Here is a 70,034-nt window from a genome sequence, read left to right on the forward strand (position 1 = left end):
GAAGAACACTCCCCTTCCTGGGTGCTTCCCGGTCTGAGGGACGGTCCCTGCAGCTGCCGGCTTCCAGCCTTTGCCACAGGGTGACCTGTCCTCCCGGAGGCTTGGGATGTGTCTTGCACTCATTTCCATCACCGTGGTCTTAAGGGTCCTGCCTGGAGCTCCCCACTTCTGTAAGGAAACACAGTTCCTGTTGCCACCCTGTGATGTCACCAAAGTCTACTTGGGTCTTGTCTGCTGTTCGTGATGAGCAGCAAATTCTGGGCTCTAATACCTCCCTGTCCTCCAGGAACACAACACAGTGACCAGGCCCACCTCACTCTGCTCCGTTTCCCAAAGACAGAATTAAAGCATGAGTTCTGGCAAAAACAACTTTATTGTTTAAAAAATAAATGTGACATTTGACATAGAAAAAGGCATTTAAAAAACTGTTTTGAAAGGTCGAAAAAGGCTTTTGTTCTGAATGTGTCTCATCCTGTTAGCTGTTGTTAAGTTTCCATAAAACCCAGGGGTAGCGACAGCCGGGCTCCTTCTTGCTGCTGGGCAGTGGGTGGCTGTCACACCCACTGACTCCCTCCACCAAGAAGAGGACCTCCCTCTTCTCCCCCCACAGAGGCCCAGATCCCAGGTTGCCCGGTGTGGGGCAGAGAGCAGGGACACAGTCCAGGTCACAGCCAGCCCCGGACACACACACACACACACACACACACACACACACACGCTGGTTGTCCACGGCCCCAGCTCCCCAGCACGAGTCCAACTCAAGCTTCCAGTGGGAGCCGCAGCTCCTCCCTCCCCCCAGGCAAGGGCAGGACAACCCTGGTGCCCACTCCCACCCCGTTCTTCCAGTGGGCACAGTGGGCAGAGAGTGGGGGAGCTGACTGCCTGCTTCATGTCCCGGGAAAACAAGGGCAGAGGAGTTCTGGGAACTGCGGCCCAGGGCCCCTCCCCCGCCTCCCGTCCCACCAGCTTCATTTTGGGGGGCAAAGACCAGAGCCACACGCGGCTGTGGCGCTGCGCACCTCCACTTGCCACGCCAGCCACCAGCCGTCGGAACCCACAGCTCTCTGCCCCTCCCATAGCAAGGGACAGAAAGATGCAGAGATTTCCTTCAGAGCACCCCGAGAGCAACGCAAGGGCTTAACGAAAGCTCATCCCTGGGAATCAGAGTAAGCAGAACTAGTGAATCCAGTGTTCCAAACCTCCGTCCCGCCTTGGTCACACACAGACAGGCACATCCCCAGACCCGTTTGCAGACGGATTCCTCCCCAGCGTTGGCTGGAGGGACGTCTCATGCAGGGCACTGCTGGCTCCGTGTCTTGCCAGACTCTCTGAGAGGCACAAGCCCCTCAGCTCCAAGGAGTGGGCTCAGCTGGACCGGAGCACCCAGGAGCTTCTCCCTCACACCCACCGCCACGGAGCGCTGACAGTACCCAGGGCCGGGGTGTGCACGTTCCCGGGAGGCATCTTCAAGAACAGATGCTGCTCTGGGCTCGGTCCCTTCATGGGAGGCGCTCCTCACAGGGCAGACTGAAGCGATGGGAGGGCCAGCTCCGCTCCAGAGTGGGAAGGGCCGCAGGACATGGCACCCTCAGGTGTGTGGCACAAAGGAAGCAGCACAAGCCAGTGACCAGCCCGGACCGGCCCCGAGCCACCAAGTGGAGGCTGGACGGTGCAGGCTGATCCCTGGGCTGACAACAGGGGCTCAGTGGGTGCACGGTCGGAGCAGGCGGGGGGACGAGAGGACACAGATGTGCCTCCAGCTTAAAGCTCAGGGCCCCCAGAGCAGAGTAGAGCCCACCAAGAAGTCTAGACTGCATTGCTGGCTCAGGTGACCTCTTGGGTTCTCATCAGCTGCCAAGGCTCTGGGGAAGACCTTCCTACCCCAGGGGCTGCCTCCCGCCCCTGCACAAAGCCATCACCAAGTGCCTGTGTCCTCAGGGTCTGGGTGCTGGTGTTGAACAGCTGCAGGGACAGCTGGAGGGAGCGGGGTGTGCGAGGCCAGGGTCAGTGCCCCTCATGGGCCATGTGGCCCAGGATGTTGGAAGCAGCGGCCTATTCAGGCCCTTAGCCTCTCTGCAGCCTTGCTTTCAGGGAAGGCAGGAGGTGACCGAGCAGGCCATCCCATGCCCTTCCTTGCCACGGGTTCCTTTCCTGACGCAGACACTGCCGGGCACATTCCCACCAGTGGCTAACGGCACACAGGGCCCATCTGCTTAAGATAACGGCCCGGCTGGGCAAAGCTGTTGCAGGGCTGCTTATGTGAGGTGGCACATATTTGTAGGAGAACCAAACAATGTTTCCGAAGACTAAATTCTAGGAAACAGCCCTGCAAGTTTTTCTGGAAGCTTCTCCCTTCCCTTCTCTTCCAGCTCTCTGAAGAACAGGGAAAGGAGGGAAGCAAGACAGACAAAAGGGAATTCTCGGACCAGGGACTGAAATTTTGGAATGAAAACCCTCCAGGAAATCTTCTGATTTATTAGTCCAAACAATAGGAAGCTTTGATTGTGCTCCTGATTTGGGGGCCCAAGAGTGGGAACAAAGCATTTCTGTGGAGCAAGGAGCAGGGGGTCAACAAGATGAGACGGTTGATCTTGTAGTTAGCAGAAACACTGCCCTCCAGGTGGGAAATCGGAACCCAGCTACAACCACCAGAAGGTCCCTCAAGTCTCTGAGGCAATTGTACACCGGTGGCAATAATGTTTGCTCTGCAGATACTCACAAGGTCCCTCAAGGAGGGGCCTCTGTGCACTAGTCCTGACCAGAGAAACTGACCCCACCAACGGGAGAGGAGGAGGCACTGCCCAGTGTAGGCAACAAGGTCTGGAATTGAGAGACCCGTTCTGAGTGGGGCCGTGGGCTGGCCGGTGGTCACCAGACAGCATCCTTAACCTGTGCTCAGTTTAAAACCATCAGTAACCAAGGGTGCCACCACCCACGTCGAGCTGTCCAGAGGACTGAGCAAGATGGTGCTGTGCGCAGTGTTTGGCAAGGGCCCCTCTGTGAAGACCACACAGCATCTCCCAGACAAGCTGCAGGTTCCCGCTTCAGACTGCCTCGTCACCATCTCCCACCCCTCCCCAAGGAAGGGAGCGACCCTGCAGCAGAGCCTCGTGCCAGCAGGTTGGAGCAGCATCCAGATTGCCTCTGCCTGAGCCAGGCCAAGGGCAAACATCCCAAGGCCCAGGCTAGACAGCTGCCTCCGGTCCTCCATCGCTGGGAGCCCCAGGTGGGAGCTGCAGGACAGAAGGCTCCAGCCGCAAGGCTGCCCACCTGTGGGAACTGCCCATGTACCTCCCTCTGAGCCTGGGCGTCCTGAGTTCCTAAGAGGGTAGAAAGCTGGACTAGGTGGGGGCTTGTCAAGCTCTGTGTCAACTCAAGCCCGTGGACTGCAAGCAGCACTTTTTAAACGAAAAAACCAGAAAACAGAGGGCATCCCAGGTCCTGAGGGTAAGAATCCGTTTGTGAAACTGGCATGAGACACACATTTGTACACAGATGTGACTGAGTCGTGATTCATATTGCGGATCACAGTCCAAATGGCTGAGGCGCCCATGCTCGGTGGCCCTGGCTCTGGGCCGCTCTGCTGCCTGCCCCCGGGTGAAGGGGAAAGGCGGGGGGAGCCAGGGATACTCAGACCCTGGCGATATGACCCTCCTATATGACTGATGGAGGCTCCTGATCTGGAAGCCTTTGGCGTTCGTGCCCCACGACTCCTGCACACTCTCCACAGATAAAGGGCAGTTCTGAGGCAAGTCACTCCTGAGTAAGAACAGGACACTCTGGCCCCTGACTGGCAGTGACTCACTCTTATTCAGAAACGGTGACACAAAGCCCACTCACCCTTGCTCCTGGAGATACTGGGGCACGTGGAGGCCCCTTTCGCTCTGGTTTTGCAACCACAGAGGAATGAGTCCTTAAAGAACAGATGGGGGCGTGCTGCGGTCAAGCTCCGAGGGAGGCAGATTGGGAAATGAAAGGAAATGGGAAGAACTGAAGAACCGGCGCTGGCCTGGCTGGGGATCGCTGCCAGGGCCAGGTTGGTGGCGGCGTGCTGGCGCCCCCTCATGGCCAGAGGGGGAACTTCGGCTGCAATCAAGGGCCCTGAGTGCTACATAAAACGCCCCCCACCCCCAGCCTAGGTGCTGCTCTGCCAGGGGCAGCTCTTAGAGAGATGTTCTGTCGGGACTGGGTCGCTGGAGGACCAAGTAAGAATTTTAAGGTTGCCTTTCACGTGGGAGCTCTGGCTTGGGCAACTATTACACACACACACACACACACACACACACACACACACACCTCCAGTGAAATTGAGAATTGTTTTCAATCTGAAGCCTGGAAAAAAGTGTAAACAGTTGAAAGTAGAGAAACAGATTTCCTGATGCTCCTCACCACTGAAAGCCCTCCCCGGCCTTGGGGGCATGACTAAGTGGGCAGTGGAAACAGAAAGGACAAGTGTCCGGGGAACTTGGCTTTCTGTTGTTGGCTTTCTTGGAAACAGTTTCAGAACCCACCCTCCCTGACCTTGGGGGTTTCAGGGAGACCCCTACACTGGCCACCCACTGAGGCCCAGTCTTAGGCAAGGCGTTGGCAGTGCAGTGGGAGAGGCCAGGAGACAGGAGGGCACCAGGCTCAAGCCAGGTGGCCTGAGAGGTGGTGTGAAGAGGGCTGCCATCAGCTTGTCCCCTACTGCAGCCAGTTGGCCAAATAAGCCCTCAGAAAGGGGCAGAGACGCGGCCACCCCACAGGGCTGCCTGATCTGAGTCCCTTCATGTCACATCTCCCCACATCAGGGAATGACGTAACTGGACCTTCCCTGGCAAAACAGCCACTGAGAGTGGAAACCCCCACCGAGGTACCCTGAGATGTGAATGACCCTGTCACCACAGGGATCCCTGGAATGGCTGAATCATGCACACCCAGGACGAACCAGAAGGGGGATGTGCTGGAGAGAGGACAGTGGGCAGAGGGTCAGGTCCTTCCTGAGGGCACTGGGGAGCCAGACCCCCACCCCCCAGGGCAAGGCAGTTCTCAGCTGAGAAAAGAAGCCACTAACAGGTACTAAGGGTTTCTGGGGACTTTTGTGGTCCCAGAACTTATTGCTGTTTTCCTGTTACCAACCCTTATCTCTATAGAGGGAGAGGCAGAGGGGCAGCAGGGAAATGGAAGGGCCTGGGGACCCAGAGGACAGAGGCACCCAGAGACAGAGCAGGTGGAGGCACCTGGAAGAGGACTGGACGTTTGGCTGAATGTGCAGAGGCTGGATGAGGGGGTGGCTAGAGGAGGCAGGGGTTGGCCTGCTAGGTGTTGGGACCGTCTGCAGCCTCCCTGACACAGGGCAGAGCACGCAGGGGGCCTTTGTACCCTTCTCTCTATCAACCCAGGCCCTCTCCAAAGGAGCCAGTTCAAGGACTGCCTCCCTGGGAAACCACCCCTGATGGACCTCGCCCACTGCGTTCCCTCTTCTGACTGCTGGCTGCGTCTCCCATCTCTCTTTGCCTGGTTGATACTGACGTGTAACTGCTGGGGGTCTTTCCTTGAGGTTTCTCTCCTGACCTGGATTTGAGGCACCTCAAGAGCAGAGATCCCATTTCGCCTGTTTCTGTACCTGCCCATCACAACCGGGTGGGACCAATGGTCACAGGGGCTGGGAAGGGGCCTTTGGGCCTGACACTGGGCACATTGGACAGGTGGGAAGGTTGGGGGGCAGGGAGACGGCAGGTGAGAGAAAGCCCAGGAACAAGCAAAGGGTGAGGATGTCCGCATCATCCCAGAAAGGCCTCAAAGTCCATGTACCAAACCAGCTGGCCAGATCTAGGCAGCACGCCTGAGATGGGCCACTTCTTGGGCTCGTGGCCCACACGGCTCACCAGCATGGCAATCTCACGCTTCCTCCTGCCCATGACCAGGACTGCCACCTTCTTGGCACGATTGATGAGGGGCAGGCTGAGGCTCATGCGCTGGTGTGGCCTGAAGGGGCTCTCGGTCAGCACCACCAGCTGCTCGCCATCCAGGCCAGCAGGTGACTGTGGGAAGAGGGAGGCCGTGTGCCCATCGGTGCCCATGCCCAACAGTACCAGGTCGAAGCTGCTGTTGGTCACCAGGGCTGAGATCTCCCTGGCGTAGGTCTGGGCGCCCTGGTCCTCCTCGGCACAGAGCCGCTGGTGCAGGTGCACAGGCATGGGGTGGATGTTGTAGTAGGGGACCCTGACATGCTGCAGCAGGTGAGCTTGCAGGCCCTGGAAGTTGGACTCCGGGTCCGAGAGTGGGACGCAGCGCTCGTCGGCCAGCCACAGGTGCGTGTGGGCCCAGGGGAAGCCGAAGTGCCCCGTGGCCAGCTGCTGGAACAGGGCTATGGGGCTTGAGCCACCTGAGAGCGCCAGGTGGAACTTGCCAAAGCGCCGCACCGCCTGCACTGCAGTGGCCTCGATGTCCTCGGCCAGCTTCAAGATCAGCTCCTCAGGCCAGGCGGAGACGAGCGGGCTCTCTCGGTATGTCGCTCTGAGAACCTGGAAGTCACTAGGCCTTGGGGCAGACCCTGGCCCTGGCACCAGCTGCTCTGGCTGCTGCTGGGAAAAGAAGAGCTGGCCACCACTGAACTCAAGGTCCAACAAATGGCCACTCTCGGCCCCCGCGGGGTAGAGGCGTGGGGCCTCACGGGCCAGGCTGTCCAGCAAGGGGGTCCAGAAGACCCAGGAGGCTAGCAAGTTCTCCGTGGTGATGAAGGACTCCTTTCGGCGGTGGAAGATGTGCGACAGGAGGATGGAGTAGGCATCCTGCTCCCCCACGGGGCTGTAGGCGTAGTAATCCGACAGGGGGCGACCGAACAGGCGGAGCCCGGGCCGGTCCTGCACCTCCCTCCAGGTCTGGGTGGGCAGCGACGGCCTGAACAGGTTCCGGCTGACCAGGATGGCAGGGTGGCCCAGCTCGCCGTGTCCGATGTGGAAGACGATCTGCCGGGGCAGACACTGGCTCTGCTCCGAGGCCCAGTGCCTCTCGCTCTGGACACAAAACGCCCGGTTCTTGAACAGGACGCGAACGTAGCCCACTCTCTCATCCAAGGCCTTGCCGGACATCAGGATGAAAGGAACGCCCTCCCAGCGGAGGTTGTCCACGTGGACAAGGACGGCTGCAGTGGGGAAATGGCAGAGGGTGACCCCGCAGCCCCAGGAGCCGGAGGCGCCCGCCCACCTCTGTGCTGCCCTCGTCTGCCTGTCCCCGCTCCTCTTCCCAGTCAGTGCTCAAAACCAGCCTGGGGCCGACTCGGTGGCTGTGACACCCGCTCCCTGGAGCCCCTCCGGGAGCCCTGGTCTCACTGGCCTCGCAACCTGCAGCCTGGAGACTTGAGAAGTCCCACATGGGGCCAGCAGGGTGAGGGATCCTGACACCTGGGGGCAGGGGACGTCCCGCAGGGGAAGGCACATCCCCCCTCTGCCTCCTTTGGGAGCCTGCAGGATGCCCTGAGCAAGGCCTCAGGTGGAGGCCGGGGAGGGCCGTGTGGGGCACGTCCTGCTGGTGCCCAGAGCTGACAGCCCTCCACACCAGGCTCCAGCCTGGCTCGGCTGCGGGGCTTCACTGGCGGCTCCTTTCCTCACCTGCGGAGTGGGGACCACAGCCACGGCTGCCTCACGGGTCTGTGCGCGCGGGGATTAAGTGGGGTGATGTTTGATGCCCAGTCCCTCAAACAGGCTCCACGAGCAGCTGCAGCTCCCCTGTGGGCATTCCCTGCGGAGGAGGCAGCCCTCTCCCGGAAAGTGAGGAGCCTCCGGGACTGTCCAGAGAATGGCTCCGGTGGGCATCTGCTGGCCAGTGTGTGCACTCACAGGAAGTGTGTCTGGCGATACCTGACAGGTCTGCACCTCCCTTGGGTGGCCAGACGTTAGCTCCATGAGAGCAGCACCTGGTCTGAGCCTCACAGAAGTCTCACAGAGCCTCTGGAAGCTTCCGTGGGCTGGGCCTGAACAGAGGCCAACACGAAAACAGGACGTCCTTAGCACATCCTCTGCCCAGAGAGTGCCCTTGGTGACCCACTGCCTTAGACTGTAGAAGGTCAGAGGGGCAGGGCCGGTTGCCATGCACTGAGCATTCCTGTGAAAGTCCCACCCCGAGTCCCTGCCACTCAAGCCCAAGGGCACTGGGCTTGGAAAGCCGCCTCCAGCTGCTGGCCGCCCCACAGCCCAGGCCCTGGAGCCCACCTGCGAAGGTCGGTGTCAGGCTGTGGAAGCTGTCTGGCTTCTGCAGCTCTCTGCGCACCTGCCCGCTGTAGGTCTGATACTGGCCCAGGACGGCGCTGCCCTTCTGCAGGCCCCGCAGGGCCTGGAAGGCCTGGAGCTTGTGCCGCAGCACGGCCTCCGAGCTGCTGACGTTGGGGGGCAGCTCCATGGCCACGAGCGTGAGGATCTCCGTCAGGTGGTTCTGCAGGGTGTCGCGGATGACGCCGTATTCCTCGTAGAAGCTGGTGCGACCTGAGCGGGAGGGAGGTTCTGTCAAGAGGACCCCCCACATCTGTCCTGGCATCCCTGTTCTCAGTCCAGAGGGCCTGTGCCAAGGAGGGATGCCAGGGCAAACCTGAACAGGGACGGGAAGGGGAGGCTGGGAGCCACCACCCTTCCACGAGAAATCCCCTAAGAGAAGGCGCCAGGTCCCTGAGCCCCTCCAGGAATCTGTGTGGGGAGGCTCCAGTGCCAGACTGCGTGTGCAGACACGTGCCAGGCCCTGGCCCGGCTCCTGCTGGGCTGGCAGGAGGCTCAGCACAGGAGCGGGCTGTGGCCCTGGTCTGACTGCCCCTTCCTAGTGTCTGATCTCGGCAGCAAACTTGACTTTTACTTCTGCATCCTGCCACCTAGTGGGGTGACAAATGCCACCCGATGGCCTGGTGCACACACACCCAGGGCAACTGCAAGGAGGTGGGAAGGAGGGAAAGTGGGAAGGAGAAAAAGGAAGGAAACAGAAGTACAGACTGCGACAGAAGGGAAAGGGAAAGCCCCTCTGAGACAGGAGGCGTCCAGGGAGCAGCAGATCAGCTGCAGGACCTTGCAGTGCACCCCCCTGAGGCAGGAAGGAGCTGGGCCTCCGGGGCAGATAAAGGCCAGCAGGATGGACACAGTGGGTGCTGAGGCTGAGGAGGAGCCCAGGCTGGCGGGATGAGGCGAGGAGGCTGGACTTTGTTCCAGGCTCCAGGCAAAACCACGGGAGTGTTCGAAGCAAGCCAGACCCAGCCCACGTTAGAGGAGGGGTCTGGCCTGCTGGGGGGAGAAGGTTGGAGAAGCAGGGAGACCACGGAAGAGGCTGCTCAGCTGCCTTGAGGGGAGGAGAAGGGGCACCCGCTGGAGCTGACAGACAGGGAAAGCATGAGCAAGAAGAAGGGACCAAAGATAGGTGCTAGAACCTGGGCTTAGGCAACAGGCAGATGGGAAGACGGAGTGAGGAACAAACGGTGCAGGAGGAAAACAGAAGCTCCAGTGAGACGTTTGAGACATGGAGCTGGCAGGTGCACAGGGCAACAGGAAGTAGCCCCGGAGAACACTGGCACAGGGCCCGGGCAGTGGCAATGCCGGGGCCTGGCGAGGTACGGAACACCTGACGGTGCCACTCTTTACACTGCAAAGGTCCTACGGGGACAGGTACCAGCTACAGAGTCAGATGTGTGAGGCCCTGAGTTCTAGCCCCAGCACAACACACACACACACACACACACACACACGAAAGACAGAAAGACCCACACCCGGACACAGACAGCGTATGATGCCCCAATGAAACCAAGCAGCACATGCTCAGGGAATCGGACATACAAGGAAGGGTAAAGACAAGCAAGAAATAATCCACCCAAAATTGGGAAAAGTAAGGGAGAGGAATGGGATAGAATCCAGAGCTACTTAAGAGATGAGAGGTTCTGCTTAAACAACTGGCAGGAGCTGGGCATGCAGCTCAGAGCAGAGCCCTTGCCCAGCAAGCATGAGGCCCTGGGTTCCGTCCCCTGCACCTCAAAATAAGTACACAAAAGTGAAAACCAGCTGGAGATGCGCTAGGGCTCGCTGGACCATGGTTTTACATATTTTGTATTTGTAAGCATTCTCTCTGATCTGGCATCTAGTTGACATTTAATTCAGACAGGAAGGTGTGGGCCCCAGTTCAGACCTGCAGGGCCCAGCACATTCCTGCAGATGGCCACCCTGGGTCCTTGGCACCTGCCCTGACCAGGTCCTGGCCTGTGTTCTCTCCGGCCAGCTGGATGGCAATTGGGACCAGGACGTAGCTGGTGGAACAATCTGCCCTGAATTCAGCCCAATAAGCCACTCTTGGCAGAGGCACCAGCACAGCACTGCGGGCAAGAAACGCAGACAGCAGCTGGACGCAGTGGTGCTCGCTTGTAATCCCAGTGACTCAGGAGGCTGAAACAGGAGGGTCCCACATTCTAGGCCAACCTCAGCAACTTAGGGAGACCCTCCCTCAAAAATAAAAAATAAAAAGGACTGAGGATAGGCTCAGTGGTTAAGCACTCCTGGGTTCAGCCCCCGGTGCCAAAAAAGAAATGCAACCAGCAGCCCACTCACGTATAGGAGGCACCCTGGACGCCTATGAAGATGTCCACTCAAGCCAGAGCTTGAGGGTGTGGCTCTGGCCAGGCAGCCTGACCCTGAGGTACGCAGGACAATCAGCCCAACTACACCAGCCCAAACGCCAAGTATCCCCACTGAGAAAACATGGCTGAGCTCTGTAGGCCACGGTTCTGGTCTTCAAAGTCCTTACAATATCGTTGTTAAGACATCAAGGAAAAGGTGACAACGGTAGTGACAAAGTATGAACGTTCATAATGTAGTCCTCCCAATAACAATGTCTATGGAGATCCTGCCATCATCCCCCCAACTACAGTGTCTACCACCCCATTCTAAAATATAAAGAAAGTGAGGTTCAGAGAGGCTGGGTTCCCTGCCCACGCTCACACAGTTGCTGAACAGGTGAAGAGGAGATTCCAACCCAGGCAACTGGCCCCAGAGCCTGCGGTTCTTACTACTTACCTCCCTTTACCTCCCTGCTCCTTGATTGTGTAAGAGAATATTAAACTCAGTGAGCAGCCAAGAGGCCTGAGCTCTGAGCTTCAGAAACAGTGTATGGGGGTGCTAGAAGGAAGGGGCTGAGCTGGGCTTGGAAAGGAGGGTCCAAGCCAAAGGTCAGGGTTCCCAAAGCCACAGCCAGTACCAGTGTGGAGAGGACGGATGAGGCCTCCAGGGCCTGTGTCCCCGGGTGTGTATGCTGGGGGCGGTTAATCTCGCCTCGGATGCAGCCAGGGATGCCTCACAGGAGCGTGGACCCAGGGGAAGCCCATCTTCCAGTTATTCAGGAGAATGCAGAAATCTGGATCCTTAAGTATGATTTGAACCCTGGGCCTCGTGCATGTGAAGCAAGTGCTCTAACCCTGAGCTCGCTCCCAGCCCTTGTTTAATTTTTAAATATGCACAAATAATTCAGATTTCTAAAAACTGTTCTGCCTCAGAGAAGTGTGTGTGTGTGTGTGTGTGTGTGTGAGAGAGAGAGAGAGAGAGAGAGAGAGAGAGAGAGAGAGAGAGACAGAGAGAGACTGCTTTGCTAGGAACACATCTTGTTTATAATGGAGAAGCAGAGGCCTCCATGTGCAGATCTGAAAATCTGAAATGCTCCACACTGGAAATTTTTGAGTGCTCACACAACAGGACTAGTGGAAAAGTTCATGCCCAACCTTGTGACGAGTCACAATCAAAATGCAGGTGCACTAGTGGGCTGTATGCATTCTTATGAAATCACCTCCTGGCTATGTGTAAGGTGAAACTAAGGGACGTTCGCACTTAGACTCAGCTCCTGTCCCCAAGGTATCTCACACGTGCCAACATTCCCAAAACTTAAAAATATCCAAAATACTTCTGGTCCCAAGCCCTTCAAATTAAGGATCCTCAACCTGCGTATCCACACAAACGTCTTAGAGCGGGGAGGTGGACGAGCAAAGAGGAAGCTCAGGAAGACGGAGCCGGCAGAGATGGGGCGTGGCGATGGGATCCACGAGGCAGCGCTGGCTGCATCCGAAGGAAACAAGGAAGGCAGAGCTGTGAGAAACAGTGGAATGCAAAGCCATCACTCAGTGGACAAATAAAAACGACCTGGTGGCCGTCTGGATCCACGCTGGCATCCAGACTCCTGATCTGGCGCAGGGGCAGAGCACTGGCCTAGAGTGCACGGTCCCAGGGTTCGATCCCCAGTACCGGGGGGAAATTCACAGACTCCTGACCTGGGGCCAGGGCTTACATCCCGTCTTTGGCCCGTGATCTCAGGCAGGTGACACTGCCACACATCTACGTGGACTACCCACCGTACCTTCCTGGCAGGGCTGCTGTGGGGACGGAGGAATTAACAGAGACGCAGGGTGGGGAGGCTGCCTACCTGGAAGGAAGGCTGGATAAACATGGCTGGGGGTTCCACGACTGCAGGGGCTGGGAGAGGCAGGCCACCACCACCAGGCAATCAGGGGGCACTGTGGCCATTTGGAAATAGAGTGGTGACGAGAAGTAGCTGGCGTTTCGTGGGAAGAGTACAGTGACGGTGTCAGCTCTAAACCTGCTGACTCTAGAGCACCAGGAAGGCACCCAAAGGGCCACTGAAGGTGTGAGGCCAGGGCTCGGAAAAGACGACACAGGCTGGCGATGGAGCGGGTCCCACCAACCTGAAACACCGTCACCGCCGTCACTGCCGGAAAGCACAGCTACTTATCACCACTAAGAAACCAGCTGCCGGGCCGGAGCTCAGTGGCAGAGCACTTGCCTAGCATGTGTGAGGCACTGGGTTCGATCCCTGGCACTATATAAAAATAAACAAGTAAGATAAAGACATCTGTCCACCTACAACTACAAAAACAAAAAAAAAAAAAAACAGCTGCCAATCAACCAAGCCACCCTCGACAGCAAACCCTGCTTCAGAGATGTTCAAATATGGACAATCATGTCTCGGAGAATCAATAAGCTACAGTAGACTGAAGTATAAAGAGGGGACTCACGGCTTTAAGAACAGATGAATTTTTGATGGAGAGAAAGCAACAGGGTCCTTAAAAGCTCTGTTATCTGCTTACTATTCATTAATTTAGCAAATCCCTAAGTGGCTCTTTTCCTATTTTTATCCTCTCAATTCTCGATTCCTGGGGAGCACGCACGCCATGCGCTTGCTCCCCACTGGGTGGAGGAGAGCTTCCTGATTCCCTCATCTCAAGCTCCCAGGGGTGCACCCGTTTTTAGCACAGCCTGTGCCTTTATGGACCCTGCTCCCACCCTGGTCAGCTCTGCCTTCTGTAGTTGCACTTGAGACCTCGAGAGGAGAGGCCACCGTGCGCTGAGCACGAGGCAGGAGGCGAGGGCTGCCCTGCTGTTGATGCACTCTCCCCCCACCGCCAGGCGTCGGCTCCTGGCCCCCTTTCCCAGGATGAAGGCTGAGGGCTGAAATCCACCAGGTTTGAAAGAACAGAGAAAGCACAAGCAGTTTGGACCACTGGAAGGAGACCCCGTGAACGTGGCTCCCGTCTGTGCAAGTCCAAGGTCCCAGGTACACAGGGAGGCCTGCGGCTCTGTCCCTCACCAGGCAGCTTGTCTAACAAGATGGAAGAAAGGCTGGAGGGCTCTTGGCTTCCTAATTCCACCGCAAAACTATGCTTGAAGGGAAAGAAATGGAAATGCTCTTAAATTTCCTAGAAATAGGTAGTGATTGCACAACTTTGTGAATAACACCAAACCACTGGTCCGCACACAGGGTGAATTTTATGGTATGTAAGTTCTACCTCAATTGTTTAAAATACTTAGAAAATATTACCTAAAATTGCAAAAAAAACTGGAAATAATCAAAATGCCTAATGACAGAGTTTATACCACGTATTCTGGGGAATAAACAAGTGAACTGAAATATATTACACAGATTTTCAATACAAGGAGATTTAAATATGTGTGTGTGAGAGAGAGATCAATACTGGGAGATTTAAATACGTATATGTGTGTGAGAGAGAGATAGAAAGAAAGATGAGGTCAGAATAATCGAGTATTACAGACCAGTTACAGGTCCTTATATAACAACTTGACCCAAGTCCCGTGGAATAGACTATGGATACCGCACTCCTTCTCCTCCAAAGTTGGAAGGAGGACAGCATTTCCATTTGTAAAATATTTCTGTGAACATTATCTGATTTAATCCTTAAAACCACCCCCAAGAGAGAGGCAGCAGGGGTTCTCAGCATTACCCAGAGGTTGTGCTAAAGGTCACAGCCTTCAGAACAGAACTGGAAACCTTCGCATGGCTTCCACACCACGGAGACCTGGGTTTTCCCAGCAAAACCAGATTTTTTTTTATTATTATTATCTTTAGTTGTTGATGGACCTTTATTTTATTCATTTATTTTTATGTGGTGCCGAGGATCGAACCCAGTGCCTCACACATGCTGGGCAAGCGCTCTGCCACAGAGCCACACACAACCCGAGCCTCCAGATACATTTTTTTTTTTTTTAGTATTTTTTTAGTTGCCATTGGGCCTTTATTTTATTTATTTATACGCAGTGCTGAGAATTGAACCCAGTGCCTCACACATGCTAGGCGAGTGGTCTACCACTGAGCCCCAGCCCCAGCCCCAGCCCCAAACCAGATACTTTTTAAAAAAAGAACTAAAGGCTACCTGCCGTCCCCACCAATATCTTCTGGGATCACTAAAATTAAGAAGTGAGGGCCGAGCCGAGGGCAGGCCGGCTGGCTGGCACTTTCTCTGGACAGGAGGCCCACAGCTGCCCCCAGCTCACCTTGCAGACAGCATGGCAGATGGGCCGGAAAGAGGCGCTGGCCCGCAGAGCGAGCTCAGCCTTGGGCACACAGGCGGAAGGCAGGACAGCTGGTGCGTATCTGGGAGGACCCTGGCTGCCCCGGTCCCTTGGTGAGAGGCACTGAAAGGTCACTCCACCCCTCAAAGGTAAACGTGTGCTGTGCTCCTTTTCCCTGTGAGGGGACAGCGACCCTCTCCAGCAGAAGGGACATCCTCAGGAAGTCTCCCTCCTTTTTTCATAAAAAAGAGAAAAAAAAAGGCTTCTGCCCAGAGGAAAAACTGGGGCAGCAGAGACCTTGCCCCTGGGCACCTCCTGGCTGGATGGCCCACTAAGGACAGGCGCGAGGGGAGGCTGTGGGGCGCTGGGCAGGAGCTCGGGTTCACAGGTGCCAGAGACCCGGTCAAGCCTCAGCTGCACAGGTGGCCCAGCTCTGACCACTGAGCCTTTGCCATTAAAGACCTGGTCTGCAGCTGCCATGAGGGCCAAACAAGGGGTCCTGGCCACACAGAGGCCGAGTGACCTGGCCAAGGTCACTTCTATGGCCCATGCTGCTATCAGGGGAATCTGTGACTCCCGGGGGCCGGGCTGCTGGGAGGACCACCCAGGTCAGGGAGCTGCTGAGGCCAGCTGAAGGATTCTCTCGTGCCTTCCTCCCCTGCCACCCCCAGCTGGTGCAGCAGCCTTGACTCTGCAGCAAACTCCTCCTGGCCAGAGGCTGCGGCAGAACGAAAGGAAGAAAAAAAAAAACCCAGCCACAGAGGGGAGGAGCTGGGGAAGCCACTGCCACCCATCTGGATGTGGGAGAACAGGATCGGGAAGACTGAAAATGACCTTGCAGCTACAAGGCTGCCTCCCAGGGACCAGGAGAGCTCCACAGCCCCAGCCCGGCTCGCAGCCCGCCTCTCTGGGCACACAGGGGCAGTCTGGGTCCCTCTGGACAGGGAGCAGCCAGGGCTGCACTCTGCAGGGAGAAGGAGAAGGGGTCTACCAGAGGCTTGGCAGGGGCGGAGGGTGAGACGGGAATGGCCTGTGAAATTGGTCCTTATGATTAATGTTCCGACTGCGGGGTTTGGAATTCTGCCTCAGAAACTCCTACCCATGCTAGGCCCACGGCAGTGGTGCTGGCCTCCCAAGCCCACCAAATTCTGGCAGAGGGTCCTCTCTGCTCCAGCCTGCCTTCCACCGGGCCCCAACATGGGGCTCAGGGCCGGCCGTAGGGGTGGTGCTGCAGGTCCGCAGGACTGTCCTCCCTCTCTAGCCTGGATTAGAGTCCAAAGCAGAACGAGGGAGATGTTGTGAGCAGTGCTGGGTTCACCAGAGCTGCACCAGCCACCTCCTGGGGTGCAGACAAAACCTGTTCTCTCGCACACACACGCACAGATGCCCTATTTCAGAGTACCCCTGGCCGAGGTGGGCCTGGCAGCAGGTAGCCATCCTGTTACTGTTTGGGGTCCTGCACATGCCACTGGCAGAGAAACACACTGACCAGTGAGACCCAGACCCCAGGAAGCCTCAGGCCTGCCAGCCTGTTCTCTCAGAAATGGATCCGGACTAGACCCACTGGGGCCACCCTCCGTGGCTGCAGCCCCTGGCAGGGGGCACGGTGGAGCCCCCACTGCCTGTCCTGCTCTGGTCTGAGGGCGTGGTGCCCTGACAGTGGAAAGCACCCTGCTCCAGTTCTGGAGCCATGAGAGCCACCCACAGCAGCAGCCTTGCAGACATGGTCCCCAGACCTCTCCCTGAGACAGGAACAGCCAGCCCAGGCAGGTGCTGGGTTCAAACCCAAGATCCTCCTTCCACAGGCTCTCCTCAGGAGGAGACCTGCCCAGGCCTCTGCCTGCCCTTCTATAAGAGGAGGCCAGTAAGTCTGGTCCTCAATCTTTCTGGCTAGGACAGTCAGGCCTGTAGTCTGCCTGGCCCCTGGCTCCACACAATCCTGCAAAGAAGCCACTAATGGCACGTGACACAAGGCGGCAGAACTCAAGGTAAGTGTGCCAGACCCCGCGGCTCTTCCCACCCCACAGCAGGCAAAGGAAGTTGCTGCCGGGAAAGAGGAGAAGAGACCCAGTCCTCCATCCCTGTCAGGGGCTGGGCACAGCCAGAGCGGAGAGAGGCGCAGGCGCCACCCACTGGCATGCAGCAGGGTGGCAGGGCCCCTCCTGCCTGCTCCACATCTGCAGCTCCACTGTGCAGCTGAAGCAGGGCCAGGCCACGCGCAGCCCTGTAGCAGCACATCACATACACAGGCTCAGGACACCGCCTGAGCCCTGAGCACCAGGAGGGGTCATCTGGAAGGGCTCAGGAGGACCTGAGACCACGAAGGCTCACAGTGGGAGCAGGGGGAACAGGACCTGTTCTTTGACGAGCATCCTGGAGTGGAGAAACCAGCACCTCTAAAAGACGTCCTCCAAGGCCCGGCTCAGAAGTCCCACCCTCCCACCTCACCTGCCCCATGGCACTGCCTGCCTGTATCCTCTGGGGAGTTTGTCCCTCATCCCCAGTAGTCTGTGAGGTGGCAGGGCATGGAGGCTGGGTCGCCCACCACCTGAAGCCCGGCCCAGAGCGAGAAAGCCGAAGAGCAGCCCCGGAGGAAAGAAAGAGAAAGAGAAAGGCCTCTGGTGCCCCAGGTCCAAAGGCTCAAGGCCTCCCCTCTGGCCAGGTCCACACTGCAGGGTGAGAGCGTGGGAGTGGCCTCCAGGATGGCCCTGCTGCTGCGGAAGGCGGCCACAGGGCTGGCTGGACAGGAGGCCGCTCTGAGGCACCCTGCAGTGTGCTCGGCCGGGAGCCAGGACCGCACTGCTGTCCCCAGGACCAGCCTCCACGACTCCTGCTAAGGACCTTGGGCATGCCACCAAACCCCATCTGTAAGAGAGACCAGTAAAGTCCCCACTTCATACGGCTGTTGGGGGACTTAAGGAGACAATAAAAATCACTTTTATTATCACTGGGTAACAACCAATGCTTTAAATGCAGTCAGTGCTCCAAACCTGAGCTAACTGATGCCAGAGCCCACGCCACCTTAGCTGTCACCATCCACAGATGAGGGAGTAAGGTACCAAGGTCACCTGCTAGAGGCAAAGACAGGCCTGACCCTCGGGTATCCCAACCCAGGTTGACACCATCCGTTCAGCATTTGATTAAGACTTCCAGGGTGGGTGCCTCCTGGGACCCCCTGTCCCAGGACAGACAGAAGGACAAGTCCAAGACAAGGGCTGCACTGTAGATGGAGGGGAGGGGACTGCCATGAGAGTGGGGGGTGGGCCTCACAAGGCAGGCAGCAAGGCCTCCCATGGACAGCGAGAAGGAGGATGGAGCTGAGCCTACACCTGGGGGGGAGGTGGGCGGGGGGCTTCCCCCGCAGGAGTGCCACTCCCGCAGGTACAAAAGCATGCAAAGCCCTCGCGCAGCTCTGATGGTCACCCCCACGCTCACGGAACACCCAGGTCACTGCCAGCATTTATCGCCTGCCAGTTGTTTCAAAGGTCAGTGCCAGGCGTACACTGCTGGTCCAAATGCCCCCTGTGGGCAGCAGGGGTGAGCTGGGCTGGGCCAGCATGCATTCTGTGGGCTGGCCCCGTGCAAATGCACACAGCAGGCCCTGGAGGGAGACCCCACACACCAGCACAGAATCTCCCTGGGTGTCAAGCTGGCCAGAGTGCAGGGGCCCACGCTTCCCCAGATACCAGCCCACGAGGCCCAGGAGCCGCACACCTACCTTCTGCATCCACTGTCTCCTTCATGATAACCTCCACCCGCTCCACGTGGTGCCGGTTCCAGAGGCCGTCCAGGACCTGGCGGTTCTGGTCTCGGAAGGGCAGGATCTGCGCCACCACCTGTCAGGGAGGAAGCCTGGTCATGATGGTCATCCTTCTCAGGATGAAGAAGAGGGCCTGGCCCTAAGGGCTGCAGGCCTTCTACTCCCTGGTATTCTCTGGCCAGTGGCTTCTGGACTTCAGGGGTTTATGGCCCAGTAAAGACTCCACATGCTTTTAAGTGACCAAAACAGAGTTACCAGCCAAAAAAAAGAACATACTTAAAATTATTTATCTTCAATGGCTATCAATTTTTAATAAAATACACTTTAATGCCAAAAACACAGCATGAACACTTCAGATTGAATGCATTCGGTATTGCTTTTCATTTTGCAGTTGAGACGTAAGAACCTCACCAGGACTGGCTCAGGTCTGGGGACCACTACTTGTGACTAGTACTATGGCAACTGCACACAGGAGTGGGTGACGAGCAAAGCCTTTGCCTGGGCAACTACCTGGTGTACCACACAGGACCTGGCTCTGCAGCCCACGTACCAAAGAGGGCAGGTGCAGTACACTCTCTGACAGTGTCACTGGGACTGGACACCCTCAGGCCCCGAGGCCTGTGCAGAATGAAATGGCTGCTGACCTGCATCCCTCAGGAGATCACCCTAAGCTCCTGCCTCTGAGCCTGGTTCAGATACCCAGACTTAGGGTCTTCTGGCCCCTATTCAGTTTTAAGATCTTGTCACCAGCCTTCTGGATCAAAACAGATTTCAGAAAGGAAAAATTTTTTTTTTTTTTTAAGGCTGACAGGTACAAGACAGAAAAGCTAATTCTAAGTCCCATAGTATCTGCAATAGAAAACCGGGTTCCGACAGCAGAGGCCCTGAGCCACCTCTGTAGAAAAGCAGGGACAATACGGGGAATCAGCCCAGACACGGGCCGAGAATCAAAAACGTTGGACACAGCAAGAGCAAGAGGCTGAACACACAGACAAGAACCAGCAGTCCTGCCTGCGGCTGGCTGGTGATCTGCACCTACGTGCACCTACTGCCCACCACAGGGAGGCCGGGTGGCTCAGACTTCACAATGCCCTCCAGCCTGGTTCCACAATTAGTGGTGCCGCCCTGCTGGTGGGGGCCTTGGGACCAGGTACACCCAGCCCTGGCAGGCTCTGAGTTGGAGCTCACCTGTTTGCCCAGGTAATGGTCCACACGGTACATCTCCTCCTCTTGGAAAAAGCTCCCAAGTTCTGTAGCCAGCTGCTGGGCTGAGAGGTGGTCATGGCCAAAGGGTTTCTCGAGGACAACCCGCAGCCAGGCACCCGGGCCTGGCCGGCAGCTGCTGTTGATGTTGCGGGCAATGTCTGCATAGGCAAAAGGCGGCACCGAGAAGTAGAAGATCCTGCCAGCCTCGCGGAGGCCCTCCCGCTGGACCTGAGCCTCAATGTCCTTGCTCAGAGTCTGATAGTCCTCGGCTGTCTTCAGTTGGCGGTACTGGCTCAACCGCAGGAACTGACCCTTGAGTTCAACACACCGACTGGGAGTCACGTCCTGGGGGCAGGAAAGGGATTCCAGGGCCTTGGTCATGAGCTCCTGGCCCTGTTTGGGGGCCGTCAGGGCAGCCCCATGGAAGCTGAAACTGTGGCCCTTCCCGGCCTCGTCCAGGTACAGCTGGAAAAGTCCCTGCCACAAGTACTTCTTAGCCAGGTCCCCAGTTGCTCCCAGCAGGATTATGGAGACATGTCCCTGGAGCTCCTGGGCCTGCAGGTAGCCCAGAAGGGTCACACACACAGCCACTGTGAGCATCTTCCAACTGCCTGGGAGCCTGGGATACAAACAAGGAACAAGGAAGGCCAGACATGAGCAGGTAGCCGTGTCTAAGGTAGCAAACACTTCCTGCCTGGCGAGAAACGGCCACACATGTCTCAGAAAAGTGTCACAGCTCCCCCAGCTTCCCTCTCCTTCCTAGGCAGCTGGGCTTCTGTGCAGGAAGTCAGTGGAGAGGGGGCCTGCCCTGCAAACAAGGCTGTGCCTGGGAAAATCACAGGCTACTTGGTAGAGAGGGACCATCCTGCTGCCAGGAGCAGGGAAAGTGGCCCGTGGCACGACAGAGGCCCCAGGCTGCTGCGTTAGAGCCGTGCACCTCGCACCCACAGCCATCTAAACTGTGAGCACAGGTCACGTGACCAGCAGGGCGACTCTAGCCCAGGAACAGGTGGAGGTCCTCGGGGCACAGCTGGAGCCGTGAGAGAGTGTGGCCTCTCACCTCGCCTGGTTTCTTCCCAGGTTTACTGAATTCTGGGTACAAAACCACTACCAGTAATAGTAGCACCAATAAAAACCCTCTGGGGCTGGGGGCTGGCTCAGGGGCACGGCACTTGCCTAGAATGCACCAGGCTCTGGGCTCGATCCCCTTCCCTGCAGAGAAACAAAAGCAGACCCTGGAGCCCACTGTGGAGAGTCAGGCCCCGCTCGACCCATTAGTAACTGGACAACCACTTAGCCTCACTGCACTTCAGTGTCCTGCCTGAACTGGGGGCAACGGGCACCCCTCCATCACTGAGTTGTCATAAGAATAAAGCGAGTTAATTCAAAACGTCTTAACTAATACCCAAAAGTATAAAAGTTGTACATTTTAACAAGGTACCATGAAGTGTTTGATACATATATATATATATATATATATATATATATATATATATATATATTAATTAATCTTTAAGTCAGCTTAATCCTATTTATCTCCTCAAACATTTATCAATTCTTTGTGGTAAGAATTCAAAATTCTTTCCTCTTGCCTTTTGAGATGGCCGGTACAGGATCACTATCTACAGTCCCTCGTGCACAACAGTGCTGGGAGCTCCTTGCTTCTAACTGTAACTTAGACCCACTGAGAAGGGCTTGGTGGTTGTATCATGCTTAGGCCAGCGACCACCACCTCTTAAGTAGCACATTTGTGGTAGCTGCTGTTTGCAGCAGGAACAAGAGCAGTGAACACCTGGGCTCTCACGGGCCAACAGTGTAATGGACTGGCTGGCTCCAGACGAGAACATACAGAACCCCACGGGGTGGGCTCCATTACAGTCTCCCCTTTGGCACATGGGAAAGCTAAGCCTTGGCAGGATGAAGGCCCCACGGTGAGAAAGTGGGGAGCTGGGGCTGACCCAAGGCTTCCTGGCTTCCCGGCAATTGCGAGCCACAAACCGTGAGGCAAGCCTGTCCTGACCCAAGGCAGCTGCCTGAGAGGCAAGAGGCCGGGGCGGGCCCAAGCATACCCAAGGGCTTGTTTATTCTGGCCTCTGTTCTTGCCGAGGTTTAGGGCCCAGTGTGTGAATCTGTTCTCCATGGACTCCATCCTCCAACTTCCCACCGAGGCTGGGCTTTCGGGAAAGGACAGGAGGAAGCAAGGAGAAAAGGAACCTGGTTGGCATCAAGGCTGATGGAAGGAGATACTGGAAGTGGGGCCCAGCCTGGGCGTGGGAGAGCGGAGGAGGAACCAAGGCTCCTGCGCACCCTCCATACGCCGGGAATGCCACCAGATAGGGCGAGAGCAAACCTGCAATGGCTTTAGGAGGCTATCAGATGGTTGCACACACAGGTGTACAGAAGGGGAAACTGAGGCTTGAAGAAGAAACTGAACTTAGAAAATGCCCGGAAGAACTTGCCAGCTTACCGCCCACTGTCCCTGCACAGAGGGGACCAATCTGCCTCTTGACTTGACGTCAGACCCTCTCCCCCTCTGCATCTTCCTCATGTCTCCAGAGATCCATTCCCAAGATGGCCCTTGTCATGGCCAAACCAAGAGGAAGGCCCATGGTGTCTGTCAGTGTCCACGGGACGCCTGACATTTCCATCCATCCAAGGCCCGCCCAGCTGGCCGACCAGCCTTCCTCTCTTGCTCTTCAAGTATCTGCACTTCCCCACAAATACACAGATGGACTTTCTTCCGTTTCCCAACCCCTGTCCTTGGCCCCTTGGACGCTTCTTTCTCAACTAGCCATCTCCCTGTCCAGAGGGAAGGACACGCTGCAAGGTCAGTGCGGAAAGCGGCAGGGAGAGAAATCTGAAGCCCAGAGAGCAGCCTGGAGAGGGAGGAGGTGCCAGCTGGCGAGCTGCGCTCCAACTCCTGAAGGTTCCTGCGAGCCAGGTTCGGGACACCTCTGTCACAGGGACAGGCTCGGGACACAGGGACAGGCTCGGGACACCTTTGTCACAGGGACAGGCTCAGGAAACTCAGCGGCTGATGGGCAGGAGGGGAGCCCAAAGCCAGCACCTCTGCCCTGCCCCCAAGAAGACTGCAGATATCCACACACCCAAATGGACAGCATCCAGCCCTCTGTCTAGCGCTGTCCCACCCTCAAGACCTGCCCTCACCACCAGCCCGGGTCCCGCCACTCTCAGGTTAGCTTATCTCTTGTTCACGTTCCAGAACTCCCTGAAATACAGAGTCGGGTATTTCAACATGATTGCTCACTCCATGGTTGCTAAACCCCTAGGGAACAACTCCTCCCCAAGAGGGTGTGGGTGCTACATTTGTGTGCACTGAGGTTTTGTTTTGTTTCTTTTGAACCTGAAGCAGTTGCTCAAACTTTAATGTGCACTTGGATTTCCTTGGGATCTTTTTAAAATGCAGATTATGATGCAAAAAGGTCAGAGCTGAGGCTGGTCCAAGGGATCACCTATGGCGAGATTCCCGGATGCTAAGCAAGGTCAGTACCAAAACGCACAAGCCTGGTCCTCCCCCTGCCAGGACAATGTGATTCAGCAGGTCCAGGACAGGGCAGGTCCAAATGGTATTTCTAAATAGTATCAAATGGTTTAATTGGCCCCTTCCCCATAACAGTGGGCCGCTGATTCCTGGGCCGAATAGTAACACCTACGTTGAGCAAGCAGTGGTGCAGGTGACTGACACGCACGGCCCTGCACGTTGATGCTCTTTGTACAGATGAGGGAACTGGGAGCTGGAAAGAGCTATGAGGCCCCAGACCCAACCCCTGGGTCCCTACACTAACCTACCTCCTTCCTCAGTGGAGGAACGTGTTGGGGTCCCGTGATGGGGGCTCAGCACCATCTCCCAGCAGGAAGACCTCACTAAAACACCTGATCAGTTTCTTTATCTATAAGAGGAGGCTGACTGAGGTGGGGGTGGGGGTGGGGAGTGAGAAGGGGCTGACCCAATCAGTGTGACCAAAAGAAAAAAAAAGCTTATACAAATGTCAACTAGTTAAGCTGATTAAACTAAAGCATCTCCAGACCCCTCTTGGGTTGCAGGACCGCAACCTGGAGATGATTTCCTCATCTCCAGGGACACCCAGCCCAGCTCTCAGACAGCCTGCGAACAGAGCCCGGAGCCACGGAGCACTCCATCTAGTCCCCACTGCACACCAGACACCCTCCAGGGTACCCAGACACGCCCAGTGAAGTCAGGAACAGGACCCCAGCCCCCGGAGCAGGGGTGAGGTGCAGGGAAGACGGATGGATCCGGCACACTCCCCCTGGTCTACACAGCTCTGTCGCACCGTGGAAGCTATGTGTTTGACGGCTTTTTTCTAAGCACTTGCTTCTCTCTCTGCTCTGAAAGACAGGGGACACTTGAAGTTAGGAAAAGCAAAAACAAAACCATGGAAATGGCTCCAGCAACTGATCCAACTATGAATTTTCTTCTCTATTTTTTAAAGTAAGAAATCAATAGTCAGGTGCAGCGGTGCACACATCAATGCAGGAGGCTGAGGCAGGAGGATCATAAGTTTGAGGCCAGCCTCAGCAACTTAGCAAAACCCTGTCTCAAAATTAAAAACAAGCTGGTGGTAGAGCACCTCTGAGGTCAATCCCTAGGACAAAAGGATTTTGGGGGAGGAGGAGGAGAAGATGACAATAAAGCTGGCCATGGTGGTACATGCCCAAAATCCCACTGATTTAGGAGGCAGAGGGAGAAAGATGGCAAATTCCCGGCCAGCCTCGGCAACTCAGCAAGACCCTGTCTCAAAATAAAAAATAAATAAAATGGGCTGTGGGTGTAGCTCAGTGGTAGAGCACCCTGGGTTCAATCCCCAGAAATAGGGGGTGGGGGAAGAAGAGGGAGAAAGATCAATCGATAAGAAAACCCTTAGTGAAAAGTTTGAGAGAAGTGTAGGACAGGAGGACAGGGTCTCAGCTTGGGAACTGGAAAATGGGGCCATTCCTGGAGGGGCCTTCCCCCAGACAACCACCTACTGAACAAGTTATCCACCCGGCGGGGCCTCAGCTCCCTCAATGGGGAATGGGGTCTGCGCCACAGCGTGGGCACAGTCCTGCACTGCCCCTCAGTCCTGTGCTTTCCAAGGAAAGGAAGTGGCCACCTATTGACAGGGAGATGCTCAGAGCCGTGGACCACCCAGCAGGGCTGGGAAACATGGGACCAAATTATGGTCAAGGAGCTGATAACCGAGCGTCATTCAGAAGTTCAGACAAAGCTCTTTGAAGGGACAACTTAAGAATGTGGAAGATACAGTTTCATTCTGATTCTTAGACAAGAGGCCAGACAGAAATGCAGCCGGGTGGCAGGGGTGGGGGCTCTGGAGGGCACAAAGCACCTTGGGCTGCCCAACTCTTGAGTCTCAGCTGCCACCCTGGGAGAGACTCACCTGTTAGACAGGGCCTGCTAACATCCCAGAAGGCGGGCGTCCCAACAGCCAGCCAGGGGGTTGGATCAGAATGCAGCTCTGGCCTTCATTTTACCCCCTGGAAGAGGCAGATATGGCCAGAGCCATGCAGCTGTCCCTGCCCAGGCCCAGCACGGGCACAGCCAGCCAGTGCCTGAGCTCCAGTAGCAGCAGAGTGGTTTCTGGTCAACCACAGGAGGAAGCCGTTCTGAGCCCTTATGCCAGCAGAGGAGGGCGGGGGAAGGCACTGGGAGGTTAAGGTCAGTGCTGCCCGCCCCCGTGGACACTTAAAACTGACACTAACAATGCTGCCAGGAAGGAAGAGCTTATGAGTCTGAACTTTTAAAAAGAACACATGGGAGAAAAGTAAGAATTCAGACCAAAGATCTCTTAAAACTGAAGCATAAGGTGAGGGACACCCTGCCAACCCAAGTATCTTTGCTGCACATTCCCTTCTTGCTCTGCCCCCACAGGTGCCAAAACTCAATTGTGATGCAAGATCAGTGGACTTTGATCTGTACTGGTTCCCCGCAGGGAGAGACTGGGCCAAAAGCTTCCTGACCCAGCTCTGAGGGCCTGACCTAAGGGAATCCTCATTCCCAACGCCTCTTGAGATGGCAAGTGTGGGCCGTACAATCAGCCGTGCGCTGGACCACTTCACACTCACACGAAGGTCCAGTGCTGAGTTGTCAGGAAACTGTCCAGCCTGTTTTTAAATACAGCCATCATCAACACGGAATATATTTATATGTAAATCGTACTAAAAACAAAGGTGATAAACACTCAAAACTCATAACCTCCTAATCATTTGGCGCTTTTTTTTACTATTATGTATGCTCTTGACATTACTTATTGCTACAGGATCTATAAAGTGAAGACCTTCTAGAACAGGGCGTGCCTAAAGTTGGCCAATGTGGGAATATTTATGCAGACATTGGAAAGGCTATAAATAAGACTCCCCAGCACCAACTCCCCCACCTTGCACAGCCAGCTGTTAAACATTTACTAGCACACAACCGCCCAGGTAACCAAGCCTGTGTTCCCAGTATGGACATCCCCCACTCAACTCCAGACTAGTACCATCAGGCACTGCTGACCGCATTAGCTGTGCATCTATCTACCAGACTTAATATGTTCAAAACTGAACTGAGCCATCCCCCAACCTAGTCAAATGAACTCTCCTCCCCCTACCTCCCACCCCCGCTCTCTTCTCAGTAAATTGCAACTCTCCTCTTCTAGGTGCCCAGGCCACTAATCTTGGGGTCATCTGATCTGATGGTAAATCTTGTAGTTTCTATCTTCAAAATTTATCTAGAATATAACTACTTCTTGCCACCTTCTACCACTCCCCCCATCTGTCTGGATTACTGTGGGAACCTAATTAGCCTCCTGCCTCTAACTCTGGCCCCTGGAGAGTTGCGACTCCACACAGCACTCAGAATGACCTCCTAAGTGCAGGTGAAAGAGTGTCATTCCTCTGTTCAGAGGTCTCAGGCTCCACACATTTGGGCCCCGCCCCCGTCACCCCCTGGACCTCTCTTCCTACTTCCTACTCTCTCTAGGTTCTGCTCAACCTGCTGCCTCAGGCCCTTTGTACTTGCTTGCTGTTCCCTCTGCCTGCTCCCCCAACTCCAGTGGATATCCACATAGCTCCTCCTAACTTCAGCTCCAGGGGGCTTCCTCAGGCCACTCCATTAAGCTGTAAACCCGCCACCTCCCTTTGCCCTCTCTGCTCTCCTCCCTGCTGTATGTTTCTGGGCTCACACTGCTTTCTAATGTACTGTTTGATGACGACTTTGCTCATTGCCTGCTAGTCCTCCCTGCCGGAATCTCAGTCCAGTGAGGACAGGGACCGTGGCTTGTTTGGCCCACTGCAGCAGCCCAGTCTCCAATGGCCTGGCTCACAGGAGGCACCCTGTAAACATCTGCTGAAGGAACCAATAAGTAAATCCCGTTTGCACGGGTCTGCTGTCACCTTGTGTGCACGGTACCTGCATTTGAGTGACAGCACATTGGAATGAAGCTCTCCTGGTGACTTCAAGCACAGGGACAGGGCACACATCGGCAGCTGGTTACCACTACTAACAATACTAACTTAACAATACTACTAATAACAAGAGCTGTGGAGAGTACTGAACGGCATGCCAAATGCTAGGCTCGGAGCTAGACATGGATCCTGTCACTTAATCCTTTCCACAACTCTGCAGTAGGTCCTTCCATCAACCCTGTGTTTGGTCATGAGAGGAAACTAAGGTGCAGAGAGGTAAGATAACTTACTGACAGTCAGCGTAGAGTGGACAGGGTCTGCGTACAAGCAGTCTGGTTCCAGAGCTAACCTCTCATCCACCTGCACAAAGTGTGGCTACATCCTCAAGGGCAAAATGAGAACATGGCATGGTCTGCTCCTCTGTAAGGCTGGACCAAGGGTGGCTGAGGCCACATAAGCCATGTCTCTCACACAGGCCAGCCGCTATAGCAGCTCTGCTCCATGAGGTCAAGTCGCCCTAAACACTAATGGCTGCTAATCAGCCTGGGCCTCACGTCCACAGTGATTCACACTCCTCCTTCTGGCACTGCACAGGCATCTTGCTGAAGCCTGAGGTGCTCTATGAAAACCTGGACGTCCCTGGAGGCTAGTTTCTGGAGAACTGGTTGAGTGAGAGAACCCTGGATTCAGCTCTGCTCTGACGCTCAACAGCAGGGTGACCTCAGACAAGACATTTAACCTCTTGTATGTACCTCAACCACAGAATGGGAAAACAAGTTGGTTACAAGGGCACATGGAGATATTCCGCAGGAGGCATCTGGGCAATGCTTGGGAACAGTGAGCACTCAAGAAATGCAAGCTTTTATCACTGAACACTAGCTCTTCTCGCCAGCTTCTCAGAACTGCTACAAAACTTTTTAACCGTCTCACAACAGAAAAACTGCCAAGGAACAGCGCAGGACAGTTCATCAGGGTCTTCCCATCCTACCAATGAAAAAGCAAAGGGTACAATGCTGGCAGGGTTAAAAGGTCCTGGCCAGAAAAGTAAAAAAGAGGGACAAGTGCAAACCCCCCATTCAGCAACCGTAGGCCCTCCACTGAACGGTTCTGGGCCTTTTTATCCAGATGCAAAATGGGGATAACCTCCATATTTTTATTGGTACAGGTAACGTGCATAATGGTAGGACTTGTGGCCACATACTTGTACCTACACGTATTACAACAATATAATTTGGCCAATACCACTCCCAACATTTCTGTCCTCTCTCCCTTCCTCCCTTCCCATAGCTCCTCCTCCTCTACTGATTTCCCTTCTATTTTCATGAGATTTCCCCCCCCACACACACACACACATTCATTTCTTTTTCTTTCTCCTCTAGCTTTCAAATATGAGAGAAAACATACAACCCTTGACCTTCTGGGTTTGGCTTAGTTAGCTTAACCCAATGTTCTCCAGTTCCATCCATTTACCAGCAAATGACATAATTTCACTCACTTGATGGCCGAATAAAACTCCATTTGCATATATATCACATTTTCTTTATCCATTCATCCATTGATGGACCCCTAGGTGGTTGCATAGTTTGGCTATTGTGAATTGTGTGCATGTATCTCTAGAGTATGCTGACTTTAATTCTTTAGGGTAAATACTGAGGAGCTGACCTATCTCATTGTAATGTCTGGCCAGAGCAAGCCAAATCAGGGCATAAGTATGCGGTGGGAGGACATGGTGGTGAGAGATCTCCCAGGCACCTGACTCCCAGCCCAGGACTGCAAATAGTCACATTACACTCCTGCTCTGACAGGTCAGGACCCTGGGTTAGAGCCTGGCAGACTCCATGAGGAGGTCAGCAACAAGCAGTGACACTCTGGCTTATTCAAATTCCATAAGTAAAGCAAGAAGTGACTCCGCTACAAATGATGAAAGAGAGGTTTTTCCTTTCAGTTTCCCTCTGTTGGCTCAGATTAGTTTCCCTTTGAAATGGCCCAACCTTCAGACAGTAACCTAACTTAGTAAACTCCAGCCTTTGGATGAAAGTGAATTGAGTGTCTTTCTGTAGTGTGGCTTTCTGTTAGCAGTCATGTGTTTCAAAGACACTTCACACACACACACACACACACACACACAAATTGAAAAATGAGCTCTGCTCATGCCAAACACCGCACTTTGATCTCGGGTGTTCCTAAAAGGTATCAAAAGATGAGTCTCATAATAAACTCAAGAATACTACCAATCACCCATCGCTGCAGAAAATGTAGAATAGAATCTTAAATATGCCCTGTCAATAGGAGTTTTCTGTCATCTGCTACCTTTCACGACCACGGGGGTGCGGTGGGGGACAGAGCGTGGCCTTGGGAGATCTGGCCATACAGTCCACGTCGGGTGGGCTGGTTGTCAGAGACCACGGGCCGGTGCACCGGGACGGAACCGAGGCCAGGCCACAGCGTAAGCGCCGCAGAGGGAAAGCCGCGCCGGCCCCGCGGGACGTCGCTCCCGGAAGCCTGGAGGGGACGCTCGGGGCCCGGGCCTGGCCAGCTCCACTGACCCGCCCCAATCCCAGGCGGTCGCGGCTGCTCGGCTCTCGGCAGGAGGGCCGCGCCGGGGCTGGGCGGTGGTGGAGGCTGGCGCGCGGGCCGCGAGCGCCGGGGACGCCGGCCACCGCCTGGCCAGGCTCGCGGCGGGCTGGCGGGCGGCGGGTTATTCATAGAGCAGCCCCGAGAGGGCGGGGGTGGCAGCTTACTTCATCTCGCTCGTCACAGCCCGCCGCTCCTCCGGGAAGTGGCGGGCAGCGGGGCCGCGCCCGGGGGCTTCGGAGCAGGCCTGCGCCCCGCGCCGCGCCTCGCCTCCTGCGCCCGCCCTGCAGGTGCGCGCGTCGCGCGGGCCCGCGCCTCCCGCGCTCGGGGTGCCCGGCCGCCGGGTCGGCGAGAGCGGGGCGCGCTCCCCAGGCCAGGCGCCGCAGACGCGGGGACGCGGGGACGCGCGGCCGCAGGGCCCGGTGGGCAGGCCTCGGGCCACCGCGGCGCGCAGGGCGGGGCCCGGGCAGGCCACGCCCAGGTCCGCGGGGGGCCTCGCGGAGGGCGGGGCTCAGCTGCCTCCCGGGTTAGCGGACGAGGCCGGACTCCCTCCCTCCCATCCTCAGCCTCCCCTGGTCCCGGGCTCTGCTGTCCAGCGTAGGGATGCCTGGCCGCGTCTCCAGGAGATGCACAGCAGCTGATGGTGTCCTGGAGGAGACCGGCAGCGGGTTGCTGGCTCCTCCTCTGAGACCGGGAACCGCTTACCTGGCCTCCCAGGCCTCGCTTTCCCCCACCCTTAAGGTGACCTGCTGGGTCGGCCCGGGGTCGGTATCCACAGGTGGCGGATCTTTTCCTTTCTCCTCTAGCTTTCAAATATGAGGGAAAACATACAACCCTTGACCTTGATCTCCTGCACCTTATTCCAGTGGCCTTCGTCTATACAGTGGGGACAATGAGAGCACCTGCCTCAGGTTGTCGGCACAGGGGGCTGAGTAAATGGCAGCTTGTACCTGTGTGGCTTAAAGATAGACAGCAGAAGATAGTGTTTAAATGGGATAACAGGGTCACTGCCTCTTGAGCAGCACCCCAGCATGGTGATTTCTGTCCTCCATCCCTCCCTCACCCTGCCCCAACCTCCAGTCCAACCTCGAGTCTGCTTTCCTCCCAGCCCTACCGCTCTGCCAGTGCCCCTGATGTCCACTGAAGAGGCTGCTGCTGCCCGCCTCCGTGGCCCTTTCTCCCAACAGATAGCAGTGACCTGGGGCCCGTTAAGGCAGGGCTGCTGCTTCACTGGTCAGTCCAGAGTCCCCTCCTGGACATGGGTACCCTATTCCCACTCTTGGAGCATCTTAGTCCTGTCCCTTCTTCACACCCACCCCCTGGCCACCCCAGGGCCAGAGTCTGCCTGGTCACCTCTGCTGAAGAACACTGGGCCACCCTGGAGAGGGGATTCTGAACTGAGAAAACTTACAGCAGCTTTTTATCTCGGGACAGTTTCCTTAGAGGAGTGTCAGGAACCAGGAGAGGAACCTGGCAACGATGGCCCAGCTACGTGGGGCCAACAGACGTGATTACCACACAGGATGTTGGGCAAGGGAGTTCCAGGAAGACCGGGGAGCAGAGGGACACCAAGCCCTCTGCGCCTCAGCGAGGATTTAGGTCATACCCAGCAGAGTCTGGGGTGGGAATGGGGACAAGATGCCAGGCACCCTCTGGGTGGCTTCCACACCTGGAAGTGAGCAGGAGGGTCCAAGGCATGGGATCAACCAAACAGGACAGGGGTCGAGCTTAGAGCCCTGCCTACATCCCATAGCCCTGTGAAACACAGCTGTGAAAACCGGGACCAGGGAAGGCACAGGTGGGAGTGGACAGGTGCCCAGAGACTGAGATGAACCAAGGGACGTTTCCCAGACTTCTATGCAGCCATCCATCACAGGGTGATCTGTTACCTTGAGAACCTCTTTTAAAATAGCACCCCTCCTCAGAATTCTGTTCCTGTTTCTATTCATCAATAAATCATTATCTTACTGATAAAAAATAAAATAGCCCCCAACCCTGTCAGCTTCACTAGCTTTGTAAGGAAATGCCCCCGTGCCCCCTTCACTGGGTATGGTTGGGCGGGGGCTGAGGAGGGATGAGCCTAGTGTCGCACCTGTTCTCCCAGTAGTCTCTCCTCTCCCACGCCAGTGTGAGATGATCTGCCTCTGCTTCCTCACCTTGTCCCATCTCAGTCTCATCCCACCTCGTGCCTTCTAGTTGGACCTGGGCAATTGTTTCACTGTGTCCACCATGGAAACACGTTGGTCTTGCTACCTCAGACCCCAGCCAAGTGAGTCTTGCTTCCCAGTAACTAAAATTACAGACCTGTCCATGTGGGCCTCGTGATTGGCTCCAGCCCCTTGGCCTCTCTGAAGTTCTGTCCATCCATCTCTGTGCTGACTGCAGCCACTAGACACAGCTGGCCACCAGTACCGCCGTCACCAGGAACCAGGTGTGCCCACAACCCTGTGAAAGAAGCCAGAAGGAAAGAGGGTGCCCCTGGAGGAGGGGGAACCCTGGGACCAGATTGTCTGTGGTTTGTCTCATGCTGCATAAGGAAGGCCCCGGGGCTGGTCATGGAGCTACTTAGGTTTGGATTTTCCTTCCTGGTCTTTGAACTTGGAATAGGCCAAAGTCAGGGTTAACTCAGCCAGCTTCAAACCACGGAAAGTGAGGCCCAGCGAGATGAATGACTCACAGAGATGTCTGTGGAGTTAGAAATAAAGTCACGTTGCAGTTTCTATTTTCAGGTACCACTCCCTAAGTCAGCGCTACTTGCTGGCTCCGTGCTTTTCGCAGGGGGTGGGAGGGGAGGGAACAGGTGCCGTAGATTTCAGCCACATGTAGATCTTCCCATCCCCGGACACGAGGTGTCTCAAAACTTTTTTTTTTTTAATTTTTCACAATTGGCTTCGTAAAGTAATGATGATTTAGTTTTTATTGCTGCCACAACAATTTACCACAATTAAGCACAAGTTTATTTTCTCACAGTTGCAGAGGTCAGAAGTCGGACCTGGGTCCCACTGGGGTGAGGTACTACGTGGAGAAGCCATTTTCTTGTTCACACTGTGCATTAGGCACTTTCTGCCCAGGGCAGAATTCAGTGCCTAGTGGTTTTAAGAATAAAATCTCCATTTTCCTTCCGGCTTCAGCTGAGAGCTATCCCAGCTAGGAAGGTCCTTGGTTTGTGGGGCCTCCCTCCATCTGCTAGGCCAGCAATGGAAGGTGGGGTGCCTCGAATTCCTCCTTCTTTTATCAGGGTCACCTCTGACTCAGCTGGGAAGGGGTCTCTGCTCATTGGACTGGATTAGGGACATCTGTGTAATCCAAAATACTTTCCCCATCTCAGAAGCTGTACCCTTAATCACATCTACAAAGTCCCTTAGCTTCGGCATCTGGACTCCTTTAAGGAGTTATTACTTTGCCTACCACAAATTACAAATTTACAGATGATTCCAGCCCCGCCTTGTGTGTGTGGGTGGGGGGTGGGGGGTGTTCCTGGGAATTGAACCTAGGGCCTTGCACATGCTAGGTGTGTGCGTACTTTTGAGCTCCATCCCCAGCCCTTTCTATCTTTTATTTTGAGACAGGGTCTCACCAAGTTGCCCAGGCTGGCCTTAAACTTGAGATCTTTCTGCCTGAGCAGCTGGAATTACAGGCTCAACCCCTCTTGATTATGCAGGATCTTTATCACATCAATTTTTATAAGAACCTTATTGAGATAATAAGATAACCTTATTCACATTCTATACAACTCACTGACTTAAATGTGCAACTCAGTGGTTTTTAGTATGTTCAGTTGTGTGACCATCTCCACAACCAAGCTTAGAACATTTTCATCACCCAGACAGGGATCCCTGCACCCATTAGAATCACTGCCTATTTCCCCCGAAACTTCTCAGCACCTGGAAATCACTAATAGGTTTTCTGTCTCTATGAATTTGCAGATTCTGAACATTTCATAGAAACAGACCGTACAAATGAGGCCTTTGTGTCTAAACATACCTGTGTCTGTCTGTATGTTTTCAAGGTTCATATGTAATTACAGCATGTATCAGCATTTCACCCTTTCTCGTTGCTAAATAATATTTCATTGTATATTCTTACAATAAATAATTTTTAATAGTGATTAATTGTACTTAAATAAATAATGTTTAATTGCATGGATCAAACACGTTTGCTGATTCATTCATCAGCTGATGGACACTGGGGTTGTTTGTACTTTCTGACTGTTAGAAGCCATGCAGCCATGGACATGTGTGGGCATGTTTTAGGTGGACACATATTTTCATTCTTCCTGGGCATATTCTCGGGCAGGACGAAGGGTCATAGGGTAACCGTATTCTAGCCTCGGAGCCACCATGCTCTTTTCCAAAGTGGCTCCATCTTTCTCTGTTCCCCCGAGTGATGCACAAGGTTCCAGTTTCTCCACATCCTCGTGAGCACTTGCCACCCTCTGAGTTCTGGGTCACAGCCATCTCAGTGGGTGTGAAGGGGCTCCATTGTCACTGTGACTCCCTGACAGCCCACGACGGTGTTTTTCCATGTACTTCTCGGCCATTTGGGCATCTTCTTTGGAGAACTGCTGAGTTAGTTTCTCTGTCCATTTCGGCCGAGCTCAGTTTTCCTTAGTTGTTAGCGTCCCTTCTATATCTAGGTATAAATTCTTTACCAGATACATGATTATTTGCAATTTTTTTCTGCCCTTCCGTGAGTTGTCTTTTTACTTTCCCGATGGAGTCCTTTAAGGTTGAAACATTGTTAATTCTAATGATGGCCAATTTATCTATTTTTCCTTTTTGGCTTGTGGTGCTGGGGATGGGGCCAGGACCCCCCACGTGCAGGGCGAGTCTCTCCCACCCAGCCGCGCTCCCAGTCCCTATTTTTCCTGATCCAATGTCATGAAGATTTTTTCTTGTCTTCTAAGAGTTTAATAGTTTGGGCTATTCTATTTAGGTGTTTGGGGGGTTTTGTTTTCTTTTATTTTTGGTGGTGCTGGGGTTGGAACCCAGGGCCTCATGCATGTAGGCGAGTGCTCTCCCACTGAGCCCCACCTCATACCCCCACGTTGCAGCTTTTGGTCATTTTTGGTTAATTTTTTTGCATGTGATGGGAGGTGGGAGTCTGAGTTCCCTCTGTGGCATGTGCATATCCAGTTGTCCCAGGATGAACTGTTGAACTGTCACATGCTGCTTTTATTCAGAGAGATGCACAATACCAACAGGACCAAAGCACCCGCCCCGTCCAGTGAGACAGACCCTGGCTGACCAAGACCTGGCAAATAAAAGACCCTTTAAAAAGGACTGTCCAGTGAGCACGGTGAGATCTCAGGAGCCAGGGCCATCAGGTCCCGTGGGGGGGGGGGTCCCGTTTGCTCTGCACATGGCACGTGTAACTCTGAGGAGGCTGTCTGCAAGCGGCCACTCGGCCACAGTCTGAAGAGGTCTGCATGCCCTGGGGTGGAAGGGAAGCCGCTGGTGCTGGTGCTGCCTGAGCCAGGTCTCAGGGGAAAGAGCCCCACATTCTGCTTGCAGCTTCCTGGGGTGGGGGCCGTAAAGGGAAAAGAAGAGAGAGATGGGGGAGCAGCTGGCCTGAGTGTGAGCCAGACAGGGACCTGAGTAAGGAAGCGAGAGGCACCTGGACAAGGTCGACACTCCTGGCCTTAAGCTTCCAGGGGGGAAGCTCTTGGCTGGCAGATGAAATGAAGAGACAAAGTGCTGGCAGCCACCGCAGACATCACTGCACCAGCTGGAGCTGCATCGCGTCCTCGGGGCCAGTGTCCATCAGCCTGGGCACCGCCAAGCCAGGGGTGAGCCTGGGGTCTGGGGAAGGACAAGGCACCCTTGCAGGGAAATGTGATGGTCAGCAGGACCTCACGAGACCCAGCCGGCTTCCCGCTGGCTTCTCCAGGAAGCAGACGCTGTCTGTCTTCCCCAGGACTAGACTGCAGTGGCCTGGTCTGGGGCCAGGAGTCTGGGAGCCTCTGATGAGCCGGCAGTTCCCAAGTGTCTGCAGGGTCACCGCAGGGGACAACTCTGCGCTCATCGGCCCCCAGCACTCCTCCAGTCCCAGCAATGCAGGTAAGATGCCCCGCGTTCATTCGACCAATTGCTCGTGCGAGGCACCGTGCTCGGGGCACAGCCTGGGTCAGGAGCTTAACTTCCACTCCAAGCCGGTGTGCAAGGTGGGGGGATGGATAATAAGAAGCAGAACATTGCGAGTGCCACAAAGAAAGTAAAGCCTAGCACTGGGTCAGGACATCTGGCGTGATAGTTGACCTAGACCAAAGGGAAAGAGGTTGGACATGCAGAGATGGCAGAGGCCCCCAGGCCCGGGCATCCCTGAAGAATGGAAAGGTAGCTGAGCCAGAGCACTGAGCAGAGGTGGCTTGAGAGCAGGTGGCAGGGCCTGGGAGCCACCGTGGAAACCCTGGGCTTCATTCTAATTTGTAACAGAAGGCTCTGGGGAATATTAAATTAGAAAGTGACACAACCAATTTTCATTGAGAAAAGTCCTGCGTTCCTGGGTCATGGGCCTGGGGAGAAGCATGGCTGGGCCCATGGTGGAGCCTAGAAACCTGGATGCATGGCTCCGAGGTGCACTGAAGTGTAGGCTTGGGACTGGGAGTGTAACTCAGTGGTAGAGCACCTGCTGAGCCTGAAGAAGACCCCCGCTTCCATCCCCAGCACTGCAAAGGAAAGAAGGAAAAAAGACTGTTACATTTGCAGGCCTCAACAAGAGGGAGCATACCACGCCATGGGGAAGCCACAGGGTAGGTCGGGGAAGAGAGAATAAGTGGGAAACGGAGGCAAGAGCCTGCATTGTGGACTGTGCTGTGAGGAACTGGGAGGCAGGGTGAGCAGTCTCAGGACTGGATATGTGGATCCTGTCAGCAGGCTCCAGATAGAGGGACTGGATTAGTTCTTTTTCAGTTGCTGTAACAAAATACCTGAAACCGGGTCCTTTATAAAGAAAAAAAAGGTTTCCTTAGTTCACAGTTTGGTAGATCTAAGAGCATGATGCCCCTTTGACAACATCACATGTCAAATGGTGTCATAGTGGGAGCACCTGTGAGATGCAGATATCACATGGACAGACAGGAGGCCAGAAGATGGGGAGGGTCAGGATTCCTCCTTTAGAGCAACCCACACTTATGAGAGCAACCAGGGTCCCATGAGAACTACCTCATCCCTTCTGGTGGCAGTGCCCCAATGACCCAATCACCTCCCTGAAGGCCCCACCTCTCAAAGGTCCCACCCCTCCCAGCAACACACCCTGAGGACCAAGTTTCCAACTCATAGACCCTTGAGGACAAGCCACCTAGATCATGGCAGGGGGCTGCCCTTTGTTGTCTGTACGGTCCTGGGGATAGAAGTGGTGAGCTGTGGGCTCTGAGTGGGTCAGTTTGCATATGAGAGGGTCTTCCGGCAGGTTGCTCATAATTCCCAGTAACTGGTTGGACCTGAGAGGGACAGGCTCTCAGAGTCCGTGAGGCCCAGGTGGCAGAGACAGAAAGGCGCGGTTCACCGGAGCGTCCCTGTATTTTGCAGAAGAAGATCGGGAGAGGAGACTAATGGGACTCGCCAGTGGGTCTCCCAGCCGAGAAGGCACAGGGCCCACGACGTGCCTGGGCTTTGGGCTTCGGCAGTTGGCTCCCCTCGCTCTCTCGGGGCAGGAGACACAGCTGCCCTCGTAGAACCTGGACTCTCCAAGGGGAGCCCAGCCTCAAGGAGAGCCAGAGGGCCAGTCAGGTCAGCAGCACCAGGTCCCTGAACAGGAGGAGGCCTGGTCTTAAGTGACAGATGGTCGCTTGAAAGGAATGAGGATGCAAAACTTCCTGTGAGCCATTTAGAAGCCACCCTGGGCTTACCATTTCAGCAGCTATGATTTCCAGGTGGCTCTCCCCTGTCCAAGGCCACAGCCAGGTCCCTGAGGCCACAGCCCAGGAACTGGATGCTTCTAGATTTGTGATAGGAGATGCTGTCATTTGATGCTAAATGTCCTTCAAAGGTCCATGAGTTAGAGTCTTGGTCCCCTGGGTGGCATTATTAGGAGGTGGTGGCACCTTCGAGAGGTGGGGCCTAGTGGGAGGTCTAAGGTATTTGGAAGGGAGCCCTTGAAGGGATCATTGGGACCCGCCTCTTCCCCTTCTGCTCCCCAGCCGTGGCTTGCAGCCGTGGCTTGAGAAGTCTTGCTCCCCCCCGCATGCTCCCACCCTGATGCCCTGTCTCATCACAGGCCAGAAGCAACAGGGAACCATCACGGACTGAAACTCTAAAGCATAAGCCCAAGTAAACCTTTTTTCTTTATAAGTTGATTTTCTCCGGTACCTGTTACAGTGAAGGAAAACTGCCGGCACAGGGACCTCTTTGTAGCAGTTTAATGGACGCCTTTCCGACATGCAGCTCTTGACCATGGAAATAATGCCTTCCAGCCTTTTTTTCTTTTTTTTTTTTTTTGAGAGGGGTCAGGGGTTATTCTATTAAATTCAGTGACAGAACCAGTAAATAACAGTTAACTCTTTTTAAAATCAAGATTAAGAGACTAGAGTAGTTCAGGGTGCAGCTCCCTGGTGGGGCGCTTGCCTAGCAGGTGTGAGCCCTGGGTTTGATTTCAGTCCTGAAAAAGAAAAAGAAATGGGGCCCCTGTACGACACCAAGTGGACGTTCAGTAAAATGTGATTCGTTTGGAGGCTCAGCCTCCACGGAAGGCTGGACGGGAATGGAGATGTCCCTAGAGAAGCCTCAGGAGCTCTTCCCTAGGACGTAGCCTGGCCCTGGTGAGCGACTGAGTGAGCGGGTCCTGGTCCTGCGGTGGGCGTTCCCAGGAGCCCCCGCTGCTGTGCACGTCCCCCGCAGCCACTGCGCAGGGAATAGTGACGGCTGCTGAGAAGTCTGTGTGGTGGGGGCGGGTGAGGACGGACGGTGTGGCCTTGCTGACCAAGTCCTTAGGCCCTGGCACAGTCCCGTCCCATGGAGATGGCCGTGGACACCTGCAGACATCGTCGTTCACAGGAGAACAGCTGTGGTGGTTTTCAGCCTTTCTGTTTTGTGGGGAGGGTCTGCCAACTAGACTCTAATCACTCGGCCCCTCCTCAACACCATTGTTAGCTGAAAGATCTTTGTCAGATCCACTGTTATTTTTTACGTACGTGAAGTCACATTTGGTTGTGCATCGAAGGATGCTAGCAAGAGAATGGAAAGACAGCCCACAGAAGGGGAGAGAAATATTTGGAAACCGTCAGCTAAATGTGTAGACTAAGTAGGGTAGCCACACAATGGAGTATTACTCAGCCATGAAGAGGAATACAGTTCTGACACAGGCTACACTACAGGTGAACCCTGAGGACTTTGTGCTAAATGAAAGAAGCTGATCACGGCAGACAAATTACTGTGTGATTCCACTCCCGTGCCATCCCTAGAGTGGCCAAAGTCACAGGGACAGTCAGGAGAACGGGGGGGGCCGGGGCTAGGAGGAGAGGCAGGGGATTTGTGTTTAATGAGTACAGTTTCTGTTGGGGAAGATGAAGAAGTTCTGCAGGTGGAAGGTGGTGACGACCTCTCCACACTGAATACTCTGAATTATAAATTTTCAAATGATCAAAATGGTAAATTTTATATTTGTCTATTTTATCATATTTACTTTTGTGCAGTGCTGGATCGACCTGGGCCTTGTGCATGCTAGGCAAGTGCTCTACCACCAAGCTACACCTCCAAACCCACATTTTTCTTTAATTGCTTAAAAAAAAGAAAGTAAAAGCACCTCTGGGGCAGCATCCCACAAGGCAGAAGCAGGAGTCATGGGTTTGTGCAGTTTTTTTTTTCTTGAACCTCCTGGCTCTTGCGCTCTGGGTTAGGAGCCCAAGACCAGTGGTCTTCCCTCTACATTTGTGTGGAGTTTTATTGCTGGGACAGCGGTCCTATCCACGTGGCAAACACAGGGTTCACGTCAAAGGTCCAGTTCTCGTCTCCATTTCTGTGTCCCTTCAATGCCTGGAAGAGGCCTGTGCCACCTGTATTTTATTTGATTTATTTACTCAACGGTATTGGGGCTAGAACCCAGGGCCTAGCCCAGGCTAGGCTTGCGCTCTGCCTCCGAGCTCCCTCCCAGCCCTTTTTATTTTCTATTTTGGGACAGGGTCTCACTGAATTGCCCAGGCTGGCCTCTAATTTGTGATCCTCCTGACTTGGCCTCCCGAATAGCTGGGATTGCAGACGCCAGCCCACCTGCAGGTTTGTTGTAGAGGGTTCGTTACATGGTAGCTTAAGTCAGACACTTTGCCTCATGATGAGTCTGGTATGGAAGCATGTTGAGTCCCTGGTACAAAACGAAAGGCACATGGATTCCAACGTGCGCCAAGATCTCTGAAACGCTTCTTCCCAGAACCCATGCAAAGGGCGAACAGGACAACAACGTTCTCCTGACTCTTCTAGGGTTCAGTGTCCTGTGGATGGAGCCTCTGGTAAGCTTATCTCTGCCAAGTCCTGACGTTGGGCAATGTTAGCAGGAAGCTGCGGGTCCTTGAAGGAATTCGTATCACAAATAGAACATTAATGAGCAGTGGCTTTCGGGGGAACTAGCTCCAGTAAACAGGTACTTAGAGGTGAGGCGGGAAGTGTGAAGGCAGATCTAATTAATGCATGTGCTAATTGTGCCAATCGCAGTGGGGAGAGGAACCCTAGCAGATATTTTAAAAGCTTTGCAGGTAGCTGGTGAGTTGAGCGAGTGGGATTCCTGGGGCTGCAGAAGACTTCGTCTCCCGGGGCTGGTGCAAACCATTCCAATGTTCTTATTGGCCTTTTCTTCTCCAATTATGATTTACAATGTTCAGTCCCATAGAGAAATCGGAACCCCAAAATGGCAGCTTCTCCCCGGGGGAAGGGACCTGGTGAGAGGTGCCATTTCCCCACCTACTGGCTGTGCTTTAGAGAGGGGGACTGGGAGGCTTAACTTGTCCCTCAAGGCTGGCGCTCCTGCCCCCGGGGTTGGCAGGTGTTTCCGCTTGTGTCACAAGGGACACAAGGGACACAGGGACAAGAGTCTTTAACGGCTGTTCTTCTGATTGCTGTGACCACGCGGCCTCTGGCTGGCCTTTAACTTGTAATTCCGCCCCCAACTTCTGGAGATGAGATGCTAACCCCCAGACTTCCTCCCCATCCCCCTGGAAAAATCTAAGACTTCCCAGACTCCAGCCTGGGTCCTCGGACCCAGGACAGGCTCGGGAAAGAAAGTCACCGCCAGGGGCCGCTGTGGCCGGACGCCTTTCCCCACCCTTAGGTCCCTGGGTGGGAATGGCTTCCAGGCTGTGGAATTCAGAGCCTGGGGGAGGCTGCCTGCTCTCTGGCTTCCCCACTAGGGAGAGACATCTCGTTCCTCCCCGAGATGGCGATACCCACGAGACTCTGGCCCCTTGCTCTAAAACACATTCTTTCCTTAACCCCAAATCTGCTGAACGGAGTTTCTTCTTCAAAGAAGACGTTGAGCTAAGGGATGCCCCCCATCCCCGGACGCCCACTTTTGCCGGTGAGCCAGGTCCTCCACACCTGCTGGAGTCAGGATTGGCCAGTGCCTGAGTCCTGGGTCTCCCGCTGACATGGAGCCTGCGTCCCACTTCAGTGTCCCGTTATGTGCACTTCTACGACCCAAAGATGGAACGCAAAGTCAGCATTTCTCTTTCTCTTTTGTGTTTTCAGAGTTGGGGACGGGGGCGGAGCTCAGTGGCAGAGCACATACCCCACATGCATGAAGGCCTGGGCTCAATCGCCAGAATCAGCACCACCATCCCCCCCAAAAATGCAGATCTAGAAGGTGAAAAATTGTCAGCAGAATTTAAGGGACCCAGGTGAGGCACGGAGCAACTTCAGGAGACCCAGGAAACTGCTTAAGAATGCAAGTCGGTTAAAGTTCCAGTTAGTCAAGGTCTTCACAGCCCACAGGGCACCTCGCGAGGCTTCTCCGCTGGTGAGTTTTGTCAGCGATGCTGATGACCTCACAGGTGTCCTCCTCCTGTAGGTACCACAGCACGGGTGCCATCTCTCACCTGATTAGGAAGGGCTGGGCGCCTCCTCTGGTCCTCTGGGCGCACACCCGCGAACCCAGCCCTGACAGGCCCCCTCACCTGTCCTTGGTCTCCCAGTCCCCAGCACAGCGCCTGGCGCGTGCTAGAGCTAGACAAAGCCTGCTCCCAATTACCCCCCGGGGAGGGAGGGGGAGAGCCGGACGCCAGGAACTTATTCTTCAAGGAGTTTATGCTTCTCCTTAAAGAAAATCTTTTAATTGGATTTTAGATATAAAAAATTCCATCTGCTGCTTTATTTTATCACTTTCTGTTACATGAGATGCTGCCCTTGGTGGCTTAGAAACACAGTGAGCGATGGCAATAAAGTGACACAGCAGGCACATTAAATCTGCTGTAGTTTAAAAAGTGGACCCTGACATGCCCCACTAGAAGGGCAGGTTTCATCATAGGCGAGGTAAGAGCTCGGCATTCCACCGAGGCAACTTGCCTGTCCAACGTCCACTCTCCCCGAGTAACAGGCGCATGTGGTTGGCAGTGGGGTGACACGACGTTTCCAGACTTCTCTTTCAGTTGCCACAAGGATAAGTTCTAGCCAATGAGACGTAAGCAAAAGTTATCAGGTAGAACATATAAAAACAGAGACAGGTGGCGAGCGTGTGTGTGTGTGTGTGTGTGTGTGTGTGTGTTCATATTCTTCTTCCCCTTATCTCTTGTTAATGAAACAACTAGAGCTCCGGCAACTCTTTTGGCTTAATGAGGTGACTGTGAGAATGAAGTCACAGGCTAAGGATGACAGAAAAGGAAGGTAGGAGGAGCCAGGGTCCCTCCTGACAACACCGAGTAGCTGCCAGAGACCTCTTTTTTGGTACCAGGGATTGAACTCAGAGGCACTCGACCACTGAGCCACATCCCCAGCCTTGTTTTGTATTTTATTTAGAGACAGGGTCTCACTGTAAGTTGCTTAGTGCCTTGCCATTGCTGAGGTTGGCTTTGAACTTGCGATCCTCCTGCCTCAGCCCCCTGAGCTGCTAGGGTTACAGGTGTGCACCACTGTGCCTGGCTTGGAGTATTTTTAAGTGGTGGGGAAATGAGGTTGTATTTTGTCTAAGATGTTATTCCCTGCTCTGTCCCCAATACAGTTCTCACGGATCCCGTTAGAACGGATCACTTGGGGACCAATCATTTTATTTTCCCCACTTGGGAAGGAAGTGTCTGTAGCCTGCATTGCGCATCTTGTCTTCTCAAACGAAGAATATAGTGAACATATGGTTCTGGGTAAAATACCAGATGCCCAATTCGATCTGAATTTCAGATAAACAACAAATAATTCTTTAGGAAAAGCATATCCTAAGTTTTGCACGGGACACACTAATACTAAAAGATAACTCACAGCTTTCCTGAAGTTTGGATTTAACGAGGAGTCCTGTGATTCAGTCGGCTAACTCTGCCAGCCCTCACCAAGCAGAGGACTTCTCTCTGTCCCCTCTGGTGCAGGGCGTGGTGAGGATGGAGAGCCCACCAGGGTCTGTGTGGCTCTCGCCCCTGTGATGTGGGCCAGCCGGCCGTGTTCTGCACCCTCCCTCCGGAGACTGTCCTGTCTCTTCCTGGGGCACAGCTTGCCCGTAGACTGCTCTCGGCAGTCTGTCTGTCTGTCTGCCACGGCCTCTTCCCTATTTATTCATTGATTTTTATTCTTACCTTGGTCCTGGGGATCAACCCAGCGCCTCGCATGGCTGGCCAGCCCTCCACCCCGAGTTCCACTCCAGCCCCTGGCCATTTATGACGCCCCCCAGTAACCTGGTGACCACGTTCAGAGCTGGTGCCCTGAGCAGCTCCAAGTGCCCCTACTTTTTGCTCCGGGTCGCTGACCCTGTCTGAGTTTGGATTCCCTCCTGTAGAGTTAGGGGAGAGTGGGAGCAGCAGCCCTGTCCCCTGCTAGGCACTCAGTGGAGGGACTGATCACTGTGGGGTGAGCCCAGCGACCGGAAAACCAAGGCAGTGAACAGGCTCTGAGCAGAGGGCGGTCCTGCGGCCTCTGGAGCCGTGGACCGGGGTGGGCGGGGCGGGGGACGGAGGAGAGGCCCTGAACTTGAAGGAGAGCTGAGGGGCAGGTGGGGCCCACCACAGCTGGGGCGGAGGACGGGGTGTGTCTGGAACAGGCTGAGTCCTGCCCCCCTAAATCCACGTACTGAAGCCCTGATTCCCAGGACCTTAGAATGCGATTCTACTTGGAGATGGGCTCTTTCCAGAGGTCATTTTAAGGACCCCAAAGGAAGCTGGTGCTACAGAGTGAGCAAGAGATGAGGGTACCCAGGGGAGGCTGAGGCCAGAGTCCAGACCTCGCAGCCTCGTGGCTTGGTGAGGCCGGTGGGTTTTGTGCTGAGGCGAGGGGCAGCTCTGGAGGGGCACGGTGCTGTGCATCAGGGAAGGGCAGGGTGACTTCCCCAGGCCATAACTGAGAGTGTGCTGTGGGCTCCTGGCAGCCAGCTGTCAATCACGGGGGCAAAATAGAAGTCACCAGGAGACTTAGAGGTCATAGATTCGCCTGGAATTTCCCGTCCCTCCAGAGGAGGCAGGGAGCGTTCCTCCCATCCCCTATTCATTTACACCTATTTATGGAGCCCTACTGTGTGCCCGGCAGGACTGGGACAGGTGAGGACTGCAGCAGCCAGCCTCTCTGATGCCAGGCAATAGCATTCCCGTGCAGGGGGCCAATAACAACCACGTACATGTGTAAGGTCAGTGCCGAGGGATGGGTCGGGGCAGGGGACTCGGTGACGCGGCGGTGCTGAGGGGCCATTTTGAAGAAAACTGGCCCAGGGAGAACTCTTTGGTCAGGGATGTTTAGGGACAGACCAAGTGGTGTGGGCTCCGTGACAGAGAGAAAAGTACTCATGGGAACCACAGTGACAATGTCAAGGACCCCAGAGGGCCTCCCTGCAATGAAGGTAGCTTCCATTTGGTTGCAAGGGCTTAAGAGGTACCCATTGTTCCTTCACCTTTAGGGCACCTCCACCTTCCATTAAACACAGACAACCTTGGAAAGAATGTCCCGGGAGCCGTTAACCCCAGCACCTTCAGCATCTTAGCAAAGTACATGAACAAATGGACACCGGGCTGACCTTGAGTTTGGTTCAAGGACAAAGAAAAGGCAGAACAGATTCTGTCCAGCGTGGATGGAACTGTCATCTCTTCTTGGCTCTGCGCATACTACACGCTCAATAAACATGATAAAATGGACAGGTGAGAAAAGCCCACGGAGTGCAGACGAAGCCTGGCCCCAGGTCTTTGGAGACATAGTTCTGCTTAAACACACCAAGAGCCACCGCAGAGCTGAGGAAGAAGCAGGAAACATCTGGCCTGTTTGGTTTGGCAAGGTTCTCACTGGTCATGAAAGGGTTTGGCTTTGTCACCCCCATGCCCTCCAGGGTAGCACTTCCACACATAGCCATGGTCATGGTGAACTAGGGGAGGATTCGGGGTAGGCAAGCCTTTCTCTTCTACTGACAGTGAACACCACCATCTCCTTCCCCGGCCCCGGGGGGCTGTGGTTTTGTGTTGGTGGAGAAAAGGCCGCGTGCATCAAAGAAAGCTTTACTCATCCGGAAAGAAAAGCCACTGTGACGCATTCCCATCCAGTCCCGATCCAGATGCTTTGCCATCTAAAGGCCAAGGGGCTTTTTGTGATTTAAGACGTAGGGAATCTTCCAGTGCAAGGGCAGTGCTGACTTAGCGAGCCCAGCCGGGCTCCAGGGAGGCCGCTCCGGGCTATTCGAGGGCTCCACCTCATCCTGAGACAGGAAAGACCCTGACACTGGCTCTAGAGCTTCTATTTTAGAGCATCTTCCAGGCAGATGATCACTTTCTCTAGTTTAACCTAGTTTTCTCCTGCTGTTACTGAAAATAAAAGAGACAGTGGGATTACTGCATGTCAACCTCGAATGACACAGGCAGTGAGGAGACCTTGGCTGGGTCTGCCTTTGGTAGACTGTTCGTTGACACTCAAACAGGAGCTAGACTGCACCCACATTTTTTTTTAAATCGAGGTCTAAGTTGACAGGGTCATTTACATGCTAGAGCTTGGTATTGACAAAAGGGAAGGGCCACCAGGTTTGTCAAAATGTGGCATGGAAAAATGTCAGTCTAACACAAGGACCTGAGAGAAGTAGTTTCTGCTATCTTTTTTGATGTAAAAAATGAAGGCCCCGGCCAGGTGTGGTGGCACACACACCTGTAATCCCGGCTGCTCGGGAGGCTGAGGCAGGAGGATAGTGAGTTGCCACTCAGCAACTTTGCAACCCTAAGCAATTCAGTGAGACCCTGTCTCTAAATAAAGAAAGGGCTGGGGATGTGGCTCAGGGGTTAAGCTCCTCTGGGTTCATCCCCAGGTACCAAAAAAAAAAAAAAGATTCTTCTTCATTACTGACCTGACAGGTATTTTGTTAATCACTACTGACCAAAAGGGATAGGTGTGCAGGGACATCTCACCTCCGTTCTCAAGCTTAGGACAACCTGGGGTGCTGATCTGCACAGTGAACTTCTTTCCTATGTAGCCAAAGGCAGCAGAGGCCATTTCTGTTGAGGATGGCAAAGGAGGATGCCCAAAGTGTATATCCCCAAATGCCCAGTGAATACCAGGAAAAGACACAAAGCAGAGATGGTGGTTAGCTAAAAAATCAATGGCATAAAATTGAGACGGAGAAAAATCAGCAGACCCAGCATGATTAAGCAGAAGTATAGTTAAGAGCACAGATTTTGGAGCCAGATGGCCAAAATCCCGCCACCTATCAGCCGTGACACCCAGACCTCCTTGGGCCTCGATTTCCTCAGCTAACCTGCCTCAGAGGGTGTTGTAAGAATTAAACACGTCAATACAGAAAGCACTAGAAAGCGGCCGAGCATTCTGTGGACGCTTGTTAGCTATCCATTTCTCAAATGGAAGGGGTCTAAAGGTCGAGATAAGATTGGAGCCCTCCATGCCATTTTGCTCCCATGAAAAATTTCACTGGAAGAGGGAGTGGACTGAATTATGGCCCCCAAAAGATGTCCAGTTGGAACACATGAACATGACCTTATTTGGAAAAAAAGGCCCTAAATTCAATGTGTCTCTTTAAGAGACCAGACACAGTGAGAAAGGAGGAAGGCACACAGAGGGACATGCCAGGTGAAGGCAGAGACAGGTGGGAGGGACGTGTCTCCCACCGAGGACCACAGAGGACCACCACTCCCACAGGGAACTGGGGAGAGGCCTGCAGCAGATTCTCCTCAGGGCCTCCAGAAGGGGCCAGCCCTGTCCAGACTTTGGCCTCCAGAAACGGGAGATAATGGGTTTCTGTTGTGTGAAGTCACCGTGTCTGGGGCACTTGATTAGGGCAGCCGGAGGAAACGAACAAGGGCCCCATTCTGGGTTTCAACACTGGTGGGGACAGACGAACTGCTTCCTCTGGCTGCAAGACAACTCCTTGGTGTTTTCCCCACTTTGAGTTGAAGTCCCTTGGCTTAAGTCTGTCACTTCCTCAACCGGGGAAACTGAGCGGCAGCGCAGAGGTGACTTTCAAGGTCACTAGAGAAAGCGGCAGAGGCAATCCCTCACCCAAGAGGGTCTGATACACCGTACAAAGACGCCACACAACCAAGACTCTGAAGACCCAGATTCTAACCCAAGTTCTGCCTCTTACTCTCCATGTGCCCGTGAGCCAGGTCCTGTGGCAATACTTGGCTTTGAGCTCTCTGGGGTCCCTTCCACCCTGATATCCCAGGAGACTGCAGCACCCCTCTCCCCAATCACAACCAGGTAGAGGCGCAAGAAGGACGAGTGACAGCCCGGTGGTGGCTGGTGCTGCTCTGTCCACCAGCACAGCGCACGCCGCACAGCCTCACCTGCCTGCCAAGGCCCCTGAGCCAGGAGGGTGGGTGAGGGCAACGGCGCAGGGCTGTACCCGTCTTGGCCACAGCGCACTGCAGCATCTCCCAGGCAGGATGCGGGCAGCAGAACCTCCCCTCCTAGTCTGTACCGAAGAGAGTCACATGCTCCTGGTCTTAATTCAGTAACAAAATGTACAAGGAATTGATGCAATTGGTCCTTTTGGACAATTTATTAAGAAGGAGGGTTTTAACACTCCCCCAACACACACGTGCGCACACACACATTCTCCTTTACCACCCTTTCTTAGACTCTGAGTGTGTAATAAATTCGAAACCTGGGAACACCTACTTCCCCTCTCGCCCTCTTCCAGCTCTCCCCGTATCTATTCTGCATAATCCCTTGTGGATTATATTAGAATGTGCTATTTTAACCGTATCTACATTTAAAGTGCTTCTCTCTGCTGGAACTTTCCCGGTTAAATTCCCGTCTCTCTTTTAGATATTGACTTGCACAGAGGCAGGAGCAGAAACTTTAAAGAATCACAGATGTGTTGGGGCAAAATTGACACTGGGTGGCCTTCTTGAACCTTTCACGCTTAAGCATGTTTTTAAATGGGATTTTCTTGGAGGAAAACAAAAACACAGGTTTCCCAAACTGCTGAGAATTTACCAGTGGGTAGAGAGGAATTTTCCTCTTCTTCTCCCTGGTCTGCCTCTGCCCTGGAGCAAAGTAACGGTCTGAAGCCAAGCAGACTGCCCGTTCCTGGGCAGCAACTCCCATCCTATAACTTCTGAACAAGTCCCACCTTCTCCAAAATCAAGGCTGACTGGCAGATTCTGCAGAGTCTTCTTTTTTGCAAGAAAAGCATCTTCAGGTGAACAAATCTAGGAGGTGGAGCAATGCCGTGGACCTAGTTGTGAGGACTCACGGGGAGGGAGGAGGCTCTTTGGAGATGCGTCTACAGGAGTGGACATCCTGCAGTGTCAGGGGTTTAAATTAAACTGGGAGGAGGGGAGAGACCAGCCCCGCCGCCCGCCCGCAGTGCTGGTTCCTGGCATCATTTAGGTGCAGGGACCCAGATGACACTTCTGATTTTGGGTCCTGCCTTTCCAGCAGCAGTCTGCAACTTGCCGGTTTCCGGGCAGGACGACAGCCGTTGAGCAGAAGGCAGAGGTAACTTTCAGGGAGGGGTGTGATGATTTCGGGGTACAGAACAGCTCGTTCAAATGCTCCTTAGGTGGCTGGCAGAAAGATCCCCTCTCCTTTGGGCTTTTTCTGAGGCTTTCTCCTCTAAGAAGCCGGAATCCTCTCCCTACACCATGCAGAAACTCTGGCCTCAATGAACTCCGTTCCTGGTTCTTCCCCGCATGGCTTTCCGGCAGAGCAGTGTAGAGAAAGCTGAGTCAGTTGCTCCTGGGAGTCAATTTTAAAATGATTTTTATAAAGCCGTTTCAACTCTTTTTTTTGGGGGGGGGGGGAAGGAAGGGGGGTTCTTTCTCAGGTTGATCTCATGTTTGCACCTTGTGTTTTAATTAAGCTACAATGAATATTAGTTGGTGGAGGAAATCGTGGTGATGGTTTTATGATTTTTTAAAAAAATCCTACTCCATTGCAGTTGCGCTGCAGTCCCAGCAACCTGGTTTAGCTGCAGAGGCTCTCGCCGCGCCGTCCTCTCTACCCTTGCCGGAGTCTGAGTGTCTGATCCTCACCCGAGGACTGCTCCAAGCACCCCGCCACGCACGGAGCCCCATCTCCTTGCCCACCTACCCTCTGCAAAGGACCCCGGTAAGCGAGCTGATGTCGGGGACACTTGGGGTTTGGAGGAGAATTTGGACACTGCAGCTTTAAGAATGCCGTACTGCGAAATCTTTCTCCTTCAAGTGACTGCAGAACCGCAGCAGCGGCGGCGGCGGCGGCGGCGGCGGCAGTGGCTTGGGGAGGAGGAGGAGGGGGAGGAGGAGGAGGAGGGCTCGGGGAGACGGAGGAAGGGGATGCCCAGTCCCTCCTGGTCAGCTTGCTGGACACCTCGGACCGGGGAGCTCTGAGCCCCAGGCAAACCCAAAGCGCAGCCAGGACGTCCCCTTTGGTTAGTTTCCGTCTCCCCCACGCCGGGGGCGGGGACCCCGCAGACTTACTGAGGAGTTGACGCTCAGTCCCCGGCGGGTGCGTGGCGTCCGCCGCGCGCGTCCGTCTGGCTCTTTAAGCGGCGTGGGATGGGGCCGGGGAGGCGGGTCCGATCTCGGTGGCGATCCTTCTCCCGCCTGGCCGAGCCCTGGGGACGCCGCGGCAGCCTTCGCCCAGGGCGGACGTTTCTTTTTTTTTTTTTTTTTTTTCTTTTTTTTTCTTTTTTGGATGTTACTGAGATGAGCTTTGGAGGGAAACTCGAAAGAGGATGATTTGTGACCGTAGGGGCGGAGACTGCAGCGTTTAAGAGCGGTGAACCCCCTTCCTGGGTCGCAGGTGTTGAGAGTGGCTGCCTGGGGTGCAGGCGTGGGGGAGGGGCTCCACAGGGGCGCGTCTAGACGGACCGCGCTGAGAGCAGCAGCGTATCCTGGGAAGAGGCACAAGCCACCTGAGTTGTGCGTCTCTGGGACCCAGACTCCTGTGGGCCCGGCCAAAAATCCTCCCCAAAGCTGACTGCTGCCTCTGTGGGTGGGCCAGCACTGCCGGGTGGCTTTCCCAGACTCCATGGTGCGTGAGTCCAAGTCTGCATTGGAGGTGAGGTCCTGCAGTGCCAAGGGTGGCACCTGCCCATGCGGTCCCAGATATCGAAAGATTCTTCCCAAAGAAATGTATCTTTTGACAAAAAATTCTATAGTACAACAGCTCAAAAGATGAGCAGCAGACCTCTTGGATATAAAGGATCCAGGTGAGCCCAGGAAACAGCAAGTGGGTGGTAACAGCCGAGGATGGCAGAGGGACATGACCTCCGTGGTATCTGCATTGTTCTGGTGCTCCCCATAGAGAGGAGCCAGGTGATAAGTCACATCCTTAGAAAACCTGTCTGCGCTCTGCAGGGAATGGCAGGCACTGAGACTTCTTGGGGCATGAGAGGTACCCGTACCAAATGCTCCAGGCATTTGGAGAAATGTGATCCCATAGACTAAGATTATATAGGCCTTGGACTGCATAATCGTCTAGTCTGGAAAACCACTCTGTGGGCCCAAAGCAACTCCCTCCCCCCAAGTTCGGAGTATCTTCCTACTGGCTGGCTTCACACTGCTCATTCTCTCCTGATAGCCCATCTTCTCGCTTCATTTTTAAGTACATTCCCTGTGTATTTAAAATCATCTTTGTCTTCTACCCATTCATCTGCAGCAATTTTAATTTTCCAGACTAATATCCTTGGGTGCAACTGATTTTGAGCACAGAGCACCCAAATGAGTCCCACAATAGCAGGGTCTTTTGGATTTACCATTGTGTGAGGCTAAAGATGGACCCTCCCTTGTGCACCATTAGGATCAACCCTAGCCCACCCCAGCCCCTCTCTTCAACCCCAGGAGCTCTTAGGATGGGCCATCTGTCCCTGGACTTGTACTTTCTCCTCCTCAAGGAATGGAGGTTTTCAGTGACCCTGGACAGCAAGAGAATGAAGCTGACAGGCCCAGACACCTCTCTATTCCGTGCCTCCCTGCACAGCCTGGATGACAGATGAGCATCTTTTCTATCTGGAATTAGCCAAAGGAAAGGCCTGCTGGCACCAGCTGCAAGGCAAATGCCACTGTGGTCCCCAGCATGCAGTCTGTGTCTTCTAACCTCTGGCCGCCTATGAGGAGGTCAGATGAGACAGGAACTTCACAAATGTGCTCTGAACGGGAGCAGGTGACCCCTGAGCCCAGTCCTGACATTGCTGAGGCTTGTGAAATGAACTGCTCACACTGTGAAGTGAACAAGCAACTGCCTGGCTGCAAGAGGCCTCCTTCCTTTGGCAGGCACCGTCAGGGCCTAGAGTGACCAAATTGAGATGACTGGGAAAGGAGGTGCAGCAGCCAAGGTGACACAAACCCCTTAGGGATGGGCAGGGTGGGGGGAGCTTGGCCTCTGCAGCCCTGGACACCTTCAGTTCTCAGGCAACAGAACAGGGAGGCCACAGCGGAGAGCTAGGCAGGCAGGAGATGAACCAGGACAGGAGGGCACAGTTTTCCAGGTTTTCTGAGGCAGGAAGTCCAAGTGGTGACAGCCACTACTCACCCACATTACCTGCACGTGGGGCTGCCCTTGTTCCTGCCCACGAGTCAGATCTCATGACCTTGCACTGGGCACCACTGTCATTATCTGGGGGCTTATGTGGGCCTGAGTTGGGCTTGAAAAAGAATTCTGTCTTTCCATCCGCCGGAGTTCTCGGAGCTGGACGCGTTATGGTGCAGGAATGTAGAGGCTGGTTCCCCAGTTATCAGGGGCATGAATGCCAGGGGCTGCCGAAGGTGCATGTTTGGGTTCGAGATTGCCATCCATCCCGCGCACAGACTCCCTGGAACACCTCCCAATGCGCCAGCGCTGACTCAGGGCCCTCTCGCCAGCTCTCTCCTTCCACCCGCGTCAACTGCCCCAGCATTGGCCAGCCAAGCCCTTGCCGCTGGGTTCTCCCGGGCTCCTTGCGCAGGGGCAGTTGGAACCCAGGCTGCAGCAGGCCCTCCCCCGCCCTCCCCGCCCGGGCCAAGTCAGCAGTGCTGACGGCTGCGGGGCTGCGGGGCTGCAGCGGCGGCGGCGATGCGGAGACCCTGCACCACTGCTGGGGCGGGCGCCCGCGTCCCGACGGCCACCTCCTGGCGGCTGCGCGCAGCCCGCGCCGCCGAGACCAGACCTGACGGCGGCGCTGATTGGTGCAGTGAGTGAGTTCCCTGCTTTATTTAGACCACCTTTTCTCAGGACAGTACTTCGCTGGAGTTGAGGGCTGGGGCAGGAGACAGGCTTCCCGGGCGAGAAGGATGATAAATGGGGAGTTCTGCTCCTGGGTGCCGGTACCCACTGGCTTGCTCATCTTGAACCCACCAAGTCCACAGCGCTTGGGAATGAGCACCCATCAAGTGCGGAGCTGCTTTGGGAAACTCCAGCCACCAGCCATCAACAAGCCGGACCCTCGGAAGGGTTAGGAAGGCTTTGCGAGGAGCCAAAGGAAGCTGTGCCCCCTGCCCTGGCTTTGGAGCTCCTACTCTGAACCCTGGACTCCAATTTGGAAGACAAGGATGCCCTTCTGGTTGGGGGGTAAGGAAGAGATTCCCAACTCAGGCATCTTTTGGGTGAGGGCAAAGGGACCTTCTGGGACCCGGTTCTTGAGTGCACCCACTCGGCATTTCTGGGACAGCCTATGGAGACAGAGGCTCCAACGTGTTGGGGGAAAGGCTTTTCCCCCCTTATGTCATGTAGTTAGTCATAGAAGGTTGAACTTGGATGTAGTGGAAGTCCAGCTTCCCCTGCAGAGGAAAACAGAGCCAGCAAATGTGGGTGGGGTCCAGTAGCTTCTGACCCTTAGGGTCATGTGATGCGCTTAATGTGGCAGGAGTTAGGAGCCTGGGGACAGAGAGGGCAGCCCCAGGGCGTCTAGACAGCACCTTCTGCCCAGCATGGCAGCCTCTGGTCCATTTTTATTTATGCCAGTGGCATGAAAATGCTTCCCAACTAATCCCCAGGGCCCCTTCTTGGCAAAAGCCCTGTCTCCCGGCAAGATGGGAAGTGATGTCAGCTGCGCACACCGACGGGCTCTTCTGGGGTTGCTCACAGTTGTGAGACAGTTTGGGGACTGAGGCCTCTGGATGTCCAGACCCTGAACTTCTGCTGGAAGAACTTCCACCCGGGTGGCTGCTTTTCCCTGTGCCCCTGCTTTAGGTTGAGTGTCTCCACCATGGTGGCTGCCCTTGGAACCTGCATTGCGCCAGGAGGAGGGAGGTTGACGAGGAGGAGGAGTTGGAGGTGGAAGGGTGGTGGGGCCTGCAGAACCTGCTCTGCACTGATGACATCAGTTTGGGGGCTCACTGGGGCCCGTGGCTGCCTGGGAACTGACACCAGAAGCCCTCCCATTCAGCCTGGGACAGCATAGCACTGCGGCTGCTGTCTCCCTGCCAAGGACATGGGGAAAGGCAGCTCTCCAGGAGATGGACTGCACCGTCCAGGCAGAGCCAGCTACCAGCCAAGTCCCTGTCACTCCTCCCAGGACCGGATCCCCTCCAGGGATAAGAGAAAGGTGGGGACCACCAGAGCAAACAGCAATGGGATATTGGTATTGCTCACCTGACAAGGTGACAGTACCCAGCCTCTGGGAAGAAAGGCCGCCAGGGAGGCAGGCAGGGGCCAGGCGACAACCCCCAAGTGCTTGTGGGATCTGAGGGCCCCAGTGCCCAGCTGGCATCTCCCCACTGGGCACTTTAGCTTTTCTCCAAGGCCGAGTGAGCAGTGTGTCTGCTGTCCCCATTCTCTACAGATTTGACTAAGGATCAGGTCCCATCTCTCCTTTTATGCATTCAAACTTGAACCCCAGATGTCCACAGCAAATTAGCTTCACAGACACTCTAGTCAAAGCCAGAAAAATACTTAGAAATGACCTGCTCCAAGCCCCTGGGCTGGGCTCAGAGATGAAGACAGGCAGGCCCAGAGAACTGACTTTCTCAAGGACACAGGGAGCTCAGGGCGACCTGGGATTCCCTGGGACACGTTCCAACCTGGCATATGGGATAAGGATGAGATCATCAGCGCTGGATCAGTTAGGTGTCCTGACTCAGGTGAATTAGGACAAGGTAAGAAAACGGAGGCTCTGGAGGGGACACAGTTGGGCAAAACTGACCACGTCAGGCAGTGCTGCTCTGGGAACCAAACGCTGCTTTTGAGCTCCTTTGTAGGACCTCTGGTTTACAACTCTCGCTGGGCCAAGTGCCAGGGGGAGAAACCGTCGGGCTTCTCTCATTTTCTCCTCTTTGCCATCCTGGAAAATAGGGGCTACTTGAGCCTGCGGATTGTATGAGTGCTGTCATTCAGACTTCCTCCAGCAGAGGGCGCGGGAGGACACAGAGAGGAAACCCAGCGGCTCACTCCTCAGCCAGGCGGTTTGTGGAATGGAGTTTTATCTAGTCCAATGGGTCAAAGGCACAAGTTTTTCAAGATTCCGTTTCAACTAATAAGAACAGGAAGTTTACTTAGAGATTTTCCTGCCATTCAGTATCTATCATCTCCTGCTCCTCCCCCATGCCTTTTTCACAATACAGAGGTGTGTGCTGCGGCTTCAGGGTTTGGTCTTAGAGTCACTTGTGCCTCTGTTATCTGAGGAGATTTAGCAATACTCCCAGGGAGGGCTGACCATCCTTGAGGAGGGCGGCCACAGACAGGGTCTAACTCCGCCTTCTGGTGTCCACACAAGACCCGTGGGTCGTCCATTTCACGTCCAGTGCTGTGTCCCCACCTAGCTTGGAGAATGTGCCTGGATGACAGTGGCAAACCCAGGAATCAGCCTCTGGCTTTGGTGTCAATCTTATCCCGCCAGCCTCTCCCTTGCTGACCCATCTTTCTGTCCTCATATGGGGTTTCTGTTGGAGTCCCCCAAACACTTTTAGGCCAAGTGAGCTCCCTCTTTCCTCTCAAACGGTTTTACTTGTTAATGTGCCCTAAGGACCACGCTCAGCTACTGGGATTCTCCAGAGGACTGCCCGTTTTCTTGGATCAGATCACCTGACTTCTGCAGGGTAAAACATGCTTTAGAGACAGTGAGGTGTCCTATGCTGGTGGCCATGTCTTGGTTCTCCAATTTAGGGCACATGGGAGACGGAGCTCAGCACACCCTTGTCAAGCACATGCTGCAGCAGAAAAGCTGTCAGCCAAGATAGTTCTGGTGAATGTGACAGACGAGCAGAAAGTCAGCCAAGATAGTCGGCAGGGGCCATCTCAAATGGGACCAATGGGAAAAACATAGTTTCTGTTTCTATAATAATGTCAAATATTTGATCTGTCAAATAATTCTTGATTTTACAGATAGATGGATAGTACTGGGGATTGAACCCAGGGACACTTACCCACTGAGCCACATCTCTAGCCTTTTTATGATTTTATTTTGAGACAGGGTCTTGCTAAGTTGCTCAGGGCCTCACTAAGTTGCTAAGGGTGGCTTTGAACTTTCAATCCTCCTGCCTCAGCCTCCCAAGCTTTTGGGATTACAGGTGTGCACCACCGCACCCAGCTAATAGTACTTTCTTGATGATCAGTTCAACAAGAATTTATTGGGGGCTGGAGGTATAGCCAAGTGGCAGAGCACTTGCCTAGCATGCTCAAATGGGTTCAATTTCCAGCACCAAAAAAAAAAAAACTCGGGGTGGGGCATTCATTGACATGAGAATCATGGCGAGGTGTACAAAAAGTACAAGGTCTGCACGCTTTAAGAATCAGCAGCATCTCACCGTCTGCCTGTGGGTGGTCACAGTATAAGGACTGCCTTTTCCTCTTTCCTTTTTGATCCAAGGCCTGATTCAAAGGTGGGAACTTGGGCATCTTCCCCGTGTGCTAGACCACTTGAGTCTAGAAGGGTTGTAGTTGACCTGTCCAATCCCGGGCTCTGCCCCTGAGCTATACCTCTTATTGCAGTGTCAGTGCCAAACCTGTCAGTTTGTCGCTTGCTTTCTTGGGTGGCTGACTGTTGGAGGTAGGTGTTGACTTGGGCTTTGTGTGCTTTTATATCCTTACTAGTAAATAGCACAACCGTATTGTGTTTGGGTCATGTGTGAGAAAAGCACCCTGTTTTTAAAATTTAAATATTTAAAGCATGTCTTTTATTAGCACCATTTTGCCATTTCTTCCTTTGGTAAAATTTCAGGTCCCTTAAGACAAGGCAGTGGCTTGAGGGTCCATGTATTCTGAAAGACCCTGCCTTACCATATGCAGGGTATCACCCCTTTGTGGTCTTAAGTGTCACCTGGTTCTGCAGCCCAAGCGTAAATACCGTTCAAAGTCTCAGAGTTATCAGGTGTCCTTCTGTGCAATAAGTTTTGCTTATTTCACAACAAAGTGATTTTTTTTTTAAAGTACAAATTAGGCTTTTCTTCAAAACAGGAGGGATCAGACAGGGCTGGCTCGTGAACATTGTAAAATGGGCCGAGCTTGTCCTCCTTGTGCCCCTGCTGCCTCCCAGGCTGCCGTGGGTTCAGGGGGCCCAGGTTGCTAAGGGGGCTTGCTTAGCGCCATGTTTGTGTTCTGTCTGACCCTCTCTCTCTCTTCTTCCTTAAAATCTGCTGTCTGCTGGGGACACCGACACACCTCTGCTAAGGCACAAGATCCCTGAGGCATGTCCTGGGACTGCAGGGCCTTAACCCGATGCAGGCGATCCTGCTGGGGAGGGGTGAGGGCGCTTTGTCTCAACAGTCCTGCAAACCTCGTGAGGCTCCTGGAGGCCCAGAGTGACTGCTCCCCCCAGGCCGTCCTCCAAGGCCAACGGGAGAGACCCTGCGCCAGCCGGGAAGCCCTGGGGGTGCCCCTCAGTCTGGATGCTTTGCACATGCAGTTTCCTGAGGGCCATGCTGAGCATTCCTCCTATTTATAGAAAGCCCGGGTGAGGCTCAGCCAGCTGGAGGAAGGGCCCTGACACAGCCGCAGAACTCTGGATGCGGGAGGCCAGAGACCAGCAGGGTGTGGCCGGCTGCAGGACAGCGGCCATCCGCGGGAGTCCGGGGAGCGTTTAGATATTCTGGGATCTGGGTGTCATTCTTCCTGGCTCTTTCTCTTGGCCTCTGCTGGCCTTTAGGGCAGTTTACCTTGGGTGGGTAATGTGATTCTCTAACATTGGCTCTGTTCGGTGAGGCCCCTGCCTGTCCTCAGCATTTCTTCTCCACCCCAGGACCTCAAAGCTGGGGTGTGGGATTCCAGTCAACCCTCCTGCAGTGGGTGACCCTCTCTTCTACAGGACAGTTCAAATTTCCTCCTAGCAGGGGGGCTCTTTTTCCATTTTTTTTTTCCTGATAAATCATTAGAATTATCTGGTCACCTGCACAAGGAATAAGGTGTCCATCTGGTTTTAATTAGGAAAGGATTATTTCCCTTGCACGGCCCTATGGCCATAAGAAATGGGCACTGTAACCTCGGAACCAAGCACCTCCTACCTCGGGCTCCCTCTGAGGTTTCCCCGTGGCCCAGGATGGAAACTCACTCAACTGTCACAGCCTCTGGTTCTCACTTCCCGTTGCTGCCGCTGAGGGTGGTGACTGAGGGTGGCCGTGGATGTGGCCCCAGTGCCCTGGTCTGTCTGGTTCCTTGGCTTCAGCCCCAGCTGCCTAGGATGGCGAGGCCAAGGTGGTGGCCCAGGAGGGAGGAGAGCCCGGCCTTCAGCAGGAGTCTTCTCTGAGTGCTCCTGGTTGCTCGGCCACTGGGGCCCAGCCTCCCTTGCTGCTCTTCCTGGTCCACTTTCCTCCTCCGTCCCCAGCCTCCCTAGATGGCGCAGCTCTGCCCGGAGACACTGAGCGTCCAGCTTTGGTGGATCTTGTCCGGCCCAACTCAGACCCGCTGTGGCCGTGTCCCGCCCTCTGCCTCACGGCCCAGCAATGCTGCCGTCTCTTAGGGTTTCTCTGGTCAAACTGGCAGAGCTCCTTTTGTGTGGGCCCCACCACAGATTCCCGGCAAACGCATGGACAGGCCGCTAATGGACGGGCGGGAGTACCTCCAGACAGCCGCTGGCCTTGACCTTGCGGGATGAGACGGAGGCAGGGCTGGGGCTCAGGGTAGGGTGCTGCCACCCCAGAACCCAGGTAGGTGGACATGTAGGGGCCCCTTTCAAGAGGAAGAGCACTTTCCTTGGAAGTGACTGTGGGCTTGGCAGGCATCGAGGACGAAGCCTAGGTCCACACTGTCCTTCTGACCGGGAGGGAAGGTTTGCCGGCCGCTGACTCGCTGACTCGAGCAGAGGAGAAGGCACGGGCGGGGGGGGGGGGGGGTGTAAATGAGCAAAGGCATGAGACTGGGCAGCCAGTGCCGGCTGGTCCCTTTCAACAAATGTTTCCGCAGCACATACTGGACAATGGACTGTTCTAGATGCTGAGAACAGCAGCCTGCAGAACTGTCATTCCCATGGGAGCTCACCTTCTAGTTGCAGGTTGGGAGAGACAGACAATAAACATAGGTTGTTAGAATGTCGGATGGCAGACACATGGGCAATAGAGCAAGGAGAGAGGACTGAGTGAGGTAGGAAGTCCTTGTCCTTCAGGTGGCATTCAATCAGAGACCAGGAGGAAGGGGGTCGAAGGCATGTGAGTGTCTTGAAGAAAGCAGCCCAGGCAGGGAGGACAGCAAGTGCAAAGGCCCTGAGGCCAGATCACGCCTGGTATAAACTAAGATCAGCCAGGAGGCTGGAACAGAGTGTAGTTAAGACATAAAGGACTTGACTTTGAGTCTGAGATGAGGAGCCACTGGAAGGTTCTGAGCAGAGAAGTGATGTGATCTGATTTCCTTCTGCAAACATAACTCCTAGATGCTGTGTCGAGCGCAGTCTTTGGGGACCAAGAGCCAAGTGAAACCAGTTGGGAAGCACCACAGTGGCTTGGACAAGTGCAGAAAAGTGAACAGGATAGAAAAGGCAGCGGTGTTTGGATTCTGGGTGTGTTTGGAGGTGGAACAGCAGGTGTTGCTGATCGACATGATGTCAGGTAGGACAGAGTCCAGCGTGGCCTCTAGGTGATTGGCCAGAGGGTTAGAAGGAGGGAGCTGCCAGCTTTGGAGATGGGGAGAGCTTCAGAGGAGCACTCTGAGTAGGCAGGGTGCAACTGGGCCTTTAGCTTAGGACTTGGGTGTTTGAGATTCCTTTTACACATCCCCGCGACTTTGAACTGGTCACTGACTATTAGAGTGAGAGGTCAAGGGAGAGGTGAATGCAGATATTAATGTGGTCATCAGTTCAGGAGTTACTAAAAGCCAGGGAGGGGATGTAGGGACAACAAGGGTCCATGGTCAAGCCCTGGGGTCCTCCAGCCCAAAGAGGAAGGAGACCAGGGTTGGAACCAGCAGAGGAGGCTGGAGTGACCAGGTAAGAACCCAGGGAGAGTGGAATCCAGGGGCCAAAGGAAAGGGGCATTAAGAGTCCCAGAGACCAGGAAGGAGCCCTCTGGGTCAAGTCCACATTTGGATGTAACAATATGAGGTCACTTATGACCTTGATAGGTCGTAAGTAAAACAGAAGCAAGCATCGCTGCAGGCCGGGGCCTGTCTTGTCTCCAGTGATTGCAGACTCAGCCTCCAGGCCCTGGGCTTATGGCGGAAGCCAGATCTAGTGCTGGTCCTACTGTGAAGGGCCAGGCCTTCAGCACCAGGCTCTCTGGCACCAATAACCCATCAGACTTCCAAACCCCAGTCTCGGGTTCTGATTGGGACTGCTGCAGTATAATCAAAACACATTGGCTGGCTGAACTAAAACTAGGTCCAAGGATAATTTGGTAACCCAAGAAAAGCCTTCATAGGTTGCATTTGTCTGGGGATCAGACCCCAAAAGTGGATCATCTGGGAGACCCCTATCAATGCCTCCTCTACTTCACGAAGTAAGAAGTGTGAGCAAACATGGCAGGTGAGGAGAGGTATCCCGGGACTTCCATGAGGCCCTTCAACAACCAGAGGCAGCAAGTCTGCACGTAACGCAGGCCAGTGGGCCACTTCCTGGGGCTACAGCTTCAGGAAAGACTTTGGAGCTGTGTTGTCCAATATGGCAGTCACTAGCCACATGGCTAATGGGAGGAGCGGAATTCCGGGTCTTAATTAATCATAGTCACACGTGGCTAGTGGCTCCCCTCGGAACAGTGATTGGCAGACGTGGGGTTAGCTGGGGCTCCTGGAGCTTTTTGTAGGATGAGATCCTTGGAAAGGGAAAATGCCCTTCCCACAATCCTTAGGGCTGGAGCTTGGATTCCCTGATAGTGTGACTGTTAAAAGGAAGCTGGCCTCATGTTCACTTTAAGCTGGAGAAATGGAATGTTCCGGTTCTATGTACTTCTCGAAGCATGGAAGCAATAAGCAGACCCTGGCGTTTCTCACTTCTCTGGACTTGAGGTCTGGGAGTTTTTGTGCATTTCGATAGAAGTGGAGGAGTTTCCCCCGTGCCTCCCACCTTCGTCAAATGGCACATGAGCTAGGGCAGAGGGGAGTAGTGGACTTTCCTGCCCTTTGGGACCAGCAGGGATCCAGGTGCCGTGTCTTCTGCTTTCAAACCTGTATGCTTTAGACGAGAAGGTGGGACTGAGGCTCTTCTGAAGCTCAGCTTATCTTCTGCCAAGGGGGCATATACCAGAGCTTCTTGCTGCAGACTTATCAAATGCAGTGAAGTCGGAAAGCACTTGGCAGTGCGGGCCATGCAGAAGGACTTGACAGTGGTAGATAATAATATGTATGTACAGAGACTAATTACTCAGCTCCATCGACAGACAGCCCCTTCGTTGACCCTCCATCCTTAATTAGGACAAAGGTTGATTTGACGCATGAGCCAAAGATTACAACTCGGGAACTAGAAAATTAGCAGAACCTTAAAAGGGCCACGTGGAGCTAAAATGCCCACCAGTGGCTAAACAAAAGGAACACTTCCCTTTGTCCGGGATTTTGACTTCTTACATTGATTTGCTGTTTTTAATCCAGTGGGGATTTCTTCACCAACCCAAGTCCAGTTGGGCTTCCTTCTTCAAAGATGGGGCTTTGCTCATGGCTGGAGCCTTGGAAGCACTAGATAGGTTCTCTGGGGCCTCCTGTAGCCGCCCCCACCGCCGCCCCATGCACATGCGCTGACTTGACCATCACTCAATCATGAAATTCTCTGATGTCAGGGCCACAGTGAAGAAAGCCCCTCCCCAAGACACCTTTCTTCTGCAGGGTCCGGTTCAGGCCCCTGTGACCCTGTAGACCTGTCTGAGAGGGATATGAGTCAGGCTGCCTGGGCCTCAGCACTGCCACCACCGGCCCCCGCAGGGATCAGCTTCCTGTCTTACCCACACCAAGGTGAGAACTGCTAAGTTAGGGGAGTTAGAGGGTTTTCCCCAGTGACCAGCTGATCGTGCCAAGTATTTCCAGCCAATAAGGGAGAATGGGGTAGGCGGCTTCCTTATCTCCTCTTTTTACTGTGATCAGCTTGCTCTTAACCTCAGCTTTTGAAGTGTACACTTCAGCAGGCTGCAGGCGATTCACAAAGTTGTGCAACCACCACTGTCATCTCATTCTGGAGCATTGCCATCCTCACTCTTGGACAAGATCCCTGCACAGGCCCACTGGGGGTCACTTCTCCTTGGGCTCCTCGCTGGGTTTTCCTATTGACTTGAAACTGGAAGTTTCCCCCGCACTTCATCAGTTTGTCTTTCTCATTTGAGATGAAGAGATGATCTCAGGGAGGGAGGACAGCCAGGCAGACACCAGCGACTTGGAGCCTCGGTGGTTAAGCTGGAGACCCCATGGTTATCTGGGGGAGAGTGCTGCATTGGTATCTGGGGACATGGGCAGCTGCTCCCAAGGGGCTAGCTGACACTGGTTGGTGCCTCCTCTGCAGTTCCCTTTCTCCAGAGCCCTCCCGTGCCACAGCCTGTGAGCAGAGCCCTGAGCTACAGGTGCATGGGTCTAGGTGGGTCTAGAGGAAATTGCGGATGGGCTGGGCGCTCATGCACAGTGGGTCAGGGACAGCATTTTGGCAGAAAGAGGCCTTGTTTTATACAACAATGCAAAAAGGAGGAAAAAAAAGATCTACTGATGTGAACTGTTGGTGTGGAAAAATGAACAAGAGTGGGATTATTTCCATTCTCTGGTTGACAGAGTCTATATTTATAAATAAACAGTCTGGTGTGTCCAAAGTATATTTATTCAACTGTTAACTGCCCAGGTTAAGGCATTTTGGGGCCTCTCAAAGGAAAGCAAGAAAAAAAGCCATTGAGAGCAGAGGTGCGGAGCCAGCAGTGTTCCCAAGTGTCTGTCCACATGGAGCTGGGAACTAAGGCTCCCCAAGGCCTGGGATGCAGTTTTGCTCCCAGAGGAGCATTAGATGAGCAGCTGAAGGCATGAGGGTGCCTGCTGTGTACTGGCAGTGTCTAGTGTGGTCTTTACAACCATGGGGGGTGCTAGTCACTCATTCTACAGTATTTATTGTGAGCCTGATGCTGTCTGTCTACATGAGGACACAAGCTCTGAGTGGTTGAGCCATCTGCTAGGTTGGGGTGCTTAAGGAGGAGGGCTGGGGGTCTGATAAGCATGCTTTTGGATCCTGGTTCTACCACACTCTCCTCCTTGTGATGGTGGCCAAGTTTCAATCCTCTGGGCCTCGATTCCCTCACCTGTGCGTGGGGCGTAACTAGTACATAGCTCAGAGGGCTCTCTGGAAGATTTGATGCAATTCCTCAGGGGCGGGCTAGGCGGACACCTGGCCCTCCATGAGCACTTCACTCTCCCTGGCTGTTACATTATTCCTGCCCAAGGTCGCGCAGTGACTCAGGATCAGAACCTACTTTTGGCTGACCATAAAAGCAGGCCTTTCCCTTGCCGAGTGAGTGCTGCCTCCAGGGCCTGTTGGCCTCATTTTATCCTCCTGAGTCTTTGAGGACCTTCAAAAGCCAGGCAACCCTGAGGTTTGGGTGGGTGTGTGGAACTGCACCCTCCACCTTTCTCTGCAGGTGTGGGAAAGGTAGGCCTGGCCTGCAGCCATCCACCTGCTGTGGGCTCCCTGCTCTAGGAGTGTTCTGGCATCCCTGGAGCACTCTGGGCAACAGGGACTCCAAGCAGGCTCAGCATCCTGTCTGAGGGATGGGGGCGCCCACACCTGGCCTTCACTGGCTACTCCAGGAGGCCCAAATGTGATTGCACACCCAGGCAGCTGCTGCTCCCCTGTTGTCTCCACAGTGAGCCATTTTGTCCAGTGCAGAAGTGAGCCTCTTCCTCTCAGTTCAGGGAGCTTTTGCCTCATGAGGCCAAGGACCCTGCAGTTGTGTTCTGATGGAGGCATCTTGGGCAGGTTGCAGAGTCCTGCTGTAGCTGTGTATCTGATGGGGGTGGGGGGGGGGGCGCTGGGAGGGAGTGTGTGTGACTGAACCTGGAAGGAGGAGGGTTTGCTTCTCATGAAGGGACTTCTGTGAAACCTCCAGGGCGACTCTGTCCCGTGTAGTGCCTGGGTGCAGTGGGTTTGAGAGCAGCTTGACCCAGCATGGTGCTGGGGTCTGGATAGGGACGGACTGGGCGAGATCCACAACGGTTGGGAGCAAGACTGCGGTGGGGTGCCCCTTGCCCCCAGCGGAGGGAGGTCCTCAGGGCTGTTCCCCCATGAGCTCGCCTGCCAACCACGAGGGTGACCGGCCAGACACACAGGACAGCGTGGGAACAGCTAGAAATAAGAGGCACAAGCCTTGCTGGCTGCTCCAACTCTGGCAGCTCGGGACCCGCGTCTAGTTAAGTGTCTCCGGGAACTTTCAAGGCCAGTACGGAAGCCTATGCCCCGCACTCGTGCTGAGCAGAGCCCTGCCCCATGCACTGTCCCCTGCCCCTGCCGCACCCTGCTCCCGAGCGCCACGCGCCGGCCGAGTTGCCCGCCCACCTCCCCGGACCGCTGGCGCCCAGGGCACAGACCCTCGCCCCAAGACGCGCAGACCGGGATCTCCCATTTGGCTGGCAGCGCCGGGACTTGGGGGCGAGGTGAGCCGGAGCGCGGTTCAGGCATGGCGGGCGGTGGCCGCGGCGGGGTGCCGGTTCTTGGCACTAGAAATCCTTTCCCTTTTCTTGAGTCCGGGCTGCGTGGGACCTCCGAGCTTTCCGGGTTGGCAATGTCGCAGAAACGATAGGTCCGGACTCCGGACACTCCCCGCACCAGCGCCCGACACGCCGGTTTCTTCTTCCCTCTCCCCAGGAGAGGCCCGCGGGCAGGGCGTCGCGGCCAGCGACCCTGGTTTCCGTTTGCTTTTTTACAGGTCCCCTCGGCCCAGCCCCGCTTCGGTTCCATCGCGGAGAGGCGAAGAGTCCCCGGAAGGGCAGCGATGGCCGGGGAGCCTGGGACAGCGGCTCTGGGAGACGCGCCTGGGACCCGGCTGCAAGCGGAGGCCAGGGCACTGCGCCCTCTGCGCCCTCTGCTTGGGAAGCTCCAACCCCTGCGGGTGGCGGTGACGGAGGAGATCTGGGCCCCCGACCCTGTGCCCGCCCGGCTGGATGGAACCCAGTGCCGGCCGCGTGCAGTCTTCCTGCTGTGCGGCCGGCCTCGGCGCGGGTGGCCTTGGCCAGCTCGCAGCCGCAGCCGCTGCGCCCCACCAACGGAGCCCGGGCTCAGGCAGCGCCTGGGCGAGGATCCTGCGCACGCAGGCGCCGCCCTCACTCGCCTCGCCTTTCGCCCACCTGGTCCCTTTTTCTTTTCAGGTGAAGGAGCTGCCGCCGCGCGCGCGCGCGCCTTCGGTTTGAAACAAACCCGGCTCTCCACGCCCCGGGTTGGAGAGACACTTCTCCTGTCCCGGAGCCCGACCGTGTGAGCAGGAGGGAGGATGGAGCAGAGGCCCTGCCTGGGCTTGCCTGGGCTTGTTCAGAGTTGGGCTGCTTTGCCTGGCGACCTCGCAGATCTGGGGCATTTGGAGATGTTTCGGGAGCTTGCAGCCAAGAACCAGGGCAGGAGGGACCTGGAAACCTGGGCCACCTGCTCCCAGCGCCAAGGGGGAGCACAGGTAAACAAATGCATTTGCCCCTCTGTGTTCATTTGTAAAGAATGGGGCAGGAGCTAGACGGCTGCTTTAGTAATAATGATGAAAACCCTCTTCGGTTGTGTAGTCACTGGGTCATGAGGGGAAGAATCTCCAAGAAGCAGAATGCTCTTTGGTTTAATAATCTGGAAAGAAAGGACTGCTGTTGGGGTGGTGCAGGGCTGGTTCTTTCTTCCTCACTCTTGTGGGTGTGAGGCAGGCTGCCTGGACTTGGAGTGAAAACTGAGGGCTCTCCTTTCCTGTGCTGCTCACCAGCCTGAGTTTGGAGCAAAAAACTCTTTCTCCCCAGGTTTCCTTCCTCACCTTGACAGTGAGGCAGTGATCCTGGCCACCAAGGTTGTGGTGACAATCTCAGGAGGTAGGAGAAGCACTTGGGTCACTGAAGTAGTGTTATACAAAGGGTCAAGTTTTTAGTGAACTTAATTCTAAAGACCCATCAGTAGTTTCAGTCGGCTTGTTCCCCAGTTGAAGAGGCTGCCCCCTGCATCATAGAATCCAGACAGCACTTTCTGACCATGATGTCCTTAGTTGCTGTCTCAGCCCTGTACTGCCCTTATTCCTGGCCCCAGGGCTAGGAGGAAGCAAGGGTGAGCGAGATACTGCCTCTCGTTAGGGACATACAGCCTCTAGAGGAGATCCAACTAATATATAAGACATTAACCAGACAGGACTCTTTCACTCATTCAACACATTTTTTTCTGAGTCCTTCCTACGTACAGTGAGTTATTAAAGAGAAACCTGAATAAAGAGGAGGACTGTGTCAGTACATGCAAAGGCCCTGCGCTTGGTACGTTTGAGAAATCATAAGGAAAAGGCAGGAGGCAAACTAATGCGACACTCAGCCATGAATATCAGACGGAAGCAAGAGAGAAGTTAGACCTTAGCCCACGGTGCCTTGGTTAGCAGACTCCCTCTTCCCAGAGAGCATGATCAGTCCGGCAGCCATAACTGAGCTTTGGACACCTTCACAAGAACTGTTTAGTACAGCTTTGAGGGACAAAACATGCAGGTAATTGGTGCACCTGGTACAGCTCAGTTTTCTCCATCCCCAAGACGCCTCAGGACCCTCCTGGGCCCCACATTACAGTCAGGACATAGCTATAGGGTTGAAGGCCTGCCCTGTACCCCGTCTCCATCACCCCCGTGTGAATTTGGAAATAGGACTTCACCTTGACTTTGGCTCTTCACCTATAAATGTGGGCTTCTGTTGGGATCTGCTTTGTAAAGTCGAGGTACAGATGATCAGCTGGTGAGCAGGAGGCCGTCACAGGTGCTAGGTGACTTCAGAGAGGGAGCACTTTGCTCTCATGGATATCTAATACTTTGCTACATCTGAAGACTCTATTCTCAGTGATAGAATCCAGTGAGGTCTGGGGAGTTTTTTTTCGTTTGACGTTTGCATTGCAAATATTCCCCTTTTTCCCTTCCTAAAAAAATGGTGCTTTCATTTTTTTTTTTTTAAATAACCAGTACTGCAAATATTTAAATGGAGTCAAATGCCATGGGTTGATGTGAAAAAAGAAGTTTCTGTAAAGGGATTTTTTTTTTTTTTTTGAGTGCTGGGGAAATCACACCAGGGCCTGGGACGTCCACAGCGGTACAGCACGCACTCTGAAGTTTCAGTGCGGGCTCAATGGCAGGGGAAAGGGAGAATCCAGCAGAGGAGAAGGAGCTGGGCTGACTGTGGGGGGTGTTCGTATCAGGCTGGTGTCAGTTGATTCCTATGGAACCAAATTGACTCCTAATCCTGGCTTTGAATACCCTGAAGCTGTCACTTCATCACACACACACACACACACACACACACATATATATTAATTAAAATGCACTTGAAATGACAGTGAGTATGACTCCTGTCACTGTTACCCCCATTATTTTGAAATCCCCCGTTAGTGAGGAGTGAAGTAAATTTAAAATCCTGGACCACGTGACCCCGCCACTGATGGATACATCCCTCCTTCAGTATCACCACAGGGAGGGGTGAAGAATCTACTCCAACCCCAAAACAAATATCAATCTGTCACCCCCAACCCAAGAGACAGAGGAAGGGCTCTTGAGACTTGCTGAGAGACAGCCGCTTGCAGCTGTGTGGACTCCCGTGCATTCCGGGACTACCCAGTGGTCTCCCTGCCCTGGACACCCACCTCCCCCTGCTGGGCAGAGCTTCATGCAACATAGAGGGGGCCCTGCTAGGTCAGAGGGCCGCTGTGGTGGCCTTTAAGGAGAGGTGGGACAGACCTGAATTGGTATTCTGGCAGGTAACATCTGGCCCTTCCCTTTGGGGCTGGGCGTAGACCACTTGCCCACCCCACAGCTCCGGGGTGCACTGAGGGGCTGGCGGCTGTCTAGAAGCCCCCTCTTTGGCACCTACCAGGGATTTCCTGTGCCTTCAAAAGCCATTGAACCTACAGATACTTCAACATTTCCATTCCCTTGGAGTCACCCATAAGCTACACCATTCCACAGAGTTAACAAAGGAAAACAAAAAATAGCGCTGCCCTACCTCTTCCGAGGCAGCTCTGCTCCTTCCAGCGCTTCCAGAGAGGCGAGCTCTGCGGTGCGCACTGCGCTGATTACCTTCGTTTACGTGGATTGTTTCCGTTTAAGCCTAATTACTGTACTGGAGGCCAACGCTTACCCTTCTCCTTAAAATGTGCCAAATTAACTTTGTTAGAAGTTGTCGTTAAGGCAGGAGAAAAAAATGTCAAGAACATTGTCTGGGGGTGGGATGGTCCTCGTTGCACCCCTCATTTCCTGGGTGGTACAGGGCCAGAATCGGACATCACATGACCGTTTTCTTCTTGCAGTAAGTCATTCCCAGCCTGCCTCCCTCTCGGGGTTGCCAAGAGGACCACCTGAGATGGGTCGTCTGTTCCCAGAGACTCCTTGATCTACCGTGTTCAAGGCTCTGTGCGCCAAGTGCAAAGCAAGAAGGCGCCCGGTGTCCTGGGAGGCTTTCCTGACGGTCAGGACCACAGAAGGTAGATAAGGAATGCATGAGCAAAGAGCATTTATTGAACTCTTACAGTATGCCAGGCACTGTGCTAAGCACCTTACAAATACGACCTTATTTGATCCCTGTCACGATGCTCCAAGGTCACTATCATGGTCCCTGTTTTTACCTATGAGGAAACTGAGGCTTAGGCATGTTTGTCTCTGGTGCCATCAGGCTGGGGGTGGCAGCATAGGGGAACTGAAGGTCTCTGAGGAGCTCTGAGAACCACCGTGTGATTGGTGGGGATCACTGGCATCACCGGGCCATCCCCAGGGGTGTTGTCATTGAGGTCGTATTTTTCTATTGCCACAAGCTCAGTGACTTAGAGAACACACCGCTGTCGTCTCATGGGGTCTGTGGGTCAGGAGTCCAGCCACAGCTTGGCTGGAGGACTCCTGCTCAAGGCCATCAAGGCCTTGGCCAGACTTAGGTCTCATCTAGCCACTGGACCAGGGAAGGACCCTCACCCAAGCCCACCCAGGGGGTCGGCAGCGTTCATCTCTAGCCGGGCTGCGGTCTTCTCCATGCAGCCCTCCCGAGGCTGCCTCACGGCACGATGGCTCCCTCCTTCAAGGCCAGCCAGGAGGGAGTCTCTAGCCTTGATCTGCAGGCAACAGAGGGCGTCCGATGTGCTTCTGGGGGAGGCGGTGAGGTCCTGCCACCTGTGCCGTATTCTGGGGGTTAGAAGTAAATCACAGGCCCCACTCGTGCTCAAGGGGCAGGGGTCCCCACAAAGCCATGCACACTGTGGTGGCCATCATGGGGTCTGCCCACCACGTTCTCTGACTCCATTTGTGGCTCTTTTTGTCCTTGCGACTTATTTTCATGCCGACGACTTTCAACCTGCAGAGAAGGTCAGGATGGTGGCAGGTTTCTGACACCTCCCTTGCTCCCCCGGGACTGTGATGACCTGCCATCCAGGCTTAGCACAGTCATGGTGTGTCTGTGGTCACTTGTGGCTGACACACTGTGATGTGCTCCTTTTGTGTGGTGGCGGTGCTGCACTGGGCACTGACAGTCATGACTGTGTCCCCACTGCGTCCAGGGCAGGTCAACAGAGAGGAGACGGACATCCCTGATGTCATGGGTGGCTTTACTCCCTGTAGCTGTGGGGACCACTCTGGAGCAAGGACAGGCAGGCAGAGGGACAGCATGTGAGGGTGAAGGCATGGGGGGCCACCTGAGGGCACAGGAATGCTGGGGAGTAGGGGGGGACGAAGCATCAACCAGTGGACCCACCTGGCCAGGAAGATGGGAGGGAGCAGGCTGTGGCCTCCCACAGGTGGCTGTGTTTGGGGCCCAGGCTGCCTGAGGGTGGCAGCCAGGTGGACAGATGAAACCCTGAGTCTTTAGACAGCTGCCGAACTTGTCATTGTGTCGCTTGGACTTGGGAATCTTTCTAGAATATATTAGGTGCTTCCCTTGCTTCTTAGAACAGACTAAATAGTCAGGTGCTGTGACTGTGCCTGTCATCCAGCCACTCAGGTGGCATCACAGAGGATCACAAGTTCAAGGCTAACCTGTCTCAAAGTAAAAAATAAAAAGGGCCAGGTGTGGTGGTGCATGCTTGTAATCCCAGTGGCTCAGAAGGCTGAGGCAGGAGGATCACAAGTTTGAGGCCAGCCTCAGCAACTTAGTGAGACCCTGTCTTAAAATAAAACATAAAAAGGGCTGGGATGTGGCTCAGCGGCTAAGGGCCTCTGGATTCAATCCCTAGTACTGCAAAAAAATAAAAAATAAAACTAAACCCAAGTTCACCTG

At 54.5% G+C, this 70,034-nt stretch overlaps 1 protein-coding gene across 4 annotated transcripts; it reads right to left on the bottom strand.

The window, feature by feature from the left end:
• Positions 1–354: 354 nt before the first annotated feature.
• H6pd (hexose-6-phosphate dehydrogenase/glucose 1-dehydrogenase) lies at positions 355–30,070 on the bottom strand. Of its 4 annotated transcripts, none has more exons than XM_046424453.1 (5): positions 29,940–30,070; positions 19,759–20,395; positions 18,529–18,646; positions 8,193–8,462; positions 355–7,126 (listed from the first exon to the last, which is right to left on the bottom strand). In XM_046424453.1, the coding sequence occupies exons 1-5, from the start codon at positions 29,942–29,944 to the stop codon at positions 5,763–5,765; spliced, it is 2,394 nt and encodes a 797-aa protein (XP_046280409.1). In that variant the 5' UTR covers positions 29,945–30,070; the 3' UTR covers positions 355–5,762. The 4 variants fall into 4 exon arrangements, with proteins under 4 accessions (XP_046280409.1, XP_058428662.1, XP_046280410.1 ...); XM_058572679.1 differs by lacking the exon at positions 29,940–30,070 and adding an exon at positions 29,509–29,615; XM_046424454.2 differs by lacking the exon at positions 29,940–30,070 and adding an exon at positions 25,194–25,440.
• Positions 30,071–70,034: the final 39,964 nt, after the last annotated feature.

This window comes from Marmota monax, unplaced genomic scaffold (genome assembly GCF_021218885.2).
Source record: "Marmota monax isolate L192 unplaced genomic scaffold, Marmota_monax_Labrador192_F-V1.1 WCK01_AAM20220418_F8-fsc00080, whole genome shotgun sequence".
NCBI lineage: Eukaryota > Metazoa > Chordata > Mammalia > Rodentia > Sciuridae > Marmota > Marmota monax.

Bases quoted from the DNA above. Each gene is read 5' to 3' on its own strand.
- H6pd (XM_058572679.1), bottom strand. From the start codon at position 29,567: ATGGCCAGATCTCCCAAGGCCACGCTCTGTCCCCCACCGCACCCCCGT. The intron at 20,396-29,508 runs GTAGCAGATGAC...TTTGTATCCCAG, and splicing joins CACCCCCGTGGTCGTGAAAG to GCTCCCAGGCAGTTGGAAGA. The intron at 7,127-8,192 runs GTGGGCTCCAGG...TCCCCACTGCAG, and splicing joins CCTGACACCGACCTTCGCAG to CCGTCCTTGTCCACGTGGAC.